The 60,948-nt window shown below is 44.8% G+C and overlaps 1 protein-coding gene and 2 long non-coding RNA genes across 16 annotated transcripts; 1 reads left to right on the top strand and 2 right to left on the bottom strand.

Annotated features, from left to right (window-relative positions):
• Nucleotides 1-3,617: 3,617 nt before the first annotated feature.
• LOC126048738 (uncharacterized) lies at nucleotides 3,618-31,759 on the bottom strand. Its single transcript, XR_007508971.1, has 3 exons — nucleotides 31,629-31,759; nucleotides 4,238-4,591; nucleotides 3,618-3,881 (listed from the first exon to the last, which is right to left on the bottom strand). It is a non-coding gene; the product is annotated as an uncharacterized LOC126048738 (long non-coding RNA).
• Nucleotides 16,644-23,579, top strand: LOC126048739 (uncharacterized). The gene is made up of 2 exons (XR_007508972.1): nucleotides 16,644-17,042; nucleotides 22,711-23,579. It is a non-coding gene; the product is annotated as an uncharacterized LOC126048739 (long non-coding RNA).
• A 3,388-nt stretch (nucleotides 31,760-35,147) lies between the features above and the next one.
• On the bottom strand, nucleotides 35,148-60,518 carry MED10 (mediator complex subunit 10). 14 transcript variants are annotated; one of them, XR_007508965.1, is made up of 10 exons: nucleotides 60,349-60,518; nucleotides 59,980-60,063; nucleotides 58,678-58,780; nucleotides 57,176-57,492; nucleotides 56,788-56,947; nucleotides 55,612-55,681; nucleotides 42,783-43,045; nucleotides 40,874-41,174; nucleotides 40,485-40,543; nucleotides 35,148-37,966 (listed from the first exon to the last, which is right to left on the bottom strand). XR_007508965.1 is itself a non-coding variant. In XM_049824087.1 (4 exons), the coding sequence occupies exons 1-4, from the start codon at nucleotides 60,516-60,518 to the stop codon at nucleotides 57,397-57,399; spliced, it is 453 nt and encodes a 150-aa protein (XP_049680044.1). In that variant the 3' UTR covers nucleotides 56,555-57,396. The 14 variants fall into 14 exon arrangements, 7 of the variants coding, with proteins under 7 accessions (XP_049680043.1, XP_049680040.1, XP_049680042.1 ...); XR_007508968.1 differs by lacking the exon at nucleotides 56,788-56,947; XR_007508966.1 differs by having other exon boundaries at nucleotides 42,804-43,045; nucleotides 56,788-57,492.
• Nucleotides 60,519-60,948: the final 430 nt, after the last annotated feature.

Here is a 60,948-nt window from a genome sequence, read left to right on the forward strand (position 1 = left end):
ACTGTTCTCACCTACCTTAAATTTACAGTAAATGAGACCCTGAACAGAGAAGGTAACTCCCCAGGAAATGACACTGCTTGCTCCTATGCTACAGCTACACCTATTGCATCAGCAATGGGACCAGGTAGGGAATTCAACTTAATTTGTCTGGGTTGTAGACAGAAAACAATAGATGCCCTTCTAAACTAGGTAAGAAACTAGCTCATTAAATGCAATGACATTGTTGTTATAAAAAATGATGTGCTTTAGTTTCCTATAAAAAAGCCAAAACACTTTGGGGTTATGCTTCATTTCTAGCAAGGCTGTGCATACCACCTTACTTCTACCAGAACTACCTTCTGGATAGGAATGAATCAAAGAGCAGAATTCGATCCCTTAAGAATTCCATCTCCAAAATATCTCTGGTTGCAAAACAAATTCTTTACTGTGAATAGCCAATGATGCAGAGTCCCCCTGAGCATGTCTCCAGCTGACTCCCTTCACAGAGGTACAAGAGCCTCAAAGCACAAAAGACACCAAAAAAACCCCATGGAAATACATGGGGGGGACCAGGCAGCAGCCATGCCCCACAAGGACAGGGCAGGGCAGGGCAGGGGGGCAATGACAGCCCCTACAGTCATGCAGGAAAGGTTCAGTAGAAGCCACACCCCCACGGTTCGGGGGGGAGGGGGCTGCCGCCACAAATGACACCAAGACAACATGGAACTTCGGGGATACATGGCTGGTGGGGGGAAGGGGGTGATGCCCTCACCAATCGGCATGGGAAAAAACTCACAGGGATGGTGGGTTAGATGGATAATTTGCGGTGGTAAGATATGTGCGCAAGAACATGCACAGGCTGGGGGGGTCATGCATGAAGTTTACCTTCACTAGGGGCTCCACCCACATAATCCACAGTAGGTAACCGCATCTGGGATAATCTGCAACAGCAGTTCCACTCTGGGTTCTTGACCCAACACCAGATAATCCACACTGCCTGCCCCATGGAGGGGGTGCTTCCCACAGGATGGGGCATCTGCTGAGCATCACCACACCCTTACGACAACACATCTAAAAAATTAAAATCACAAACTGTATTTCAGCATATTAAGAAAATAACACCAAATGAATAGAGGAATTCCAGCAAAGGGAGAGGCTAGCAGGTGCCCTAATTAGGACTCGAGCTAAACAGGCCAGCTCACAATACAACACATCCTTTAGAATGTAGACTGAGGAAAACTGGTTTGCTGTTAGATAACTGTTTAAGTGAGATTTGATAAATGATCATATATTAACATTATGGTTGAAACAGTAGACAAAGGGTATCTGGGGACATAATTACAAAAGTGTAGTCAAGTGATGAACTAGTAATTATTCATAAGTTTTGCAGTTCTTTGCTCTTATGACTAGATGTTCCCCTGTAAGCTAAATGAGAACAATGCTGAAATTGACCACATGTGATTGAAACTGCGTTAAGCTTCAAGATCAAAGAACAAGGACAAGAATAAAGACTTCAAGGACAGCCAGCAAGAACTTCAAATGGGTCGGTGGTCCCAAAAGCACCCCTTCGTCTCAAATGGATCCTTCATTGCGCGTGATCGGATGTAGGCAGTGCTATGATAATCGGTTGTCGTCGTTTTTATGTATATGTATACTAATCTGATTAATAAGCAATTAGTTATTCTATATAACCTGTTTGTGCTAAAGCTGTGGCATGCAAACCAGGTGGAACTATCCGCCGTGCATCCAGCGCTGCAATGAAGAATGCCCGCTTTCTAAAACTCCAAAACGAGTCTTAGGGAGGGGGAAACAACTCGCGTGGGTTAAAAACTCGTGTGGGTGAAGGGGGGGGGGCTGGAGCAGGAGATGGGGGTGTGCATGGGGGAGACACGGACATAGTGGGGAGGGTAGGTGAGGGTACAAAGGTGCATGGGGCGTACTAAAACCAGATGTGCTGCTTCACAGAAATACGGTCCCACCTGAATTCAGTACGGTTTCTTCTGCTTTTAAACACTAATCAGGCACTTAAAAGCTTCAGTAGACTTGCAAACTGAAACCTCTGACAATTTACATAGTCTTATAATTTCTGATATCCAGGATATGTGAATATAAATCTTTCAGTTTAATAGTTGTCACTGAGAAAGATACGTGTTAATCTAAACCACACAAGGGGAATAATATCATGTTCGCCATGTAGACTTTACTAAGAGCTTGAAATTAGCTTCTCAGGATCTTTTAAGCTTCTAAGCGTAAAATAATTAGTGTAGCTTACAGATGTGGAAGGGAAATCTTTTGGTATCAAAACCAAAGTAGTCTTCTCCTCTGTGAACTGCAACACAATCTGTAATATTGCATCAACACTTCAAAACCCACTCTGTTTCTCCTCTATTCTCATCCAATGTTTTGTTTATTTCAAGAAATTCTTTCATTATCTATCCCATAATATGAGCAATAGATTATTATGGAAGAGCTCCTAAGATAAAAAGTTAATGCATTAGACTAGCTGTGATATAAAAATTATTTGAGATATATTTATGTGTGATGTTCTGATGAATTATCTCGTTGTTTACAATTGCTAGGACTTCTCTCAGTAGTAAATCACCGGCAACGTGCATGAACACAAGAAACTATTCATGAGGCACATTCATCCTTTATGCAGTTAAATCAAGTTTTTAAATCACAAAAAGATTTTGCTGTTACACAGTCTGTGTAAATTACATGATAGTAACCCAAACCACAAGACCATGTCTCTCCTACTTTCCTCTGTTTCAGAAGAATCTCAGCTTGCAAAGCACATCAGTTTTCCGTAACACAGATAACCAGGGTTCACACAGTCAGACTCTTCATTTAGAAGGACACAGAAAGAATCATAAAGAGACCGAGTCTCTTTTCCTTAAACATCCTGTTTACAGACAGCTATGTTACCTCAAAGTGCTATGAAAGTTACTTTCTCTAAAACTATGTTCCATTTAGTTTTCCTTTTTTTTTTTTTTTTTTTTTATTCCCCCCTGAAAACAATCTTATAGCTTAATCCGTATAGGATTTTTTTCAAGTTTTGTTTTTTTCTAATGAGTATCAACACATGAAAACTCTAAATAGTTTCAGGAAGGTCAGTATTTGCTACAGTTGCACTTGATCCAACATCCCACTTTTTTTTCCAACAAGCAAAGGAGTTCAACCAAGTTCCTTTCAAGAGCCATACAGGAGAAAGTACAGGTTCTGCTCTGTCTGCTAACAAGCAGGCGAAGGAGCTGCTACCAATTTGAAAACTATAGAGGCTCTGCCGTGCCCATTTTGAACTGGGGAAGAAAAATAGCCCTTCCTGTTTCAATATTTAGGTCCACTTTTTCTCATTTGCAAAGTAGATCCACTGCCTCAGGAGACTGACCAGAATTACCTGGAACAAACATTATTTCCGCCTAGGATCTGTTTGTTAGTTAAGAAAACAGTCACTATGTCTCTGTGATAATATTACACGATTTCATCACTACATTGCTGTCTCAAGGGGCCCAGTTGTATTTTATTTTCTAGTAACACGGTATCTATCCAATTCCTGTCTCTGACTTAAGAGATGAGCAACATGCAATTTCTTCAATGTCTACTTATCACATGAGGAAGTCAACAAACCACTTTTCACAGTTACAAGCACTTTTCAAAGACATGACAGTTCGCTCCGGTCATCAACTGACCCTGAACAAATTGCAAAATGTAAAAGGATCAATAAATGTGAGAAAGACCTTCGGTATGAGGGAACCCAGACAAACCGGTGCAGCAGCTTTCTTCCCTATTGATTCGAAGAGAATGCTCTTTGGCTGCTGCTTATACGGATAATCCACAAATTATTTGCTCTTCTTCTTAGCCAAAGGGCTAAGGCAGTGCCATCAGCAACTTCATAACATACCCTGAAACAAGAAGCAGATATTACAGCTCCAAGTCTGAGGAAACAGCATCAATGATTAAGACAGCTCTAACATGGAAGGCCTGGTAAGTGGCAGTGGTATAAGGCACTAGCAATTTATCAGGGCTCTCTTTCAAATGCTGGCATTTTCTGTGACTTGGATTTTGCCTATTATTATGAGATCATTCCATCACCTATCACACAAGTGTAGCTTTGTTAACTTTGAAAGAAAAGCTGCTAGACAATATACAACACAAAGTTAGACAAGCGAGGGCAGTACACAGTGATTTCACAGGCAATCTGGAATCGGGCACCCGACTTGAATTCCTGGCTTTGAAAACCTCTCTCCAAATGAATTACCATCTTTCACTAAGATCCAGCAGCAGTTCTCTCCTGTGCCTCATGCTCTTCTTTAGTCAGCCAAAGCCCACGGAGCTGCACTGTAAGCTTGAAGACCAGGATGCCAGCTTCGTGTCCTATTTCTGTCACCTAGTTCTTATGTACCGTTTCTTGCTAATCAGAAGGCCCAGTGACTCCTCGTCACACATCACACTGGAGTTAGTACATCCAAGCATTACTTCTGCAGCGCTACATTTGCATGGATTAGCTGCTGAACCCTCCAGATGATGTACTGCTTTTCAAGAAGGGTGTAGTATAACTGGTGAGGGTCTACAGTAAGTCCAAGAGGGTGCTCAACGATGTACAGGAGTCTGACTTCAAAGCATAAATTGAAAAACAGCCGCTTAACCTGGAAAGCCGCTTAACCTGAAGAGAAATAACAATGTTTAAACTCTAAAAGGTAGCTATAAGGAAGAACTTTTGTGTACATCCACTGCACACAGTTACACGGAATCATGGGGCTTAAATTACAACCTGAAAAACCTAGGGTATGTGGCAATCTTCGCAACGGTAGTAATAATTACAGGAAATGTTTAAGAATAAATTAGGCAAGCATTTGTCAAGAATGGTACAGAAAGTTGATCATTCACCTCTAGAATGAGAGCAACGCTAGACTATCTTTAAAGGTTCTTCTTTCCCCACTACTGTCCCTCTCCGTATTTGTACCCTCAAACACAAGCATCATCCCCAGCTGTGCACTTACAATTATATCTGCATATGCACATGTCTAGATATGCACACATTTATTTCTTCGTTACACACAGCTGAAGGAGAGTACTCATAGGTAAGCCAATTTACATAAACAGCTTTTGAAAGTTAAACACCTCAGCTTCTTGCAAAACGTTAGCCCAACAGAACACCGGGAGCGGTATGTAAATCCTTATGCCAAAACTGCGTTCTCTTAAATCTTATGAAAACCATCTCTAATATAAAGCCTGACTTGTCTATTTTCTGACACTCCCCTTCTCTGTCATCAGGTACTTATTAGACAGTAAAACAACTGACAGGGCAAACACCATAACTAGCACAATAGCTGACTTCCGTAGCAGTTGCATATCATGTCTGAATAAATGTGAGTTTAGTAGGTAGATACACATTCATAAATGCACAAGAACTGAAAGGAGTAATCTGTAACTGGTAGACTAAGAACACTGCAATAGCATGCAATGTAAATCAACATGCACCTACCTATAGGGAAGGGAAGTACAGAAACATTCTTCTGGATTAAAAAAAAAAAATATACGCAGCAATGGTAGGAAAAGGTACTTGGAACGTGCCACTTTCAATCCACTGAAACAATGTCTGCAACAGCAGTAAGAACACTGGCAAACCACCTTCTCTGTTCCACAGGGCCTCGAAACACATACGCATTGTCTGTTGCCAGTTGTCATTAGGAAACAAAGGCACTGCGATCAGTAGAAGTGTGTAGAACACCAAAAATGAAACTTTTGAATATGTCACATGCAAGATCCTCATTCTCCGTGCAGTCTACAAGGTTACACAATTGTAAAATACTTTGTAAGAATGAGAATCCTGAAGTCTGCCTTGGATTAAAAAAGTTTAAAAATTCCACTTTGTTTTGAGGTTTTTTTCCAAGGGTTTTAGAAATAAAAGCATCTTGGTAAAGTGATTTTCACACACTGCACAGACACAAGCAGTGTTTCTCCCACTGCGAGAGGAGTATAAAAATACTCGTATCTAATATGTTAGACAAGAGTGACCAAGGTCACAGGACAATCTGTACTTTCCCACTGATCACAAGGAACGGGCCAGGTGCTTTGTGCCCCCTATGCAGCTGGAGCATGCAGTTGCCTGGTAAGTTGTTCTGAGCTATTGCATCTTAATCACATATACATGGAGGAATACCAAGCTGGCCGCTTAGGTTTATCAGCCAAAACAGTTTACAGCAACACAATAGTTTAGAGCAATTCAGGAAGTTTAACACTGAATTTAGGTATGTGCTTATATGGGTTGATGAACAGAACTTTTATAAATGAAAGGGAAACAACAGAAGTTATTTATATGTGATTTCAGAGCATACAAAAGGTATAGTCTACAAACCAAGTATCAATTACTAGCAATATTAACCTGTTCAAAGGGCATCATGTAATGTCTCAGACTCAACAAGCATAAACTGACAGACTGTTATGATTTCAAAATTTTAAAAAGTTCTAATAGTGTGCCCAAAAGGGAAGTGTATCAGTGTTCAGGCTAGACTCCTTGTCTCCAATAAATACACATCTTAATTCTAACACAGGATAAAAACTGATTTATAAATTTCCTTTTTGTCGTGGTTTCAGCCCAGCCGGTAACAAAGGACCACACAGCCGCTAGCTCACTCCTCCGCCCCCCTCCGGTGGGATGGGGAGGAGACGGAGGAGAGAAAAGAAAAAGAAACTGGAACCTCAAGGGTTGAGATAAAGGCAGTTTACTGGGACAAACACAAAGAAAAAATTACAACAACAACAGCGGCACTAATGAAAAAGTATACAAAAAGAGTGATGCACAGTGCAACTGCTCACCACCTGGGACCCGACACTTCCCCCACCGAAAACAGAGAGCACCCCCCGCGCCCGCTCCCCATTTATATACTGAGCATGATGGCACACGGTATGGAATAGCTCCTTGGCCAGTTCAGGTCAGCTGCCCCAGCTATGCCCGCACATCCCAGGTTCCTGTAAAAATTAACTCTATCCCAGCTGAACCCAGGACACTTATAAAAATGAAACTGTTCCAATTACCCTGCTCACTCCTATTTAAGATATTAAATAGTTCAAATAAGAAGTAACTTGAACCAATCCCTCCCACCCAGCTATAAACCAGGACCATATACAGCCCTTGCAGACTACACAAGATCCTGTCTCATTCCAGCCATATCATTAGCATAAGCTGTGCAAACCCATGTAAATCAACAGGTTTTTCAGGCATAAAAGCAGACTCCAACAGCAGTTAAGCCACTTCTTACAACTGACAATGTCATACTTCCATCGCTGACTATAGCACAAGAACAAAAGAGAATGGGTCATTATTGTCCTCCATGAACTTGAGGGGCTGCAAGAAACCAGTGAAGTCACAAGCCTGGATTCTGTAACGTCACTATCAGCATAATTTCCAGATCAAAGATCCAGCCTCCTGTTAAGATCATCAAACATAATTTTGAGTTCAGAGGACAAGTCATCACAACACTATGTTAGGTAGAGTATAAAACCTTATCATCAGATTCTCAGCTAGTTTAAGTCAATGTATTCTGTGTACTCCGCTAAAGTCAATGAAACTAAACACACTATCACAGGAAAGAGATATTTCAGCACGCCTCAGACCTGGAAAACTATCTTGACAAATGCCCATAACTTTTAACACAAATTCTCTGCACTGCCCACAATCTCTCAACAGCAAGCAGTAGTAAGACCCTAACATTTACTTGCAACGTATTTCTTGCATAGCATTCATTTTTACTTTAATTTTAAAAGGGGCAACTAATAAATAAGATCAGTAGAAGTGTGTAGAACACCAAAAATGAAACTTTTGAATATGTCACATGCAAGATCCTCATTCTCCGTGCAGTCTACAAGGTTACACAATTGTAAAATACTTTGTAAGAATGAGAATCCTGAAGTCTGCCTTGGATTAAAAAAGTTTTAAAATTCCACTTTGTTTTGAGGTTTTTTTCCAAGGGTTTTAGAAATAAAAGCATCTTGGTAAAGTTGTAATGAACGAGTTAACTTTGTTCATGAAATCGGGAAGGGAGAAGAGACATATTGAGAGTTAGCAGATGCCTTGTGTAAATAACAAAACTTGCTTAATTGGTGCGTAAAGGTCACAGGAAGAGGGCAACGGCTATAACTTACTAGCTAAGGAGGGAAAAGAATAACAACTATAATTTACCAGATAACGGGATGGACTCCACCAAGACTGCACTTTTCTACATCAAAGGACATTCTATATCAAAAGACACTCGTCCTTGAGAAGACAGACCGAATCTGCCTAGTGACAGACCTGCACGAATGAAGAAAGAAGAAGCAGGACAAGGCGGAGACTTGCAAGAAAGAGATACATGGAATGTATATAAGGAATGTAACTATAACCTAAAGTTGCGAGCTTGTGGCGGAGCACTGCCTCCCCGACCGCCCAGCACTGTTTTGCTCTTTTATCGCTTGCCAATAAATTCGACCTTTTTTATTCACTACAAATTGGCTCCTCCAATTTGTCACGAGCGTCTATAACAAATTTGGTGCCGTGACTCGGATCCAGGTTCTTTGGTGCGGGCCTTCGCAAGCGGGGAGGCGCCCTATCCCCGGATAGCCCCGTCTTGAGGAGGTGCTGCCACCACACCCTGGACCCGCGAACCCCTTTAAATTACGATAACTGAGCAAAAGAACCTGCAGGACCCCTTAAATTTTGTGCACGAAGACCAAGCGAAGACCCTAGGAGTGGGTGAGTATATAAGCCGTGAACCGTTTGGTTGGGGTGGTTATCCCGAGGTGCGACTGTGTGAGAAGTCTCTCTGAGATCACGCGAGTGCGGACCCTCCAGTAGTGCAGTTCTCGTAGCCCGCGAGGGAGCGAGTCACGACCAAGGGGAAGTGAGTATGTGTGTGGATAAGGGCACCTCGGAAGATGGGACAGAGGAAAAGCAAGCCCCCTGGATCCATGGGGATGGGGAGGAAAGATAAGTTACCAGGCATACCCCCTGATAGTCCCTTAGGCCTGATGATAAGATATTGGGACAGTTCACCAAAGAGAAAAGATAAGTCTAAAGGAAAAAATTATTAATTATTGTATTGAGATTTGGGGTGGGAAACCTCTCAGCAATCCTCATATACTCTGGCCCGTGTTCAGGTCTTCTGAGGATTGGATATGTCAAGCTCTGAATGTATATGTGAACCAAAAAGAACCTTTTAGTTTAGAAGAAAGTGAATATGCCAGCCTCTGGATAATATCCTCGGCTAGAAATTATATTTTTGCCTTAACCGAAAAGAAAAAGACGAAGGGACCCCCACGCGAACAGTGGGCCCCAACTAACCAACCCTCCCCACCCCCATATGTCCCGGCTCCGAATCCCCCGCCATCCCCAAATCCATCACCCTCTCCATTCCCACCCCGAATATATCCTCAATTACCCACTCACCCAACCCCTTCTGCCCCGGTAAAAACAGAAGGGATGAAAAATCGAAGTAGGACTCGGAGAGACCAGAAAGCGACACATTTTTTGCCCCTAAGAGAAGCTGCCATGGGGGGAAATCAAGGTGGAGTAGGATTTGTATCGGTACCCATAAATCTGGGGATGTCCGAGAATTTAAGAAGGAAATGAGAAGTTTACTCGAGGACCCTCTAAGGGTCTCCGAAAGACTAGTTCAATTTTTAGACCCTAGTGTTTACACCTGGGATGAAATTCAGGCTATCTTAAGAATACTCTTCACATCTGAAGAAAGGGATATGATTAGGAGATCAGGGATGAGACACTGGGACCAAAGACATCAACATAGGCCCCAGGGAGATGTGAAATAGCCCCTACAGAAACCAAGTTGGAACCGTCAGGTTGCAGGAGATAGACAGAGTGTGAGTGATTTGAGAGACATGGTGATTTGGGGAGTGCGGGAAACGGTTCCCGGAGGTCAGGATGTAACTGGAGCCTTCGGTGAGTGTCAGAGGGGATATGAAGCTCTGACTGACTAGTTGGAAAGATTGGAGAGAGGTTTGCAGTTGTGTTCTGGAGTTGGCCCTGGTGCAGCCGTGGGTCAAGCCCTGCTGAGGACACGGTTTGTGGCTGGATCGTAAGTGGACATAAGAGAGAAATTAGAGAAGTTAAAAGACTGGCAGGACAAAGGGTTAGATGAGTTGTTGAGGGAGACTCAGAGGGCGTACGTACGTGGAGATGAGGAAAGCCGATTGGACCGGAAAGTAGAGAAGCAGGAGTTGAATGCTATTGTTGTGAGAAGAGAGGACACTTGAAGCAGAGTTGTGGAAGGGAACAGTAGGATGAACAGATGTTTGGAGGTGAATGGGGGGGTCAGGGGCTCTGCTTATTGGGGACTGAAACATCTACAGAGCCCCGAGTGGAATTGAAGTTGAGTCCCCAGAGGGAGGGAGTGGAGTTTTTGGTAGATGCAGAGGCCGAAGGATCCACCGTTCAGGGGCTGCCCTCCGACTACATCCTTGCTGGGAACACCATGAATATTGTAGGTGCAAAAGGGAAACGTCTTGAGGTCCTTGGTGATTTACTCTGGCTCCCTGGGGCGGAATACGGTTTGTTAAGAAGGGATTTGATTTTGAAATTGAACTTGAGCGTTCAGGGTCAGGGAGAGGAGTCCAGCTCCGTGCGGTCGCGGTGGAGCCGGCGCTGCAGTGGCAGCGGACAACGTCCTTTGTTGCAGCAGCAGCGGCGGCAGCGGCAGCCCCCCCCCACCCCCGGCGGCGGCCGCCGCCTCTCCTCGCGCCGCGGGGCTGTAATGAAAGTCAACTCTGTAAACAGCCAAAGAGAGTGGGGCTTTCTGTGCGACTGCTGTATCGCTATCGATGACAACAATTCAGATGGACTGTGCTACCACAAGGGTTCACAGAGTCACCAAATCTATTCGGACAAACTTTAGAGAAAATTTTACAAGATTTCATTTCTACCCAGAGAAGTCAAGTTATTACATTATGTGGATGATCTATTAATAACAGGAGAAACTAAAGAAGGAACCCAAGAAACGACTATGTGTAGGCAGTTAGGGCCAGGCGGCCAGAAGACATCGCGCTGTACGGAAAGACAGGGCCTCTCTCCTGATAGCCAATGGCACTTAGTTTATGATGTAAGCAGACGGAAGTGACATTGTAAACCCAAGCTATATAATGCCGTGTCACTCACCAATAAACGCCATTTGCCATCTACCACATTGGTGTCTGCGAGCTGATGGACCGAGCGACCTTGGGGTGGTCGCCGTGCCGTTCCTGAACCAGGTCGCCACGCCTTACTGAGGCGACACTATGAAATTGTAAAACCCCCACAAGCTAAAAAGGAAATTCGACAAATATTGGGATTACTAAAATATTGTAAACCATGGCTTAAAAACTACAGTGAAAAGGTGAAATTAACTAATAACCAACTTAAATGGTCTACAAAAGATGATCAAAAATTAAAGAAAATAAAAAGGGCATTAATACAGACACCTGTATTAAGCCTCCCAGATTAAAAAAAAAAAAAAAAGAAAAAAAAAAGAGAACTTTTTTGTGTGTGTAAATAGTCCTTGCTCAAAACTGGACAGGAATTAAGAAACCCGTGAGGTATTGTTCTAAGTTACTTGATCCAGTAAGTAGAGAATGGCCTACTTGTCTCCAAGCTTTAGTCACTACGGCGTTATTAACAGAAAAAGTTAGAAAGATTACCTTTAGTACCCCTTTAAAGGTGTATACTCCACATAATGTCAGAAGTGTTTACAACAGAAAGGGGGAGAAAAAAAAAAAAGGCTAACAGATAGCTGGATCCTAAAATATGAAACAATATTAATTAACTCCCCCAATTTAAAACTGAGAGTAACCTCAGCTCAGAGTCCAACACATTTTGTTTGGAAAACCATCAAAGAAATTACAACATAACTGCTTAGAGGTAATTGAGACCCAGACTAAAGTGAGGCAATAATTAATAACGACCTAAAACCTGTAAAATCAGGACCTATAAACCCATCATAGTCAGCTCAGGCTTGTGAGCTGTATGCCCTATAAAGGTCCCTAGAATTATTTAAAAAAAAAAAAAAAAAAAAAAAAAAGGGATATTTACAGATTACAAAAATACATATGGAGTAGTTCACACTTTTGGAAAAATTTGAAAAGAAAAAGGTTTAATTAATACTCAAGGGAGAAATCTTATACATCAGAAATTAATAAGAAAAATTTTAAGAACATTAAGAAAACCAAAAGAGCTAACAATAGTACACGAGAGAACATCAAGAGAAATTAGATTACCGAATCAGAGAAAATAATTTGTCAAATAGAGAGACCCAGGAAACAGCGCTGAGGACTCAGATCACCAGAAGTAACATAGTAATTTTCTTTATATAATAGTTCTAAGAGTAAAATATGTTACTCTGGTGCAAAACTTCTGTGACAAGGAATTGTGTTTTGCCTCTGAATATTTAAGGTTGCCAATAAACTATTCCTGTTGGCAGGTTAATAAGAATATAAACACTATACAGTCCTGTGTTAATACCTAATTGTGTTTATAGGCAAAATTCAAAGACTTTACTAAACCATCTGAAAAGTAATACTCATTTCAAGTTGTTAAAAATGTATAACTGTTTTAAACTAGTTACTTGCTTCTTACTTGATTTGGAAAAGGACTATAAGCGATTAAGGTAAAAACCAATTCATATGGCTGTTATAGGTTGTCTCACAGGTATTTATAACAGCATCTTTTTTCAAATACTTTGATAGTTGTTGTAGTACATATTTTAAAAATATTTCATTAAATTTATTAACTTAAGAAAGACAAATGAAAATTTATATATACACAAAACTACTTAACTTGTCAATAATGAATGTGAGACAGTGACTACTAGTTACTTATGGAATATGACATATAAAATACTAATATGCAGAAATATACTGAACCCTAGTAAACATTCATAACATTTTAAAAATCAATCAACAAGCAGCCACAGGAAAGAGAAAAACGGCTTATAGACCTTTTGAGAGAATACAAATTGATTTCACTGAATTACCGAAGTATCCTGGTTTCAACTGGGATAGAGTTAACTGTCTTCCTAGTAGCTGATACAGTGCTGTGTTTTGAGTTCAATATACAAAGAATGTTAATGGCACTGATGTTTTCAGTTGTTGCTCGGTGGTGTTTAGACTATGGTGGTGTTTAGACTGTAGTCGGGGATTTTTCAACTTCTCATACCTGGCCGGCAAGAGGGCTGGAGGAACGCGGGGGGGTTGACATAGGACCCGGCCGGGGCAGGTGGCCCGTACTGGCCGATGAGGTGTTCTGTGCCATGCAACGTCCCATCTAGTTTAGGAACTGGGAAGTGGGGGGGCAGGGAATCGCCGCTCGAGGACTGGCTAAGTGTCGGTCGGCGGATAGTGAGCAATTACCCTGCGCATCATTTGTGCATTCCAATCCTTTTATTACTACTGTTATCATTTTATTGGTGTTATCATTATCATTATTAGTTACTTCTTTTCTCTTCTATTAAACCGTTCTTATCTCAACCCATGAGTTTTACTTCTTTTTCCCGATTTTCTCCCCCATCCCACTGGATGGAGGGGGAGTGAGTGAGCAGCTGCGTAATACTTAATTACTGGCTGGGGTTAAACCACGACAGTCCATTTTGACACACCGTGAGGCGCGAAGGGTTGAGATAACAACAAACCTGACCAGAACTTGTTGAAACAAATTTGTTACCAATCCAACACCCCAAGGTTAAAGATGCATCTATCCATGCCTATATAACTACCTTAACAAAAGTCATGAGAAACAACTGCCAGAAAGGAATAATAGAGCAAACACTCCCCTTAGGATTTCCTGTTCATAAAATTAAGCTTGGGAACCACATGCTGATAAAAAAAAAAGAACCGATAAGTAAACCTGTGATCATCAACTGTATAAATCTAGATTGTAACTGCTATCCATTTGTATAACATAAGTGTATAGTGTGTCAGGGAAAGTGGTGGAGCCATTGCCATTACGGGTATTCCCCCAAAGGAGTTTCTTAGGAGTAACACGATCGGGAAAGACAATTGACTGACAAAGCCTTACGCCTAAGGGTTTTAATAGGAAAAATTAAAAAGGATTCCACTAAGTGGTAGGAAATATTTATAAAAGAAATACATCCCAAACGATATTGTTATCATTCAACGAACCTTACCCTAATGTAACAATAATAACTGACATAAAGTGTAGAAAACAGTCATGAGAGTGAGTTGCTACTTGTGAGAAGTAAAAAAAAAAAATTGAAGCGCTTACAAAATAAAACAAGCCAAACAACCTAACAAGTGCTCCCCTGAAGAATAGATCTGCTGCTGAGAAGATAGTACACCCCGTTGCTCGAAGCAACCGAGTAGACGGAGAAGGCAGAAATGTACTACTGTGGGGACTGTTGATGACGAGCTGCCTTAAAATATAAAGCTACAGACCCATATAGTAAGTGCTACCAAGTTGAAAACACCCTAATGTTTCCCACTGACCCAACCTCACTCCACAATGACCTAAAAGATTTAAAAATTAAAGACATAAAAAGGCAAAGATCTTGGGGTATAAAAGAGACACCTTACGATAATTAAGTTGGGAAAATAATACCCATGACGGTCCATGGATACCACCACTGTTCCCTAGATATTGGGATCAAGCTCTAATGTCTTTACTTTATGTAATTTTAGGCCTTAGAAATGTAAAATTATTAGTTTTGGTATGAATGGACTCGGTACAGGGGAAAAATCTCTATCAGCCATACGAATGGACTCTGTCAAGATGGGAAGATTCCACAATTACCCCTAATAGTCTCACTGCTAACCTTAACTTTTAAACCATGCATTTTTTAATGAATTAATCACTATTGTTAAAAGACACTTAGAAACTGCACATTTAATGCTGCTATAAAGCAATATAAACAAATCAAGGACGAAAGAATTACTCCTATCCTCGGGCAGGCAAAAGAAGTATTAGATCGATTTAATGAACAAAATCAGGATAAAATAGAAAAGGGGGGATTGTAATGAACGAGTTAACTTTGTTCATGAAATCAGGAAGGGAGAAGAGACATATTGAGAGTTAGCAGATGCCTTGTGTAAATAACAAAACTTGCTTAATTGGTGCGTAAAGGTCACAGGAAGAGGGCAACGGCTATAACTTACTAGCTAAGGAGGGAAAAGAATAACAACTATAATTTACCAGATAACGGGATGGACTCCACCAAGACTGCACTTTTCTACATCAAAGGACATTCTATATCAAAAGACACTCGTCCTTGAGAAGATAGACCGAATCTGCCTAGTGACAGACCTGCACGAATGAAGAAAGAAGAAGCAGGACAAGGCGGAGACTTGCAAGAAAGAGATACATGGAATGTATATAAGGAATGTAACCATAACCTAAAGTTGCGAGCTTGTGGCAGAGCACTGCCTCCCCGGCCGCCCAGCGCTGTTTTGCTCTTTTATAGCTCGCTAATAAATTCGACCTTTTTTATTCACTACAAATTGGCTCCTCCAATTTGTCACGAGCATCTATAACAGAGGCTACTAATGGTGACCACAGAGAACAGACCAGCTCGGAGGGGGCGAGGAGGGCTGATGCACAATTTCTACCTTTGAATTCGTTGGGAACTCGGTGGGAGTCACAGACTTGCAAGCCACAACCCCAGCTATCCAGGACATGGGCTTCCCAACATCACAAAACTCCGGGGACGGCGCCTGCGCCGGCGAGCGAACGCCAGGCTGCCCCACGCGAAGCACGGCGCATGCGCCCGGGAAGCGCGTCCGCACGGCTGGTCGGGGAGCGGGCACAGTGGGAAGCCCGCGGAAAACCACGCGAAACCGGCAACGCTCCCGAGTCTGACCTGGTTGGACTCCGGGGGCCGCGAGGACTACGCCGCGCCCGAGAGCCACGCTGCTGCCCGGCCGCCGAGTCCGTGAAGCTCCCGGCATGCCCCGGGAGGCAGCCTGCCCTGCCGCCTGACCCCGAGGGGACGCCGCTTCCGTTCCCCCCCACCTCCCCACGCCGGCGCAGCGGCAGTCCCCGCTGAGCCTCCAGCGCCGCTCCGGGTAGCTCCGGCACGCTCCCGCCGCCGCCCCTCCGGCACGGCGCGGCCCCGCTGCCGCTCCGTGCGTCCGACAGGGACCCCGCCGTCCTCCTCGGGGTTTTCCCCGGGACCCGCCGGCCGATTGCGCAGCCCCGCCACGGTGAGCCCCCCCGCGCGCACGTTCTCTCAGCCGCCCTGTCAGCACCCCCACCCCCGTGCGCCCGTTCTCTCAGCCGCCCTGTCAGCGCCCCCCCACACCCCCGCGCGCCCGTTCTCTTAGCCGCCCTGTCAGCGCGACCCCCCCACCCCTGCCGCGCGCATGTTCTCTCAGCCGCCCTGTCAGTGCCCTGCCCCCCACCCCCGCGTGCACGTTCTCTCAGCCGCCCTGTCAGTGCCCCGCCCCCCACCCCCGCGCGCACGTTCTCTCAGCCGCCCTGTCAGCGCCCCCCCCCCACCCCCGCGCGCACGTTCTCTCAGCCGCTCTGTGAGCCCCCAGGGCTCCCCCCTGGCCTCGGCGCCCCCACCTCCCCCGGGCCACCCCCGCCTCCGACGTTCGCGCTCCGAGGGGCGCCCGGCCCCGCTCACCTTCTCCCTCGGGGCAGCCGCAGCCCGGTCACTGCTCAGCTCTGCTCCTGCCTGGGCTCCCGGCGGCCCCTCCCCCGGCAGCCCCTCCCCTTGCCAGGGAGGGGGCGTCGCCATCAGCCTCTCACTGCCCGCACCTGCGGCTCCTCCAGCCCCGGCCCGCAGCTGTGGTACCGAAATCCGGAACCAAACCCCTCAACACCAAGGTGAAGTGAAGCAGCAGGCACTGCCTTGATTGAGTGAAAGATGTCAAGAGTCATCTGATGTGGAAGAGGTGTTAACTGGGGTCAAAATACAGATTTTAATACCCATCTTATTTTAGTTCTAAGACTTGGCGATTGCCAGGTATCATCTTTTCGATTTCCCCAGGTCCACCAGCGAGCGAGGCCACAGGGGAGATTTCTTCCAGAGAGAGGATAGAGTTATTAAGTCTAAAGACCACGATTTGCTTTTCTCCTTCATGAAAAGGTGAGTGGATCATATAGCATCACTAGTCACCCAAGCAGTTAACCCTGAACTTTTCACCTGTCCTTTAATGCAGTCAACTCCAAGCTAAATTTTCCCCGTTATTAAGAGGGGACCAAAGATCATGTGAAGTATTATTATCCTTTCTACAAATACACCCCCATCTTAGAGCTTTAGCTACTAGAGAAAGTCTTGGGAGTTTGGGGTCAGAGGAGCTGCAAGTATAAACTTTCATACAGCTCTGTTTAGGATGTGTGATGTTTCTCTGGTTGTCTAAACCGGTCTAAATTTCCACAGATGGTCCCGACTCTGGGTGGCTCTAACAAGGATCCTGGAACTCCAGTAAGTTCTAAACATCGTTTTATATTTTAAACATGATCCCAAGTTCCTTTTTGCACTTGTCTCTACGGTTTTGGCAGCTGAGAGCCCCAAGGGGTGCTTGTACAAGTTTCTCCCGAAGGGCGAGTAAATTAATTCTTTTGTCCGTGAGGTGGATGGTTTGGTAACGTTATAATTCACAACGCTATAATTCCTTCTTTCAAATTTTAAAAAAATAATTGCCTTTTAAATCCATCCAATTTACTCTGCTAAAATGATTCTCATTGTTCTACCTCTTTTCTCAAGTTTTGGTTAAATTCAATGTCAGTATTCTCCACGGAACTAGATTTTCATCTGACTTTGGAATCGGAAGGCAGGCTGTTACTGAGGTTAAATTTTGTGTCTTTACAAAACTTTGAATCAGTTACAAAACTAGATTATTTTTTTTAATCGAAATGACAAAAACGGTTAATATCAAGATGAATAGCTCAAACAATAATTGTTTCATTTTGTTTATCTCATGTTAGAACCTCTCAAAAAAAATACATACACCCTCTAAACACACAGAAAGATTATTGCCCTCGGCAATATTCCTAATAGCAACCCCAACATTATAAACTTTACACAACTGTTTTCCCAAATAGATAACGTGAAACTTACTTATAGATTTTCCGTTTTAAAGGGCCAGTTTCTTTAGACTTCCAGTTTCTTGTTGGGTGCTTTCTTTATTCTCGAATAATGAAGCCAAGGTGCTTCTCCCAGACCTTTACTGCTACAAGTGTTGTTAAAATGACTCGACACGGTCCTTTCCACTTCTCGGTGGTTTTATATATATTCAATCTCCTGGTCGGAAGGGATGCGCTGCTACGTCCAATTCTAAGGGTCCAGCTGTGGAGACATACTGACAAAGTTCTCGAAAAGAATTGCTTAAAGAAATCATAACACCTTTTAAAAACATATCTCCAAAGGCACTCAAGATACTCAGAACACAGGACTCTTGATATGGTCTTTCATACAACATTTCATAAAGACTTGACTTTTCTTTCTCTTCTGGCTATACTCTGATTCTTAATAGAGCCACGGGTAACGCTTTGACCCATGTGAGGAGTGAGGTTTCCTGACAAATTTTACTCGACTGTTGCTTAAGGATATAGTTCATTCTCTCTCTCTCCCCCCCCACACTTGCTTGTGGTCTATGTGGGGTGTGATAGTCTCAATCCATAGATAATACTTTGCTCAACTTGTCTCATAATCTTTGCTATAAAATGAGGGCCATTGTCAGATGGCATTCTTACAGGCACCCCATATTTTGGTATTATCTCTTTGAGCAAGACTTTGACTACTTCCCTTGCTTTGTTGGTGCGACAAGGGAAAGCCTTGGGCCACCCAGTAAAGATATCAACTAAAACTAGGATATATCCTTATTTTCAAGGCAATTCTATAAAATCAACTTGCTAATATTCTTCTAAAAAATTTCCTTATTTAATAATCCCAAAGATGATCTTATTACTGATTCGGGGATAATTTTACATACACATTTCACGTCCGCTTATAATTGTTTAAACAATCTTTGTCATATTTCACTTTCTGTTTCCCAGTATACTTTGTGATGTTCAATGGGGCAATTTCTCTTATTATTGTGGGTGGGACTATTATTCGACCTGTCGGTGTTACAGCCTATCCTGTTTCATTTTGTTAGCCTGCAATCTAATAATTAATTCTTCATCTTTTTCATTATAATTTGGAGTTTCTTTAGGCAATTTTATACCTTTCTCTGGAACTAGTGCTAGGATGCCTTTTTCTGCAGGCTCTTTAGCAGCTTTATCAGCCAGTTGGTTACCTGCGTTAGGACTGGTCTTACCTAACTGATGTGCTTTACAGTGCATTATCGTGACTGCTGTTGGGTTTTGAATGGTCTCTAACAATTTCAGTATTTGTTCTGCGTGCTGAACGGTGGTTCCTGGTGCAGATAACGGTCCTCTTTCTCCCCGTATCGCTCCCATGCACACGTACTACTCCAAAAGCATACTTTGAGTCTGTCCAAGTGTTGACTCGCCTTCCTTGACTTAGTTCCAGAGCTCGAGTAAGAGCTATCAATTCAGCCTTTTGGGCAGATATCATCGAAGGCAAAGTTGGCAACGCAATTACCTCCTCAGTAGTTATTGTCTATCTCGATAAACGTTTTCCTTCACAGATGGAACCGCTTCCGTCAGCATACAGTTCCCAATCTGTTTCTTCTAGTGGCACATCTCAGAGATCCAGTCAGCTGGAGTAAACTCTTTCGATTGCCTGCAAGCAGTCATGTTCCAATTCTCCTTTAACTTGGTCAGTTGTTGAAAACGCAACAGGGTTAACGGCGGTAGTAGTTTTTAGGTAAACATCATCATGTTCCAGCAACAACACCACTTGGTATTTCAGCATTCTGCTAGGGGATAACCAGTGCCCCCCTTTCCGTTTTAGCACAACAGTTATCATATGGGAAACGTACAGTAATCCTTTGTCCTCAGGTGAACTTAGGAGCTTCCTGGATCAGTAGCACAGTTGCAGCGACGGCTCTTGGACGACCAGAGCATCCCAGACTCACACTATCTAATCGCTTCGAGAAGTAGGCCACAGCTCGCCCACTTGGCCCTAAATATTGGGCCAGGATACCCAGAGCTCTACCTCTTCTTTCACGAGCAAAAAGTTTCAAGTGTCTTTTGTGAGATCTGGCAGACGCTAGGGCTGGCACCCCTATTACAGCCTGTTTCAATTCTTGGAAAGTAGCTTTCTCGGCATCGGTCCAATCCATCGTTTGAGGTTTTGAGCTGCTCCTATAAAGGTCAGGCCAGCAAGCCACAATTTATAATCTACAGGTGACACCACTCAACCATTCCCGGAAATGCTTGTCATTAATTTTTTTTAGTCTTAGGTTCAGGGAGACGACACATTGCCTCTTTTCTCTCAGTTCCCAATTGTCTCTGTCCTTTTAGGATTTTAAAACTCAAATTTAAGTTTCTTCTTTCGGTTATTTGGGTTTTTTCCTTTTGACACTCGATATCTACTGATTCCCAAAAAGTTCAAAACAGTTAACTTTGTGCATTGTTCTTCCATCTCAGCTACAATTAACAGATCATCCGTATATTTCAGCAAGATTTCTTGATTATTTTCTTTCTTCCAAATCTCTAATTCTCGTGCCAGTTGATTTCCAAAAATGGTAAGACTATTCTTAAAGCCTTGAGGCAAGACCATCCACGTATATGGTGTTTTTCTCCCAGTCTCAGGATTTTCCCATTCCAAAGCAAAAACCTCTTGACTACTGGGATCCAAGGGAATGCAGAAAAAGGCATCTTTTCGGTCTAACACTGTGAACCATTCTCATTTCTCCATTAGGGTTGTTAACAAAGTATAAGGATTTGCCACTACCGGATGAATATCTTGTACCATTTGATTTATTGCTCTGAGGAGGTCTTGAACTAATCTGTCGTCTTTTTCATCAGCCTTTTAACAGGCAAGATCGGGGTGTTATATCTGGATTCACATTCTATTAACAATTTGTATCTTAAAAATTTTTGTATTACCATTACTAACCCTTTCCGACTTTCTGGTTTTGGGGGGTATTGTTTAATTCTTACCGGATTCGATCCTGGCTTTAATCAACTCTCACAGGTTCTGCTTTTTGGATTTACCAGGAACTTCCCAGTCCAGACGATTGGAATGACAGCATTATACTTGGACTGGTATAATCTTCTGCTTTCGGTAAACATCCTGTTAACAACAAAGCCGCTGCTTCGATACGTGTAGTTTCTGGAATTAAAATTTTAATCTCTCAATTTTTAAATTTAATTTCTGCCTCTAAGTTCTCAAATAGATCTCTCCTTAACAGGAGTTTAGGAGAATTTGGCACATACAAAAACTGCTGAGTGACCCATTGCTTTCCTAATTTCATTGTTAAAGATTTAAAGAAGGGTCTAGTTTCTCATTCCTTGTTGCACCACCACCACCACTTTCTTCAAAACTTAACTCTCCCTCCAAGGTATTTAAAACTGAAAAGGTCACTCTAGTGTCAACTCAAATTCAATTTTCTGTTCTCCCAGTTTAGCTGTAACCAGAGGTTCTGCTGGGAGACTCCCCTCCGGTCCCCGTCAGATACGTTCACTTAAAAAGAACAAATCTACTTGTGGTACTTTATTCCATTTACTCTCTCTCCTACAAAACAGCAGTAATTGCAATATAGTATTATAACTCAAAGTTCTGTTTGTTTACCACTTTTCCTGCAATTCACCCCAATGTGCCAATAAACATCCCAACGGTGATGATTCTGGCAACTTTTCATCAGCAGTTCTATTTCCTGCACTCTTATTCTTAAACAATTTTGCTAATGCCATTATACTTATATACATTCAAATACTAAATACCAAACAAATGCAAACGACAGCTGTCCCAAATAATACACAAAGTCCAACCCAGCAATAGCTTCCGCTTATGACTTACGGGCAGACGCCTAGGCTTCCACTCCAGACGGGTACCCTCCAAGCCCCAACCCTGCAAAGCTTTCGCCGCACCTCACGGGCAGGCTTTCCAAACAAATTCCAAAGAAGCAGCGCCTTACCTTTTTTCCAGGGAACACTGCGAGGAGCTTTGCGTGTCAAGGGTGACGGTTCTCCCCGACAATACCTCGGTGCCGGCTGGAGTTCGATCGACGCTCGATCTCGTCCAGTCTCACTCGCAAGGTCCCATCTGGGTCACCAAAACCGTTACCGAAATCCAGAATAAAACTCCTTAACACCAACGTGAAGTTAAGAAGCAGGCACTTTGTTTTTCGCAGTGCTGGGGACACGGGGGATCGCTCCTCCAAAGGCGTGTCCCACTTAGTATCAAAATCCGTTAGTTTTTACAGACTTTTCCCGCCAGGTCATTGTTCCTAAGCTCCTTCCGTAAAAACGCATACTATGCTCGTTCTTAAATTTAACCTTTGTAATGATCGGTCCTGTGATTATATAGCCTTATCAATATTCTTAGTTAAAACCAATCATTGGTCAGCGACACTTGGCTCTGCTGACTGGCATCGTCGATACTCAAATCGAGATGGGAAGGGTAAGGGGGCTTCCAAGCAGGAAACTGGTGTCCATGACGGTTTCCTTAGTTTCCTGAAACAGCATGCAGAAAAAACAGTAACTTCCTGGTGAGGTCTCTAGGGTTAGCTGTTTCAAACTTTAACAATATTACGGTTCCTAGCGTCACGCATAACACAGCTCCTAAAGTTTCTATGGCTACGTTTCAAACTTAACAATCCTATACGTTATGCTTCACAATTTTACTTCTTAATCAAACCTAACTCTCCTATGTGATTAAATGTTGATTTCTTTACCAGAATATTTGCAACAGCTGGAGCCCAGCAGGAACAGGGGGGGCACGGCCCGCCCCCCCCAGCGCCTCACCTCCTCCTCCCCTGGGGTCCCTCACAGCCCCTCGCCCCGTGCAGAGGGAGCGCAAACGCAGCCCGGAGGGCAAAGGGGACGGCCGGCCAGCGTCTATTCAGTCAGTCGCGCGCCTATCGAGTCCTGCCAGTGAGTCTGCTCCGGGGCTCGGGGCGCCCCCCGGCGCTCCCCCAGCCCCTCGGACACCTCTGATAGCATATTTCCATACGTTCTGTATGGCACATCTAAATATTTGGATGGTTTTAATACTTTGTACCAGCTGTGGTTTGCTGCTAGGTGACTGTAAAAGTGAGATTTGGTAAATAATTATTAGAAACCTTATACTAACGCTACGACTGAAACAATAGACAAAAGTATAGCCAAGCAATTAACTAGCAGAGGTAGGTACTCCTAAGTTTTGCAGTTCTTTGCTCTTATGACTAGATGTTCCCCTGTAAGCTAAATGAGAACAATGCTGAAACTGACCACATGTGATTGAAACTGCGTTAAGCTTCAAGATCAAAGAACAAGGACAAGAATAAAGACTTTGAGGACAGCCAGCAAGAACTTCAAATGGGTCGGTGGTCGCAAAAGCACCCCTTCGTCTCAAATGGATCCTTCATTGCGCGTGATCGGATGTAGGCAGTGCTATGATAATCGGTTGCCGTCGTTTTTATGTATACATATGCTAATCTGATTAATAAGCAATTAGTTATTCTATATAACCTGTTTGTGCTAAAGCTGTGGCATGCACGCCAGGTGGAACTATCCCCCGTGCATCCAGCGCTGCAATGAAGAATGCCCGCTTTCTAAAACTCCAAAATGAGTCTTAGGGAGTTTCTTCGACCGGCTTTTCAGTATCAGAGGTACAAGGGAGGAAAGGAGGAGAAAAAAAAAAAAAAAAAAGGCAGGGGTGTGGGAAAGAGAGGGGACCAGGGGAGGGAGGGACCAGAACGCTGAAGAGGGGAGACGGGGCCCCGAGGGCCCGGGGCTCACCGCAGCTCTTGTTCTCGGCGCTGCCAGGAGACTTTGCCAGTTCAGCCGCTTCTTTCTCCTTCTCTCCTCCCTTCCTCTTCTGTAACTCCAGTCGCTTGGCTGTCCTCCGCATAACAGAACACGCGAGTCCCTCGCAGCTCTTACGAGATGAGGCCTCCTAGACACGTAGCCTCGCTCGCTCGCTCACTACGTGGCCGTACCGCGCTGCTGGTCACGCATACAGACCCTGGCAGTCTGACCTGCTGTGGACTACGAGGAGGGATCCTCCCACACCCACAGAGGCAGGGTCTCTCTGGCCTGCAGCAGGAGGCAGCTGCCAGCCAGATGGCCTTCCGTTTCTTCTTCTTTACCTTTCTGTGGCCTCTCCAGCTTCAGCAGCTCCTGTCCGCAGCCAGTAAGCACTCCGCCTGTCCCTCTGTGCTCCAGTGCTGCGAGGAGAGGGAGGCCAGGCAGAGACAGCCCACGCGAGCCTGAGGCTGCTGCAGTCAGCGGCATCCCCGGGGACGAATGGACAGCCGCGCTCACGGCGTGGCCTCTGGCAGAGGGAAAGAGGCAGCAGTGACCGTTATTACCGCAGCTCCGCCCCGGCCGGAGCCCCTCCGTCCGCAGGGGCTTCCACGGACGGACGCCGCTCCTTCCCCGCGCCGCTGCTAACGGCACTCGCGTTAAGGGAGACTCGAGAACACCGGAGGGCCAGCTTGCCGCCCTCACAACAGGGCTCGGGGGCTGCCTGCGGCTGCAGCACAGGCTTCAGGGGAGGGGCTGCAGCTGGGGGCAGCCGCATGGGCCGAGCAGGGCCGGGGGAAGGCGCCGGGGGAGCTCCGGCGACTCGGGGAGGCGCCCGCTGACCGCGCCTGGGGGGTGCCCGCCTCCGTCCCCTCTTCCCTTCTGTCGGCCCTCGGGGACCTGCCCGGCACTGCCCTGGCCCGGCTCGCCTCCGGCGGACCGGGAGCCTGCCGCAGCGGCCGCTTCGCAGCTTCCCGTCCCACCGGCCCCGGCCGGCCAGCGGGCAGGAGGCACCCACCGCCCCCGCCGCCGCCCCCGCCGGAGGGGATCGCTCGCCTCACCCGCGGTCCCGGCGCTCGCCCGCTGCCGCCGACACCCGCACCCTGCGCGCCGCCACGCTGCTCCCGGGGACCGCGCATGCGCGCCGCCGGCCGTACAACGGCGCGCCGGAGGGCTCAGAGCCGGCGCGCGAACGCTGGGCTGCAGTACCGCACTTTGCCCACAAGCACCCGAGGGGCTGGACCGTTTACAGCAGTCAAGTGCAAGGAACAGACAATTCGGGCGGCCGCTTCTGTCCCTGCCCCCCCACCCCATTATCTAGAGAGGAGAAGCAGCACAGGGAACCTGCAAATGGGGGGGGGGGGGGTATGGGGGGTGTCCCCTGGAGCAAGCCCCAGGGACTGCTGTATCCCTCTGCATGTGGCATCAGGGTTGCGGGAGTGACAGCAGCCAGTCAGCAGACGCTGGCGAGAGATTTACAACAAAAAATAACGCCTGGTTCAGATGACAGCCTGAAGGCAGGCCACAAGAGACCCAAAGCTGCTTCGTGCCAGAGGGGCAGCTCTGTTCGGCAGGAAAGGCCACGGCCCAGCGCACCAGATGCGAGCGGCCCACCTGCAGGCGAGCGATACCCCGGCGACCCTGGGGCTCAGTCGGGGTGGGCACCTCCGTGCTATCAGAATGCTGCTCTCCTAATCCTGCACACACGCAAGGCTCCTTGCGCGGGGCTCGTCTCTTATCGAAGAGACGCTGCACGGTGTTACTTACCGCCCTGCCCTCCGGCGTGCAAAGTAATCAGACGTGAAGCAGGGAAAGCAAAGAGGCCTGTCGGGATATTAGATGTCCTCAGCAGAGGACCATAGAGCCCTCGAGGTGCCATCTTTGCTCCCTACAGGAGCGTGGCTCCACACTCCTTGCCGCTCCTGCCAGCAAGCGTCACAATTGCCCTCTGCCGCCTGCAACACGGCCCCAGTACTGCCGCTTACAGAGCGAGAGGCGCTCGCTATAAAGCGGAGATGAAGAACAAGGACGGCCCGTCGATATGGCAGGAGGAACACAGAGAGCCTCCAGCATTAGCCAGGCAGGGCTTGCAACTCACCTCGTGTCCTGGTTTAACGACGGATGATGCGGGGTGCGGGGTGTGGAATATGGAGGAGGGAAAGGAGGGAGGCAGGGCAGGAGATAGGAGAGCAGGGGGTGCAGGGGGAAACAACTCGCGTGAGTTAAAAACTCGTGTGGGTGAAGGGGGGGGGGCTGGAGTAGGAGATGGGGGTGTGCATGGGGGAGACACAGACATAGTTGGGAGGGTACGTGAGGGTACAAAGGTGCATGGGGGGGTACTAAAACCAGATGTGCTGCTTCACAGAAATACGGTCCCACCTGAATTCAGTAGGGTTTCTTCTGCACTTAAACATTAATCAGGCATTTAAAAGCTTCAGTAGACTTGCAAACTGAAACCTCCGACAATTTACGTAGTCTTATAATTTCTGATACCCAGGATATGTGAAAATAAAACTCTTAATTCAACAGTTTTCACTGAGAAAGATACGTGTTAACCTAAACCACACAAGGGAAATGATATCATGTTAGCCATGTAGCCTTTATTAAGAGGTTGAAATTACCTTCTCAGGATCTTTTAAGCTTCTAAGCGTAAAATAATTAGTGTAGCTTACAGATGTGGAAGAGAAATCTTTTGGTATCATAACCAAAGTAGTCTTCTCCTCTATGAATGGCAACACAATCTGTAATACTGCATCGACACCTCAAAACCCATTCTGTCTCTCCTCTTTTCTCATCCAATGTTTTCTTCTAGATAGTTCAAGAAATTCTTTCATTGCCTATCCCATAAAATGAGAAGTAAATTATTACGGAAGAGCTCCACAGATAAAAAGTTAATGCATTAGACTAGCTGTGATATAAAAATTATTTGAGATATATTTATGTGTGATGTTCTGATGAATTATCTAGTTGTTTACAATTGCTAGGACTTCTCTCAGCGGTAAATCACTGACAATGTGCATGAACACAAGAAACTCTTCATGAGGACCATTCTTCCTTTATGCAGTTAAATCAAGTTTTTAAATCACAAAAAGATTTGGCTGTTACACAGTCTGTGTAAATTACATGATAGTAACCCAAACCACAAGACCATGTCTCTCCTACTTTCCTCTGTTTCAGAAGAATCTCAGCTTGCAAAGCACATCAGTTTTCCGTAACACAGATAACCAGGGTTCACACAGTCAGACTTTTCATTTAGAAGGACACAGAAAGAATCATAAAGAGACCGAGTCTCTTTTCCTTAAACATCCTGTTTACAGACAGCTATGTTACCTCAAAGTGCTATGAAAGTTACTTTCTCTAAAACTATGTTCCATTTAGTTTTCCTTTTTTTTTTTTTTTTTTTTTATTCCCCCCTGAAAACAATCTTATAGCTTAATCCGTATAGGATTTTTTTCAAGTTTTGTTTTTTTCTAATGAGTATCAACACATGAAAATTCTAAATAGTTTCAGGAAGGTCAGTATTTGCTACAGTTGCACTTGATCCAACATCCCACTTCTTTTTCCAACAAGCAAAGGAGTTCAACCAAGTTCCTTTCAAGAGCCATACAGGAGAAAGTACAGGTTCTGCTCTGTCTGCTAACAAGCAGGCGAAGGAGCTGCTACCAATTTGAAAACTATAGAGGCTCTGCCGTGCCCATTTTGAACTGGGGAAGAAAAAAGTATTTAGGTCCACTTTTTCTCATTTGCAAAGCATATCCACTGCCTCGGGAGACTGATCAGAATTACCTGGAACAAACATTATTTTTACCTAGGATCTGTTTGTTAGTTGAGAAAACAGTCACTATGTCTCTGTGATAATATTACACGATTTCATCACTACATTTCTGTCTCAAGGGGCCCAGTTGTATTTTATTTTCTAGTAACACAGTATCTATCTAATTCCTGTCTCTGACTTAAGAGATGAGCAACATGCAATTTCTTCAATGTCTGCTTATCACGTGAGGAAGTCAACAAACCACTTTTCACAGTTACAAGCACTTTTCAAAGACATGACAGTTCGCTCCGGTCATCAACTGACCCTGAACAAATTGCAAAATGTAAAAGGATCAATAAATGTGAGAAAGACCTTCGGTATGAGGGAACCCAGACAAACCAGTGCAGCAGCTTTCTTCCCTATTGATTCGAAGAGAATGCTCTTTGGCTGCTGCTTATACGGATAATCCACAAATTATTTGCTCTTCTTCTTAGCCAAAGGGCTAAGGCAGTGCCATCAGCAACTTCATAACATTCCCTGAAACAAGAAGAAGATATTACGGCTCCAAGTCTGAGGAAACAGCATCAATGATTAAGACAGCTCTAACATGGAAGGCCTGCTAAGTGGCAGTGGTATAAGGCACTAGCAATTTATCAGGGCTCTCTTTCAAATGCTGGCATTTTCTGTGACTTGGATTTTGCCTATTATTATGAGATCATTCCATCACCTATCATACAAGTGTAGCTTTGTTAACTTTGAAAGAAAAGCTGCTAGACAATATACAACACAAAGTTAGACAAGCGAGGGCAGTACACAGTGATTTCACAGGCAATCTGGAATCGGGCACCCGACTTGAATTCCTGGCTTTGAAAACGTCTCTCCAAATGAATTACCATCTTTCACTAAGATCCAGCAGCAGTTCTCTCCTGTGCCTCATGCTCTTCTTTAGTCAGCCAAAGCCCACGGAGCTGCACTGTAAGCTTGAAGACCAGGATGCCAGCTTCGTGTCCTATTTCTGTCACCTAGTTCTTATGTACCGTTTCTTGCTAATCAGAAGGCCCAGTGACTCCTCGTCACACATCACACTGGAGTTAGTACATCCAAGCATTACTTCTGCAGCGCTACATTTGCACGGATTAGCTGCTGAACCCTCCAGATGATGTACTGCTTTTCAAGAAGGGTGTAGTATAACTGGTGAGGGTCTACAGTAAGTCCAAGAGGGTGCTCAACGATGTACAGAAGTCTGACTTCAAAGCATAAATTGAAAAACAGCTGCTTAACCTGGAAAGGGCAATACTGAAGAGAAATAACAATGTTTAAACTCTAAAAGGTAGCTATAAGGAAGAACTTTTGTGTACATCCACTGCACACAGTTACACGGAATCATGGGGCTTAAATTACAACCTGAAAAACTTAGGGTATGTGGTAATCTTTGCAACAGTAGTAATAATTACAGGAAATGTTTAAGAATAAATTATGCAAGCATTTGTCAAGAATGGTACAGAAAGTTGATCATTCACCTCTAGAATGAGAGCAACACTAGACTATCTTCAAAGGTTCTTCTTTCCCCACTACTGTCCCTCTCCGTATTTGTACCCTCAAACACAAGCATCATCCCCAGCTGTGCACTTACAATTATATCTGCATACGCACATGTCTAGATATGCACACATTTATTTCTTCGTTACACACAGCTGAAGGAGAGTACTCATAGGTAAGCCAATTTATATAAACAGCTTTTGAAAGTTAAACACCTCAGCTTCTTGCAAAACGTCAGCCCAACAGAACACCGGGAGCGGTATGTAAATCCTTATGCCAAACCTGGGTTCTCTTAAATCTTATGAAAACCATTTCTAATATAAAGCCTGACTTGTCTATTTTCTGACACTCCCCTTCTCTGTCATCAGGTACTTATTAGATAGTAAAACAACTGACGGGGCAAACACCATAACTAGCACAATAGCTGACTTCCGTAGCAGTTGCATATCATGTCTGAATAAATGTGAGTTTAGTAGGAATATAGGTAGGTACGCATTCATAAATGCACAAGAACTGAAAGGAGTAATCTGTAACTGGTAGACTAAGAACACTGCAATAGCATGCAATGTAAATCAACATGCACCTACCTATAGGGAAGGGAAGTACAGAAACATTCTTCTGGATTAAAAAAAAAAAATATACGCAGCAATGGTAGGAAAAGGTACTTGGAACGTGCCACTTTCAATCCACTGAAACAATGTCTGCAACAGCAGTAAGAACACTGGCAAACCACCTTCTCTGTTCCACAGGGCCTCGAAACCCATACGCGTTGTCTGTTGCCAGTTGTCATTAGGAAACAAAGGCACTGCGATCAGTAGAAGCGTGTAGAACACCAAAAATGAAACTTTTGAATATGTCACATGCAAGATCCTCATTCTCCGTACAGTCTACAAGGTTATACAATTGTAAAATACTTTGTAAGAATGAGGATCCTGACGTTTGCCTTGGATTAAAAAAGTTTAAAAATTCCACTTTGTTTTGAGTTTTTTTTCCAAGGGTTTTAGAAATAAAAGCATCTTGGTAAAGTGATTTTCACACACTGCACAGACACAAGCAGTGTTTCTCCCACTGCGAGAGGAGTATAAAAATACTCGTATCTAATATGTTATAGACAAGAGTGACCAAGGTCACAGGAGAATCTGTACTTTCCCACTGATCACAAGGAACGGGCCAGGTGCTTTGTGCCCCCTATGCAGCTGGAGCATGCAGTTGCCTGGTAAGCTGTTCTGAGCTATTGCATCTTAATCACATATACATGGAGGAATACCAAGCTGACCGCTTAGGTTTATCAGCCAAAACAGTTTACAGCAACACAATAGTTTAGAGCAATTCAGGAAGTTTAACACTGAATTTAGGTATGTGCTTATATGGGTTGATGAACAGAACTTTTATAAATGAAAGGGAAACAACAGAAGTTATTTATATGTGATTTCAGAGCATACAAAAGGTATAGTCTACAAACCAAGTATCAATTACTAGCAATATTTACCTGTTCAAAGGGCATCATGTAATGGCTCAGACTCAACAAGCATAAACTGACAGACTGTTATGATTTCAAAATTTTAAAAAGTTCTAATAGCGTGCCCAAAACGGAGGTGTATCAGTGTTCAGGCTAGACTCCTTGTCTCCAGTAAATACATATCTTAATTCTAACACAGGATAAAAACCGATTTATAAATTTCCTCTTGTAAAAATGAAACCGTTCCAATCACACTGTTCACTCCTATTTAAGATATTAAATAGGGCAAATAAGAAGTAACTCGAACCAATCCCTCCCACCCAGCTATAAACCAGGACCATATACAGCCCTTGCAGACTACACAAGATCCTGTCTCATTCCAGCCATATCATTAGCATAAGCTGTGCAAACCCATGCAAATCAACAGGTTTTTCAGGCATAAAAGCAGACTCCAACAGCAGTTAAGCCACTTCTTACAACTGACAATGTCATACTTCCATCGCTGATTATAGCACAAGAACAAAAAAGAATGGGTCTTTATTGTCCTTCATGAACTTGAGGGGCTGCAAGAAACCAGTGAAGTCACAAGCCTGGATTCTGTAACGTCACTATCAGCATAATTTCCAGATCAAAGATCCGGCCTTCTGTTAAGATCATCAAATATAATTTTGAGTTCAGAGGACAAGTCATCACAACACTATGTTAGGTAGAGTATAAAACCTTATCATCAGATTCTCAGCTAGTTTAAGTTAACGTATTCTGTGTATTCCGCTGAAGTCAATGAAACTAAACACACTATCACAGGAAAGAGATATTTCAGCACGCCTCAGACCTGGAAAACTATCTTGAAAAATGCCCATAACTTTTAACACAAATTCTCTGCACTGCCCACTATCTCTCAACAGCGAGCAGTAGTAAGACCCTAACATTTACTTGCAACGTATTTCTTGCATAGCATTCATTTTTACTTTAATTTTAAAAGGGGCAACTAATAAAAAAGATTTTGCAGCTACTCACAAAAATCAATAAGCAAAGACATTTGTTCCAAGATTTAAATTACTTGTACAATTTAAAAAACCATCAAAGCTCTGTAAAGTAAAATAGATACATTTACCTACTAATGTAGGAAACTACAGACAAACTTCAGGAAATGACCAAAGGTGCAGAGGAGAGGCTAATAGGCTAAGGTAGAAAAACAACAACAACAACAAAACCCAGTTCTACAGAAAAATGAGTGAGCAGCCCACAGCACTGGCAGACAACATATTTTTTTATCCCCGCTTCCTCCACCCCTTCTTCTTATCCCCCACCCCCTCTTTTTTTTAAAGGAAATAATTATTCTATTGTGAAACATATTGTCAGTGATGCAGTTGAAGCCAAAAGTTTAAATGCATTCAGGAGAGGATTAACCGAATTCTAAGACACGGGCCAACACAACTGCTATACAAAGCATCTGCATCATGGTGAAATGCAAACAGCTACTCTGAGAACGATACATTATTATTCACTAAATAATGCCGAACTGACGTAACGCGTTGTGGTTGCCAGGCAACAGCGGCGAGCGCCGTACAAGGCGCAGCGCGCATGCGCGGTTTCCGAGCTGCCGTAACGTGTTCTGGTTGCTAGGCGACAGCAGAAACGCCATAAACCGCGACGCCGAGCATGCGCGGTTACCGAGGCGTCGTGTCGCGCTTTGGTTGCTAGGCAACAGCGGCAAGAGCCGTACAATGCGCAGCGCGCATGCGCGCATGCCGAGCTGCCGTAACGCGTTCTGGTTGACAGGCAACAGCTACGAGCGCCGTACAGGGCACAGCGCGTATGCGCGGATGCCGTGCTGCCGTAACGCGTGCTGGTTGCCAGGCAACAGCGGCCAGCGCTGTACAAGGTGCAGCGCGCATGCGCGGATGCAGAACTGCCGTAACTCACTGTGGTTGCTACGAAACAGCAGTGTGCTCTGTACAAGGCGCAGTGCGCATGCGCGGTTGCCGGGTTGACATAACCCGTTCATTTTGCTAGGCGACAGCAGGAGCGCCGTAAACTGGTACGTCGCGCATGCGCAATGACCGAGGCGCCGTGTCGCGCTCTGGTTGCTAGGCAACAGCAGCGAGCGCCGTACAAAGCGCATCGCGCATGCGCTGATGCCGAGCTGCCGTAACGCGTTCTGGTTGCCAGGCAACAGCGGCGAGCGCCGTAGAAGGTGGAGCGCGCATGCGCGGTTGCCGAGTTGACGTAACTCGTTCTGGTTGCTAGGCGTCAGCAGGAGCGCCGTAAACTGGTACGTCGCGCATGCGCAATGACCGAGGCGCCGTGTCGCGCTCTGGTAGCTAGGCAACAGCGGCGAGCGCCGTACAATGCGTATCGCGCATGCGCGGATGCCCAGCTGCCGTATCGCGTTCTGGTTACCAGGCAACAGCGGCGAGCGCCGTAGAAGGTGGAGCGCGCATGCGCGGTTGCCGAGTTGACGTAACTCGTTCTGGTTGCTAGGCGTCAGCAGAAGCGCCGTAAACCATGACGCCGCGCATGCGCAGTAACCGACGCGCCGTGTCGCGCTCTGGTTGCCAGGCAAAAGCGGGAAGCGTCGTACAAGGTACAGCGCGCATGCGCGGATTCTTAGCTGCCGTAACTCATTCGGGTTGCTACGCAACACCAGGAATGCCGATGCGCGTGCGCGTATGCCGAGCTGCCGTAACGCGTTCTGGTTGACAGGCAACAGCGGCGAGCGCCGTACAAGGCGCAGCGCGCATGCGCGGATTCCCAGCTGCCGTAACGCATTCTGGTGGCTACGCAACAGCAGCGAGCGCCGTACAAGGGGCAGCGCGCATGCGCGGTAGCCGAGTTGACGTAACTCGTTCTCGTTGCTAGGCGACAGCAGGACTGCCGTAAACAGCGACGCCGCGCATGCGCAGTGACCGAGGCGCCGTGTCGCGCTCTGGTTGCCTGGCAACAGCGGCGAGCGCCGTACAAGGCGCAGCGCGCATGCGCGGATGCCGAGCTGCCGTAACGCATTCTGGTTGCCAGGCAACAGCGGCGAGCGCCGTACAGGGCGCAGCGCGCATGCAGAACTACCGTAACGCATTCTGGTTGCTAGGCAACAGCAGCGAGCGCCGTACAAGGCGCAGCGCGCATACGCTGATGCCGAGCTTCCGTAACTCGGTCTGGTTGCTCGGCGACAATAGGAGCGCCGTAAACAGCGACGCCGCGCATGTGTAGTAACCGAGGCGCCGTGTCGCTCTCTGGTTGCCAGGCAACAGCGGCGAGCGCCGTACAAGGCGCAGCGCGCATGCGCGGATTCCCAGCTGCCGTAACGCATTCTGGTTGCTACGCAACACCAGGAATGGCTACGCGCATGCGCAGTTATCGAGGCGCCGTGTCGCGCTCTGGTTGCCAGGCAACTTCGGCGAGAGCCGTACAAGGCGCAGCGCGCATGCGCAGATGCAGAACTGCCGTATACGTATTCTGGTTGCTAGGCAACAGTAGCGAGCGCCGTACAATGCGCAGCGCGCATGCGCTGTTGCCGAGTTTACGTCACTCGTTCTCGTTGCTAGGCGACAACAGGAGCTCTGTAAACCGCTACGCCGCGCATGCGCAGTGACCGAGGCGCCGTGTCGTGCTCTGGTTGCCAGGCAACAGCGGCGAGCGCCGTACAAAGGCGCAGCGCGCATGCGCAGATTCCCAGCTGCCGTAACGCATTCTGATTGCTAGGTAACAGCAGGAACTCTGACGCGCATACGCAGTTCCCGACGCGCCGTGTCTGGCTTTCGTTGCTAGGCAACAGCGGCGAGCGCCGTACAGGGCGCAGCGCGTATGCAGAACTGCCGTAACGCATTCTGGTTGCTAGGTAACAGCAGAGAGCGTCCTACAAGGCGCAGCGCGCATGCGCGGTTGCCGAGCTGACGTAACTCCCTCTGGTTGCTAGGCGACAGCAGGAGTGCCGTAAACCGCGACGCCGCGCATGCGCGATTACCAAGGCGTCGTGGCGAGCCTTGGCTGTCAGGCAACAGCGGTGTGCGACATACAAAGCGTAGTGCGCATGCCCGGATCCCGAGCTGCGTATTGTGCTTTAGTTGCCAGGCAACAGAGTCGAACGCCGTGCAAGGCGCGCCTGTCGGGATGCCTTACCGCATCTCGGTTACCCGTCAACAGCAGGAGCCCACCGACACACGCCACCACGCATGCGCGCCTCCCCAACGCCAGTTCCCACCTTGGGTCACGGGGCAGCAGAATCCGCACAGAGGCAGCAGAGGCCTGTCGGGATATTAGATGTCCTCAGCAGAGGACCATAGAGCCCTCGAGGTTCCATCTTTGCTCCCTACAGGAGCGTGGCTCCGCACTCCTTGCCGCTCCTGCCAGCAAGCGTCACAATTGCCCTTTGCTGCCTGCAACACGGCCCCAGTACTGCCGCTTACAGAGCGAGAGGTGCTCGCTATAAAGCGGAGATGAAGAACAAGGACGGCCCGTCGATATGGCAGGAGGAACACAGAGAGCCTCCAGCATTAGCCAGGCAGGGCTTGCAACTCACCTCGTGTCGTGGTTTAACGCCAGCCGGCAACAAAGGCCCACGCGACCGCTCACTCGCTCCCCCGCCCCCAGTGGGACGGGGAGACAATCGGAAGGGCAAAAGTGACAAAACTCGTGGCTTGAAACGAAAACAGTTTAATCATCATTAAAAAGAAACAACAACAATAACTTGTAAGGAAAAGAAGAAAAAAAAAAATGACAGAGAACAGGGTGCAGGCAGCACACCAGGGGTCTGGAGCCTGACGGATAATGGGGGGGGGAGGGGGTGGTGTGGAATATGGAGGAGGGAAAGGAAGCGGGGAGGGGGGGAGGCAGGAGATAGGAGAGCAGGGGATGCAGGGGGAAACAACTCGCGTGGGTTAGAAACTCGCAGGGGTGAAGGGGGCGGGCTGGAGCAGCGGGGGGCATATGGGGGAGAAACACATGCCCGGGAGAGGGTAGGTGAGGGTACAAAGGTGCATGGTGGGACACGGGTGGGGATGACCTACCCCAGGGAGTCCACCCAGGATGATCCACAGCAGGTAACTCACCTGGGATAACCCGCAACAGAGCATCCACACCAGATCATCCACGCCGGGAGGACCCCCAGCAACGCCCTTCAAACTGCCTGTGCTTCACCCCCAATCTTCCCCAAACTGGGGAGTTTTTTGCTCTTTCAAAATACTCAGTTTGGGGTGTGTTTCAGTGCTTTTCCACAACATAAAAAGGGGTGATCTTTTGGTTATGGTTTGTGCATGAAAATGGGGTGGGGTTTTTGCTTTCCAGCTGCACAAATTCAGGTGGATTTGGCTTTCCCAGGAGTCCCAAAGTCGTTTGTTTTTTTCCTTTGCAGACCCAGAATCAGGGGGTTTGGGGTTGTCCTGGTTTCAGCTGGAATAAAGCTAATTTTCTTCTGAGTAGCTGGTACAGGGCCATTTTGGATTTAGGATGAGAATAATGTTGACAACACACCGGTGCTGTAGTTGTTGCTAAGCAGTGTTTATACTAAGTCAAGGACCTTCCAGCTTCTCATACCGCCCTGCCAGCAGAGGGTGGGGGTGCACAAGAAGAGTCGCTGAGCTAAAGGAGGATTCCAGGTAAAAAAGGTCAGCTCGAAATACACCACCTCCTCTAAAAGTTAAGAGCGATTTGAACACTTAAAAATCAGCATTTAGGCTAATCGATACCATTTTGAACACCTTCTTAGCATACAAGTAAACACTCTTGCCGGCGTTGGAAAACGTCTCCTCCCTTCCTTACAGCACTGCTGCAGGGAGATAACCCTGGGAGGCTGTGGGACGAGGTCGTACACAATCAGAATCTACACTTACAGATCCACCAAAACAGCTACAGCTGCTGCTGCTTTGCATCTTGCTTGTTTGGTGAATAAAGCTGAAAGTGAAGTGGAAAACTTCAAAGAGCAAAATGAAAAATAAAGAATAAATCTCAGTAATTCACACTAAAAAGGTGTGCCCATGTTTATATACATCCAATGGAAATACTTATACTGTAAAAGTATTTGATTTCCCTTTTCCATTACCTTAACTTGCACAGCTCTGAATTCGTACCGTTAAATTATCCCTCTCCAAAGTACACAGTTATAATGCGACTAGGGGGTTTTGTGCGTGTTGCGTAACGCGGAGGGACACCTGGCCAGCTGAGCTGCCCAAGAGAGGTGCTACTGAACTGCCAGGGAAACACACCATTGAAAGCCAGACAGAAAGAAAGTACTTCAGAGCACTCCGTCAAAACAACAGGAAAAAAACCCCATAACATTCAGTTGACTCTCTTTTTAAATGTTTAGAAAAATACCTAACTGCTTACATACACCTAACACATCATATTCTACAGCTATTTGGCAGTTACAATTTAAACAGTGCAAGTCAGTTTGTAAAATCCCCAGTGCTGCAATACCTCCGACTACCAAAAAGCACTGGTGGATTTCCTAATGCTTTTGGTAGTACTGAAGCATGCTGAGCAACACGTTTTCGTGTTATCTCGACTGTTACAACTGAGAAACCGAAGACCAGTGATGTCATCAACTTTAGGAAGATGGGCTGTGCTTGGGTCTTTGGAAGGAAATTGACTTTTTTTTTTCCCCTCTTCTTTTTCTTTTTTTCAAGAGAGTGAAAAGTCTCGTTACTGATGACTTCTACTGTCAAGTCAATCACCTCTGAAGATCCACTCTGATGGGAAGTTCATAAAACAAAATGTCTTTGAGTGAGAAAGACTTCCATTTTGGAAAATCTCTTTCCAACTGAAGTCAAAATTACACACTGTAGGTTAAAGGAAAAAATACATTCCTGAAGCAGTAACTCATCAAAAACACCTCAGGGCTCACTGTCACTAGTTACAAGGCTGCTAATGCTTCCTGGGAAAGCCTGGGAAACACACAGATGCGACGCCCGTTTGTCCTGTTTTGTCCATGTCTCTTCTTTTACCTTGACTGCTTTTAGTACAGATGCTAATTATCTCCATAACGTTTTTGAGTACTACTATATTTTAAAAAACTCATTGACTGTAAAAGCATAAAGCTTTTATCATGAAAACAAAGTCTGTTTCTTCTGAACACCTGAACTCTTATGAACAGTTTCTTCCCTCTTTTAGTACAAAATTATTTTCACAGTATCATTTACTAGCAAGCACTCAGAAACAGATGATTATGCTTTCAGGAAGAGAAAATAAACTGAGGGAACTAAGCTTTGTATAGGTGTAACATGCTCCAGAACAGGACTTATTTTTAGTATTTGTGTTAAAATATTTAAGGTAAAATAAAAGTAGGAGAGTTGGCACACACTCAATGTTAAAGTCCATACTGCAAGTACCTTTGGAAAAACGCAGACACACATCGTAGGTGTACCTTGTACTTGCAGGCCACTACGGAATCTTTCCATCTGTCTCGTACTGTCACGGCAGAAGAAAGGGCAACCACGACGAATCGGTGCCAGCTGACATCCAGCTGAGAGAAGAAAAAAAATCAACACATTAGCACAAAGCTGGGTAGGAAGCCAAAGCTGCCTTTTTGTTTGTGAAGGTTTGTGAAGACAGTACGACTGAGCGGAGGAAAAAGTATTTTTGCGTCATTTGCGGTACAGCTGTTGACACAGGCCACTAGAGCTTTTGCATTTTTCAGACAACTGTACTTTTTTTTTCTCCTTTCTTTTTTGACTCATTGGCAACTTTACTTTCACTAGAACTCACTTTCCTAGATACACGCAGGTGACACACCCAGAGATCTACATACATTTTCTCAAGCTTTAGTACAGCCAAGGCTCCATCAAACCTATACGTCCCAAGTTGAGTATTTTTGCTAAAGAGCACAGCAACACATCTGTCCTTGTGAACTGCCTTGTTGCAAAAAAGGAATCATTTTTTCGAGTCTGTTGCTCCAAACGGGCAAGATCTTTTAAAACTGCAGCTGTGCCACCAAACCCGCTCAGGGTCCCTCCTAGCTTTTGACCACCCTGAGATTTAACAGGCACACGCTCCATTCCACCTTCCAACAGCAAAAATACGTTAATGCTCTCGGACCCAGAGAGCAACCCTACGGACGTCCACGCACACAGCCTGCTGTTTTGATGAGGAGCCACCGAGCATCCCTGCGAGCACAGCTGCACGCGCCAGATCGGTTTCACTTGCACCGCGAGTTACCGGTTTGCAGTGAACGTAGTTTCTGACGCTTTACACTGAAAACCGTATCTTGACGCTTCGCCACAGCAGAAACGACCCATTGCTAGGAGGCTACAAAAACGCAGTAACAGCAACTGCAAACCCACAGCAGCAACAGCTCCAGAAATATTTAGACCAGGAACAAGGGAGAAAAATAAAACAACTTCATCTCACACACAGGGGAGCGGCAGGCAGAGAAAAGGGTTGGCATTCTGAGCCCTTACAGAAAACAGGCGTTCTCCTTCCATTCCTCAGCCCGTCCGTTAAGGTCTAAATGCTGCAACACTACTACGGCAACATCAAGAGTAGGGAACGGCAGCCCTGCCACTGGACTTGCCATCGACCCATGCTATTTACGTAGCAGGACGTGGATGCAGAGGGACACGTTTTGCCACACGCAACCCTGAACTTCCTGAAAATTTACGTTTACTGAAAAAAGCCATTTGGAACGTATTGCCAAACAACATTCGGCAATAAAGCTTTGATGCGTTTGACACACGCAAGTTTTTGGTCACTTGCTATTTGCTTCCTGTTGCTGCTGCTGTTCTTCCTTCAGAAATTCTACCTGTAGCCAAGTTATTCACTACTGGTTCAAGCATTTGCCTTCCTGGTATTACCAGCACATTCACAGAGGCAAGTAACTTAACTGCTCTTCTACAATTATCCAAACGACAATTACAGCCATGAAAGAGAAGGAGAGGTCAGGCAGCAGAAGAGCTCTGCAGGCTGGCACCAGTCAATATTGCACTCTCTAAAAACAAACAACAACACAACAAAATCGTGACCCTGTATCCTCCTTTTTTTTTTTAATTCTTTCAGAGCTCATCCCTGCCTCAGCATTTTGTCTTGTCAGATCATGAAGCACAAGTGATCCATACCCTGACGACTTTTCCGTGTGATGAACGCCTGTCCAGAAATAGTCCAGATCTGCAAGACTGGTGTCATTTTTATGGTTTTAATCATCATAACTCAAGTTTTATGTACTCACACATTTGTGAGGAAACTAATTAACTTCTAGACACTGCCTCTCCTTTTTTTGGGGGGTGGGGGTGGAAATGTGTTAGAGACTGAAAAACGTTACGATTCAGAGCTTCCAACCACGAGGGAGTGGTGGAGAAATCAATGAAAGCAAAGACCAACAGCAGCAACTTCAATTGAAAGTTGGCTTTAATTCCGATCACATACTTAAGCGACTCTCCAAGTCTATGCCTCGGTCCTAGGAATGATTAGCCCCTTTTTGGAAGGACAAACTTTTTTACTTAAAAGTCCTAGACTGAAGACTCCGCTGAACGGAATGGGGATTGTGCCATGGGACAACATGCCATCAACACTCTTAATGGGGAAGGAAAAAAAAAAAAAAAAACCAACAAATAAAAATCAAGTTTAAGTACCAGTTCCCATCATGTTTCACTCATTACATTTCTACTGGCATCTAGGTGCTCAAAAATGAACTACAGGGACACCACATATTCCTAAAAATTCAGTTATACATAAAAAAGTAAAAGGCTATTTCCAACTTGCCCATAAAATCAGCATGAACAGAGAGAAGAGAAACACTCGACCCTGAAGAAGCTAACAGGCAGCTCTGAATTTACCAGACAGGAAATTTCATTCTTTCGCCTGAAAAAAAAACACATCAAGGGACCAGTTCAGGAACAGGGCACAATCTGTTAACAGCAATTTTTCCATCAGCTTTTCTGCACTAGCAGCAAATTTGCCTTCTCTGTGGGTTTAACATGGAGCATCTGTAGTGCCCTCGAACTCGCAAGTGTTTCTCTCCGCTCCCCCAGCCCCATATGTGCGATTACCTGAGCAGCAAGCGGAATTAACCACGCAGAATTTTCTTCGTGTGACGTGGAAGGTGACACTGGGAGAAGAGGAGACAAAGAAATGAACCTGCTTGTCACACCCAGCCAACGGTGAAAAGACAGGGGAGGATTCTGCCGGAAGGGCTCTGTACCCCAGGAGCTCTCACCGGCCGGTTTGTCTCCCCTTTGCCCAGTACCAAGGGGATGACAACACCTCCCCTGAGCCCCCTCGTAGGGGGGGCTGCCCCAGGAGAGCTGGGGGACCCCCACCTCGCTTCTGCCCGCGGGAATGGACTGGGCAAGACCCTCCACGCAGAGAGAGGAGTGTGGCATGGATTGGATCCCCAAGGGAACAGGTCAGGCTCCCCGCTAGCAGAAGGACAACTCACCTCCCTCCTGCTGCTCAGAGCTGCTTGCTGCGGACAGCCCTGCCTGCGCCCAGCTGCTCTTCGGCCGTGCTGGGACGCTCCTGCTCGTTACAGCCGCAGGTACTTTTGCCTTTGGCTAACGCATGCTCCAGACAGCGGACACCCCGCCTCGTTCCAGCTCCCGCTTGCTACAGTTCTGGCTTGTTGAAGCCCCAGCTCCGCACTGAACCTCCGGCTGATTTCAGCTGCTTCTCCTTACAAGCTCCAGCTGTGTGCAACGGTCTGGGCTTTCCATAAGGTTGTATATCAACTGCTGCCAAAACTGGAGCATGAGGATTAAACATCAGAGTTACACGCCAAGTAAATATCCGTTAGTGTGGGTGATTAATTACTTAACAACTATTCTGAGCAGCACAGAAAGAAGAGCTGGACTCCGAGAGGGCACGTGGGGTCTGAAAAGCGCCTTTCCCCCACAGACCACCGCAGATGTTGAGTTCGGCCCGCTGCGTGCCGGCCTCCCGAAATTTGGCGTCTGACACAACCAGACTCCCATCTCCGGGGAGGGTCCATGCACTCTGCCCGCCCCCCGCTTCCCCCCACAGCCCCCAACACCCTCCCACCCGCCTGCAAAACCAGCCAAGCCGGCTCCCACTTTTGGCCCCCAAACAAGCTGACTCGGGGCCCATTTGGGAGCCAAAAAACCCGGCTGCTGAGCCTGTTCTCAAGGCCCAAACACGCAGGGCCGGAGCTCTGTTTCTGGGCCCAAAGCCGGGCAGCTCGGTCTGTTTCCGAGCCCCCACATCAGCCACACGAGCCTGCTGTCAAGGAACAGAAAGCTTGTTTTCCATTTCTGACCCTGCAGCGCCCACGGGCGACGCCCAGCGTCGCCACCCCACAGCCCTGCACCACCGGGGCCCCACACGTAGTTTCGGGGAGCGCTCGGGACCTGCGGAGGGCCCGGCCCCACGCCTCTGCGGGGCAGCCCCAGCACAGGCAAGGCGCCGCTTCTCGATTCCCGTTTCAGGCTTTATTTCCCCGCCATCAGCGGCACGGCCAGGCCCCCCCCACCCCAAACCCCCCGGCCGAAGCATCCCCGCGGGGAGCCGGGCCCAGCCCCCCCCAGCCCGGCCCCGCTCCAGGACCCCGCGCCGGCAGCAGCCGGGGACCCTTCCCTGCCCCTGCGGCACCAGGACCCGCCCGCCGCCGCAGGAGCTCCCCCCGGGCCGCCGCTGCCCGACCCGCGCCGGGAGCGGCACGGGCCACCCGGCGCCAGCAAGGAGCAGCCAGGGACGGGATGGGGCCGCCCCTGCGCCTGCTCCCCCCCGGCCGGACACGGGCCCGGCCCCGAACACACCCCCCCCGCAACGACCCCGGGGCAGCTTCCGCCCCCGGCGGCCCCGGGAGAGCAGAGCCCGGCCCCGCCCGCGGCGGCTCCGGCCGGGGGATCCCACCTCCGCGACCCGCCGCGCCTCCCCAGCCCCGAGGCGGCTCCCGCTCCCTCAGGGCGCAGAGCGGAGCGGAACGGAACTTCGGGCAGCCGCTGCCACTCTGCTGGGCCCGCCCAGGCGTCCCGGCCCCGGCCCCGCCCCCCTCCGACCGCCCCCGGCCCCGGCCCCGCCCCCCTCCGACCGCCCCCGGCCCCGGCCCCGCCCCCCTCCGACCGCCCCCGGCCCCGGCCCCGCCCGTGTTCAATACAGCGATGCGGAGCAGGACGGAGGGCTGGGAAGCGAAAAACAGAACAAGGGAACAGAGAGGGAAAGAGAGAACAAACGGGGACAGGGAGAGAGAGGCAAAGAGAGGGACGGGGACCAGGACAGCGGGGAATATATGCACAGAGAGGGACAAGGTCATCCAGGTGAGTCTTGAGAATTGCCAAGGAAGGAAGTTCTTTCTCTTTGGGCAACCTATGTCAGTGGTTAACTGCTCTCACCATGGAAGAATTGCTTCTTACACGTCACTGGCGTTTCTCTTGTTGCACCTCGTTGCTGGAAAAGTTTCCTCTTGTCATTTCACTGTGCAGATCCGACCAGAGTCTGGTGCAATGTTCTCTATAACCCAGTTTTAGTTACTCTAAGGCAGCAGTTAGATTCCTTCTTAGCCTTCTCTTCTCTAGGATAAGCCAGACCCATCCCTCGGGCCAGGACCATCGTGGTGGCCCTTTACCAGGCTCACTCCAAGTGCCTCCATGTCTTCCTGGAACACAGCATGGAAGGGAAGTTTACTCTTGTACTACATGAACTCCTCTTTCCCTATCCCATTCACATCAGCAATGTGTCTGGTTCAGGACAAAGACCAGGGGAAAAAGTCAATGAAAATTAACCAAATTACTTAATGAAAACACAATTCAGCTGCATTTCCCCAAAAATGGTTCTAAGAGACTATAGCAACATACAGATATGTCAAATATATTACAGCTTTCAATTCTATGGAATCACTTCCCCTAAATCAAGGCTATCTCTTGTGCAGAGAAACAGAAGGGGACAGTCTTGGATTTAAAGCATAAGAGGCTAGGAAGCTATTACAGAGCTTTAAACGAATGGAAAGATACTGTCAGAAATTCAGAAAAGGAACTCGATACCACCTGGCCAAGGATGTTAGTACTGTCTGAGTTGCTAAGCAACTATGTAATAGTTATTCATTTCAAGATTAAGTAAATTTTGTCATTTAAAGAATGAATTACAGTCTACTCTGTATTACTTAGAGGAAACCAAAATTTACTTTGTAGTGATATAGTACTTCTCACGCTTTGACTTGACAATAGCCTGCCACTAACATTTTCATACACTGGTTAAGAAATACAAAATCCATAATCCAAATTTGGATACCCAGATGAGAAGCAGCCTTCTTCCTCAGTTTTTCCCCTTTCCCTGAGATGTTTTAATGTCACCAAACCTGAAGCTGATCCCTACCACTCCAGGTCTCCTTTTTTTTGTATCTGTATTTCTGTCAGTATATGACAGAAAGACATATTACAGGAATCGGTGTTCTGCTAAAGGCACAGCATCTTGTTTGATGCTTGTGAGATTTATGAGCTAAAATGAGTCCTGGTCAGCATAGATGTTAACTATTTCGAAAAATGCTGTTGAAACCATCCCAGATTACTATTTTTTTTTAAATGATGACATATTAAAATAATTTGCAATTCCCAGTTTGTAGTGCTGGGATAGTCAACAAAGTGTGTTTGTTCTACCCCCTCAAGATAAACAAAATAATTCAGTGACATGAAGAAAGATGCCACAGAGAAAGTCACACAGGATAAGAGGGGAAATTATTTAAAAGAGGATCAACAGTTTAAGATACTTGCAGATGTAAATATCTATTTAAGTCTTTTTGTGATCTGTATCATATAATAAATCTGTACTACGTACTTAATAGTAATACTGAGACCGTTACATAACTTCTCATCAGTTAAAATGATTCTGCTTTTGATTGTACCATCAATACAATGGGCCAAATGAAAATTGTCAACTAGTAAAAAGTGGAGAGTTTTTACAGATCTCAACAGATTGATTTACCCTGGTCAAGCACCTGGTTTATTTTTCTTTGTACAGCAATGTCCTCACTTGGCACTTCTCAACTGCTATTTGGTGAAGGAAAGCGATTTAACATTTGCAGTCTACCTGAGGATTTGTTTATCTTTTTTTAATAAGGAAAAGTTTCTTCTGAGTGTTATTTGAGGGTGAACAACAGCCCTAGAACTTACTCAAAGAGCAGCTCTTAAGCACACAGTTGCATCATGAATATTTATTTGACTGCATGCAAAAGCTCTGAGTATCTTGGCTATGCTTTTCTCCTTCTGCAAGATACCCTTCTTTGTTGGGAGAGTGCTGTCATAGCAACGAAGGGCAGCAGAAGGCAAGGGGGCTGACAGGCATGTATATAAAGCAGGTTGGATTTTCAGGCTAATTAAAAGGTTTTGTGTTCTGGGTCACCTTGTAAATGAGATACAATTCTCAGAAAGCTGTGACCAAAGCTGCTCAGCAGAAAGTGGAGCAAATGCCCAAAGGTTCTTCTGGTATTTACCCTTTCTTGAACATAACCTGTAATTTTCATGGTATGCAATTGCAATGGCTCTAGAAAATTTGTTGCTGGGTCATCTTGCTAAATAGAGAAAAGTTGTTTTTATGAGTCGAACTGTAAAACCGTTCACTCTGGGTCTGGTGAGCAATTTGTATCAGTGGACTTCTACCCTCAGAATTCTTTTGACACACTTGCTAAAATGCATTAGAATTAATTTTAACACAGCCTGAATGAAATGGATTTGAGCAGCTCTGCAAGCTAATGCCGCCTCAAAATATTTTGTGATCTGGATCAGCTCAGTGCTCTTTCAGTTTAAGGCTGGGATGTTTTTTGATTATCTGTGCCGTATACGTAAAGCATTTCTAGTCTACCTGAGGAACAGGTATGGAGGCAGCTGGAGCCTGGTTCCTACATTTCCTCTACCTGTGGCCTATGTTTATGTTTCTAATTGTCCTGGTTTTGGCTGAGATAGAGTTAATTTTCTTCCTGGTAGCTGCTATAGTGCTATGGTTTGGATTTAGTATGAGAAGAATGTTGATAACACACTGCTGTTTTCAGTTGTTGCCAGGTAGCGTTTGAGTAAGTCAAGGATTTTTCGGCTTCTCATGCCCAGCCAGCAAGAAGGCTGGAGGGGCACAAGGAGTTGAGAGGGGACACAGCCAGAAATGCTGGCCCAAACTGGCCAGAGGGATATTCCATACTGTGTGACGTCATGCCCAGTATATAAACTGGGGGGAGTTGGCCTGGGAGGGATCACTGCTCAGGAACTAACTGGGCATCAGTCGGTGAGTGGTGAGCAATTGCATTGTGCAGCACTTGTTTTGTATATTCCAATTCTTTTATTGCTAGTATTGTAATTTTTTTACATTATTTATTATTATCATCATCATCATCATTAATTTTCTTCCTTCCTGTCCTATTAAACTGTTCTTATTTGAACCGACGAATTCTTCCCCCCCCCCCCCCCCCCGATTCTCTCCCCCATCCCACTGGAAGGGGAGAAGTGAGTGAGCAGCTGCGTGGAGCTTAGTTGCTGGCTGGAGTTAAACTGCGACAATGATTCACTTTATAATTCTGCAATTTGAAACGCACTTGCCACAGAAATATTGTGAAAATTAGTATTTGCACTGCTCTTTAGAGATGCTCTACCCTCACTCCTGTTGTTTTCCTGATGACAGTAGGTTGGTGGTTTATCTCTGCAGTAAGTAAGCATTTCAGTTTTGAAATGCTGCTTCACATAAATGAGCACCAAGGAGAATTTTACTGTACCGGGTGTAGACATGGCAGACTCAGACCGCGCCAGGGCCTATTCCTGATTGAGGGTAGGATGCTGTGGGAACACGCACCTGCAGACAGGACCGTGAGAACACTACAGGGCCCCTCGGTGAATGTGCAGCCTGACATGCCTGCTCACAGCACCTGGGCTTTACATGTGCGTATCTGCAAGTAGAATATTTTGCAGCTAACGTGTTTATCCGGGATGTTGACAGGGACATCAGGATGGACTTCTGTCCCTCACAGGCTGTTCCCAGCATGCCATTAACAAGACTTACTCTCTTACAGTTTTGCCTTTATTCCTGCCTTCCTTTAGCAACGTGGATCAGTCGCTTGCAGAGAGAAAACACTGGATACGGTGAATCATTGCTTTGGTAGCTCAGATCAGGTACATAACTGATAGAGCTTGCTTATTAATTTGGGGGTTGGAAGGTTTCATTTTCAAGTTACATCAGAACCACTGTGTCTAACACCTACTTTTGGCCTTTGCCTGATTTCTAGTTAAATGTTTTAACCTAGCTCAAGTTTTATAACTTAGTCTAAGAATGCCTGAGTGAAACTTTATGGTCTCCAACACTAAGAATTTTGCAGGAATCTAGTAAGGCTGGTAAGATGCTCTAGTATCTTCTGGCCTTACATGTAATCTTTTTTTTTTTAAAGCTTCTTTATCTTCTTTCTAATTCTTTTGGTTTAATGTTTGTAGTCACTCTGGTTTTGTAATTTTTTTATCTTGGTTTCAATAGTACTAAATGGTGGTCTTGTAAAAGAGCTACAACTGATTAAAAAAAATCCAATCAATTTGCATATTCTTTCCGCAGTGATGGGGCAGCATCTTCCTTTAAGACACACTGGCCCGTTGAAATTAGCAAGCAATTTGCTGGTCAGTGCGCCTAAACAAGAAACAGGCAATAAATCAATGCATGCACTCAGGTCCCTGGGCTCTACAGTTGTTGCAAAAGCTGCAAAATTAAACAAGATTTTTATTCTACCATACGGAGTCAATTCAGACCAATGGAAGAATGGGAGAATATTGTCAGTTCTTCAGGCAAATCTAAATCTTTCATCCTACCCTTTTTCATGCTGCTTCAGAACTGTTGCAAAGACAACTACTATAAAAATGGATCAGTAACCTTTTTGCCTGTCCTCCAAATTAATATCACCTCTCCCCAAATACTGCTGCCTGTCCAATACTTTTTTCTTTTGCTATGCCCAGAAGATAAATCAGCTCCAGTAATTTATAATTATTGATAAGTCTTGAGGATGCCTTCTGTGAAGGGAATTACATATCCAATTAACCATGTATTTGATTATTAGGACTGTCTTCAACCCCTTCTTATTCTACTGATAACTGGACAAAATTGTATGGAAGCTGTTCTGCAGTTTTCTAGCTGTTCAGTGTACCAGATCACTTGCAGAAAACAGACTAGCAAAATTGTTATAATTCACTTCAATTTTTAGTAGCTCTCTTGTGCTGTAGCTTTAATCTGTATGAAATTACTAAAGCACTGAGTAAAGAAAGCAGCTGTTAACAGCTAATGGAGCTACAATATGACCGGAGCTTTTGGATCAATGTGCAATACTACTGCACAAAGTATATATATTCACTTATAAAAATATAAATTATTATAAAATATAGAATTATAGTTCAAAAAAAGGCTCCCAGGTTCTTACATTAGAAAATTTCAGTACAGTACAATATGGTGCAAATTTACATATTCATTTAAATGTGTCTGTGTTTACAGCCCCAGAGTGCAATATAGATAAGTATAGATAAGAAAAGGCAATGCCAAAGCTGTGAGATAGACATTCCTTTTTCTGTCCTTTTCAAAATGCATTTGATCTAGTTCCCAGGTGTTTACAGGGGTGAGTTAACATGATACAATATTAAAACTTGGTCTATTAAGCTGTTTTCAAGGCAAGACTAATTTTATATCTGTGGCAAGAGGACTTAGACAAAGCAATGTGATTTTATGCTGGAGGATCCCTAGGCAAAGGAGGATGTCTTTGTATCTCTCCGTTTAAAATTTACTCCTAAAAAGCACATGTACCTGATGCAGCAAAGAAGAAGAAAATGCTCCTTGTCGTCCCTTGCCACCAAATATAAAAGACGATTTTAAAACATTCTATCGATGTTGACAAAAGGTAATTTCATCCTCTGAAAAAATATTGGAGGATTTTATATATGAACCCTGAACTGGCATATACTTTATGCAAATGTTTGTTTAAAAGCTGTGTACGTTGTCTTTTCCTTAAATGGCACGGTTCTGGATAAATAAAGTGTGTGCAGAAATCTTTCTAGGACAGGAATCTAACTTGCCCAACTATATTTTTAATCCTGAAATGATGAAGAACAACTTTTCAATCATCCAGGAACAGCAAAAGCAAGATTATACATTAGGGAAAGTAGATATTAGAGAAAAGCTGAGACAGCTTTTGGTATAGGGAAGGGTTTACATACATACAGGGAAGGCTGTTGGAGTTCTCCAAACGTGTATGTGAGTTTTTGGACATCAGTGATGCACAGATGAACTCTGTTTGGATTCCCTGATGGCCTTCAACAAGATCCCTTGTTAAAGAATCTTAAAGAATCTCTGGTTTTAAAAAGACAGCAATGAAAATTGGAAACAGTTCAGAGAAGAGTGGCAAGTATGATCTGAAGTACAAAGCAGCTTCCATATGAGAAGCAGCTAAACAAAGTAGCCTTCAGCCTGGAAAAAAGGTGATTGGGAAGGGAATATTACAGTAATCTATGTAACCACAAGTGATGTGAAGAGGAGAGATAGGACATGCCTGTTTCCTATCTCTTCTAGTGCAAGAGCTAAGAATTAAATTAGTGGATGGCTGATTTGAAACAAATAGAAGCAGACACTTCTTCACAGAATGCAAATATGAACTGTGGAACTCCTCACCATGAGATTTTATAGATGTTAAAGTTTAAGGGGGTTCAAAGTGCAGCCCACCGAATTCATGGAGAAAAAAAAAATAATCCAGTGAGACTTACAAAGCTCAAAGGTAATATACATCAGGATGAGGATATCCCTACATCCTAAATCAGTGGAGGCTAGGGGAGCACACAGTCACCTGTGTACTGCTGCATTATTCCGAGTCCTAGTTTTCTCTGCCTGGGAATCCTCTCTTCACACATCTATTTTGTTTCTTCAGGCTGTTTGTGTTCCTCAGTAATGAAGGTAACAGCAACACTTCCATGATAAGCTTTGTAACCAATTGATTTGTAAAATCTGAAGCCCAATGAGAGAAGTGTTTTTACTAACTACTTCCTTTCTTTTCCTTTCATCATAATCTCAGTGAGTTCCAACATGCAATCATAATGGTTCTTTCCCCTCCACTTGATCAAAATAGAGCATCATTGCTGAGCAGCAAATTAGATTTTTCTTGCAATCTTAATGCTCTGCAACCATGACTATCAACCTCTAGAGATGACAGAGCTTACACGTACACTGACCAACCCCAAGAAGTTCATTTACATAAAAGCAGAAAGCCTGGCCAAGGAAACAGTGCATCTATGAAGCTATGTGTCTTCTGTGATGTGTTGTGTAATGTGTTAAATTATATTAAATAGCCTTAGACCAAGTAATGTCTCATGTTTGACAAGAGATCTTTTCAAAGCCATTTTTGCCTCCTGAAACTTCTTGGGTCTGGGGCTTTGACCATATAAGAGAATCTCTCAAAGAAGTATTGGTTAAATGTAATAAAAGAATAGATAAGTCTATTATTTAAAAGGTAATAATACTTTGAATCAAATAATAAGTTTGAAGATGGAATTTCTTATATATTTAAATTGTAATCTCTTACTTCAGCAGTGTGTTTCTAAGGTACCTATGGGTAAAACATTTTGCCTACAAAAATGGCACCTACCAGTGATTTCGGTGACAATTATAAGCTGCTTTTTTTTTTTTTTTTTTTTTAATGAAAAGGACTGAAGATTTTCATGACAGTACAGAAGTAGCTTGGTATATATCATTACATCTATATAATCACAGGAATTTTGGGTCCTTAACATTCCAAATAAAAGTTTATGAATGTCAACAACTAACATAAAGTGTAAATGCTATTTTTGCAGCAGAAGTGATGTAAGTATAGCCCAGATTCCCACGAAGTAACTAATGCAATACAACAATAATGCAATATGACAATAATTTTGAATCACCTTTTCCCAGATTATATATAAAAGTAGCTTCCTCTTCCTTTGAGGAATATTTGGAGAAGTTTGTTTAATATAATGAGCAAATTACAAATAGCAAGTAAATTAGATTCCCATCAGATCTTTAGGAATGGGAATATTATGTGCTATTTCTTAGCACATATATATAAAAGTATTATATTATATATAACATGTAACTTGATAGTTTAGTGGGTTTTTTTCTGTTTAGTTTTGTTATTATTACTGATGTATATTTCCCCCAACAAAAACAAAAACACAAAAACATGGGATCCCATGATGATGTCGCCTATAAAGAATACCATTCCCCAATCCTCTATCTCCACTAACTATCCCAGTCACCATGTTTACCATGACCACCTAGATATGCGGAGGAAGTATATGGTCCCTGTGGCTATAAATCACATCTCTGAGCCCAGGAAGCCTGGGACCTTCCTTGCATCAGCAAGCATGGACTTCAGTGTGGCCAGCATAGGGTACTTATTTTATTAACTAACAAACAACAATGATAACAAATTATACACTAACAGAGCAGACATTTCACACATTTTTAGGGCCCTGTGGCTGTGGAGTGCTTGCCCCACCACGGCTCCCCCACCGCTCCAGGCTGAGCTCTAAATCCTGAAGGAAGCGATGGCCAGCATGCAGAGGCAGACTGCAGATCTTCAGCCTTCTTAACATCTCCCAGGATGATGCCAGCTCCCCAAACCGTTCAGAGGGGATGGGAAAGGGCTATGGTGATTTATCAGCCAGATGCAGCTAATCTTGACTGCCCACTCAGGCACTTACCCAGCAGGCATTAGCTGTTCAGCAGTTAGAATACCCTGAGTAGCTCTCACCAACAGCCTCTGACTGTGTCACTCCCTGTATGGACCACCATGACCAGAACCCTGCTCTCGCATCCTGATGACTTATCACTTTAGAGCTGTTTTGCTCAGCTGTGGTCAAGGCTGCTGCCAGAGCCCCCGGTGGGGGTTCAGCTGGCTGCTGACAGACATAACTCAGTTCATAAACCTAGCTGCAGAAACTGCATGGGAAAAACAAGCCCTTATTTACCACCAAAGGTTAGGGCTGACCAAGGCCATCAAAAAGGATCTGGCCAGGGCTGGACTGCCCCAGAGCCAGCCTGTCAGACCTGGGTTTCATTCTGGAGAGGCCACAGCTATGCACTGTGGAGAACATACCCATATGCTTGCAGGAGCCCAGCTACATTTTACTCCATCTCCCTTGCTCACCCTCCCTCACAGAAGAGGAGCTTGTGGAGGTAGTTCTCATAACAGATAGAATCACAGAATGGTTTTGGTTGGAAGGGACCTTAAAGATCATCTCGTTCCAACCCCCTGCCATGGGCAGGGACACCTTCCACCAGAGCAGGTTGCTCCGAGCCCCATCCAACCTGGCCTTCAACACTGCCAGGGATGGGGCAGCCACAGCCTCTCTGGGCAACCTGGGCCAGTGCCTCACCACCCTCACAGTGAAGAACCTCGTCCTTAAATCTGATCTCAATCTACCCTCTTTCAGTTTAAAGCCATTGTCCTATCACTACATGCCCTTGTAAAAAGTCCGTCTCCAGCTTTCCTGTAGGCCCCCTTTAAGTACTGGCTGGCTGCTGTGAGGTCTCCCCAGAGCCTTCTCTTCTCCAGGCTGGAGAACCCCAACTCTCTCAGCCTGTCTTCAAGGGAGAGCTGCTCTAGCCCTCTGATCATCTTTGTGGCCCTCCTCTGGACTCGGTCCAACAGGTCTGTGTCCTTATGTTGGGGGTGCCAGAGCTGGACACAGTACTGTAGGTGTGGTCTCACCAGAAAAGCCATGGAGAAGCCAGGAGCAGATACACTTCTGCGGCTAAAAGCAGTTAAAAAATACGCACTGGCCAAAAGGGACAAAACAATTTTTTTAAAAAGTTCCACTTGTTCATCATAAAACTTGGAAATAAAAGAATACTTTATATTGTTTTGGCAAAATATTCTTCATTAATGCCCATTAAGTAGGATTGGGTAACAATTCTTATGGAGTGGGTGGAGGAGAAAAGCAAGACGTAGAAAGAAATGCACAGCCTGAGGAAAATATTACCCTTTATACTATAAATTAATTGTTAAACACTGGAATTCAGAGTAGAAGAAACTTTGTTAATTGGGATAAATAGAATAAAATTTAAAAAGAAAAATCGTATTGTATTTTTGTAAAATAGACCTTAGACGCTACTGTGATTTTGGTTTTGGAAGTGTGAGAGTTGTTATCTTTCAGAATCCTCTGCCACTCCTGTTCATTCTGCAAAAATCAACTTAATCAACTACTTTAATAATGTTGCAGTAACAGCATTGAGAAGAGAGAACACACGAGGCCTTGCCTGGGGCAGGCACAACCAAATCCATAATGCAGTGCCAGTATCAGGAGAGCATGGCCAGAACTCAATGATGCTTCACAAACAAATGCATAGATTTAGTCCGAGTCCTTGGTACAGCGTTGCTAGAAGGATGATGGGGTTGTAATGGTAGCAAAGCGAACAGCCTTTTCCACAAGGTACAGGAGGCTGCCTAATGCAAAAGCACACTGGAGTGAGGCGAAGGCCATATCTGAGAATAGACAAAAAGGATGCTTACTAGACAATTCAACTAATTTTAAGGGCTGCCCACACTGAGCCCACCAGAGCATGGAAAATTCACAGATTCTACAAACAGAGTTTCTCTTTCACCATCCTCTGCCAAAAATACCTCATCTTGCCCAACTCTGCCGGTGCTCTTAAGAGGTGGAAAGGAGCAGAGTTGTGGAGAAATGGTTCAGCTGCATAGCAGGAAGAGGGCAGCTGTGATGCATTGAAACACCACACAGAACTTGGTTTCTTTCTGTTAAGGAAAGGAATTTTTCAGCACAAAAATATTTAATATTCAGAAAGTTAAATTTTGAATTCTGTTCACTGTTTTTATATTCAAGGAACAAATCCTCTTTCCAGCAAATCTGTAAAAGTGCCCCTCTCCTTCTCACGCCTTCTCTTCCTATCAGCAGTAGGAGTAAATCCATACATTATAAGCTCTATTAATATTAGTTTCTATGGAATGTACAGCATGGAATATAGACATGGAGAGAACACATTACAAAAAAGCCCTACCATATTAAGCTCATTACCTCTGAACCAGTCAACACAGAGCTGGTGAGGGCCAACTGATGGAGACATAATGTGATGCTAATCTCCACAGAACATCCAGAATGTAAATCCTGTGATAGTATTTTCACAGTACCTGCTGTTGCTATTGTTATAAATTAATACACTAGGCCCAAAATTCAAAGTAACCGTATGTATAAAAACTAATTTGAAAAATTACTACATTTTAGAATATGGCGTTTAAACCAAAAATTATAAACTAAAAGTTTTTGAATGGCATCACAGCAAAGGAGTTGAATCAAAGGAGGAAGAAGAATGTAAAACGAAGTATTTGATTTTTTAACTAAAGAATTAAAAAGATAAAGTCTCTCCTGGTTGAAAACCTTTCTCTTACATAACAACATTAATAACTCTAAAGTTACCAGCAGGGAAATCCTAGTTAGCACGAGGAATTGTAAACAGGTACAGAGATGCCCACTAAATGCAGCAGACTTAGAAATATATGAAGATGCACTACACAGACAGAATTACCTCGAGCGTTCAGTTCCTCCAGAGGCCTCATCTTTGTTTCAAAGTAAACTTGACTTTGCATATACTTCAAGCTGTTTCTGATCCCAAACATCTTTAAAACCATTTTTGCTCACAACCCAATGCATTGAAAAGCAAATGAAAAAGCTTCTTGCAACGCCTCTTCAGTGCTTCACCTACAGGCACAGGTACTAATTGCAATTTGCACTACATAAAAGCAAAGGTCCCTGGCACTGGTTAAATACCCACTATCATCTGCAGCATACTGCAACAAAAAAAAACAACCCAAAAACCCCAATCACTGATGAGACCAATTAGTCAAAACCCTTTCTTTGTGACAAGGTAAGATAATAGAATCATAGAAAACAGAAAAAAATCAGTTGGAAGGGACCTCTGCAGGTTATCTAGTTCAGTTGCCTTCCCCAAGGAGGGCTAACTTTAAATCTATGTCTGACTGCTCAGAGCTTTGTACAGACAACATTGGAAAATCTCTCAGGACAGCAATTCTGCAGCCACTCTGAGAACCTGTTCCAGTGCTAAACCAGTCTCAGAGGGAAGCACTTACTCCTTCTGTCCATCAAATTTCCTTCCTTACAACTCAGGTTCACTGCCTTTTGTCCTTGCTTTCCTTCAAGAAATACTTTATGCTAATCCATACGAAATTATTTTTTTTTTTTCCCCAAATGGCAAAATCCTATGGTCAAAAATGGGCTGGAATGAACCTCAAGAAGTCATCCTGTTTCTCCCTCTGCTTTAAGATACAATCAACTACATCAATGTCTCATGAATGATGTTGTTCTGATGGAAACTATGCTTCCTCAACATGCCATTGCTTTGCAAGCTTTATGATAAGATTGGTTTTTAATGCCTAATCCAGATTTCTTTTTCAGCAATTTTAGCCCCTACCCTTTATCCTTTTTATACTTACAAACCATATTATTTGAATCACAGTCACAGAATCATATTGATTGGAAAAAGCCTCTGGAGTTCACCTAGCTCAGCTCCTGCTCCAAGCAGAGCCAACTGCTACGTTAGATCAGGCTGCTCAGGACCTAGTCCAGGCGAGCCTTCAAAACCTCCAGTGATGGTTGGAGATGCTACCACCTATCTGTTCAACCTGTTCCAGTGCTTCCCCAGTGAGTCTATTATCGAACAAAATGCCAGCTCGCTCTACAGAGGAATCTTAGGTGTTTTGTTTTCATTTGATTTCTAGAGTGCATTCATTTTTTTTCCCAAGTTAACGTTACAAAAATTAAAGCTACCAAGGATGCTCTAAAGAATTAGGAGACTCACCCTGAAAAGTTTACAGATACAAAAATTCAAATAGCAAGGATAACTTATCTATATGAAACTTTTTTTTTTTAAATGTGAATTTCTAAGAGAATTTGCACAGAGTAAAGTATTTTGGAATAAAAATAAGACTTCCTGGAAGCACCAGTTTCTAAGTGTGCTGCCCCACCAAGTCTGACACACAAGCTTGTATCGGCACTAGGAGCCAGAATACTCCAGTATCCAGACCAGTTATCTAATGGCCTCTTGTCCTGTAAGTGTTCTCTCTCAATTACTGTTTAAACAGTTTCACCTGCCTCCTGCCAACATTATTGCTCTCAAGCTCTGCTGCCCACCACATTATACATACCTGAAAAATACTCTTACCTTCTTTGCTCATGCCCTGTATACATCCCACTTGCCAGTCACAAGCCTTGCTTCAACAGCTCCTAGGGACCTGGCAATCCAAGCAAAGGAAAACACAAACATGGCATGCTTTTCCTTTATTGCCATTTTCTGCCAAGTTAGTACGGTAACATTGTGAAGGGGAGAGTGATTAGCGGTCGAGCAAATACCAGGAAAAGCCAGTGTGCATGTGTGCACGCTAGGGCAAAGCAGGATAATATCAGGCACCAACTAGATTAATTTAGACTACCAGGTAACAAGTCTTAAACAACTAATACGGAGGAATGCCTAGCTTTCTGTTTTTCTTTTTCCCTTTGTTATTCCAAAGCTTGGTCAGGCATAGGGTTGGTTAGCATTATGGATGGGCTTTGCTTCAGCTACATAACAGCACAGACAGTTTTTCAGGCATGGAACTATGGCACCAACAACGTGAAGATACCTAAATCCCCATTAAGGTCTTTAATGGACTAGGTAGGTCTGCTACAGAGCACATGCATATAGTGCTATTTTGGAGCTCCTGCCCAAAACCACAAAGTTCAGCCACTAAAAGTCAACAAAACAATCAATTTGTTTGCTAGTGCAAAAAAAGTCAAGTTACATCTGGAAGGACAAATGTAAGCACAAATAGTTCAAGTTTCACAAATCCCCAAGATTGAAAGATGTCCTCTTGCTTCCACTGTAAAACTAGTCTTCTGCACTATGCCCCTGGGTAGTGAACCCAACATGCTGTTTTATGTTGGGACTACCTGACACATGAACAGTTACAGATTTCACAGATGAGTTCACAGCTGATCAGAAATGCTTCAGGTGACAATCCCTGATCCCCAAAAGCTCCTGCTTTGGGTACTAAAAGAGGGAGGTTTTCCCCACAAAACCAAAATACCAAGTTGACATTATCTTCAGATATAAACTTTTAACAGCCAAGTTCTGATATACATTTTATTTCTATCACTGTGAGACTGAGGAATACGCTATTTTTCCACAGCTTTCAATTCATTCTGCAGAGAGTAGCATGCAACAGGAAAATGTTAGATTTATTTTTTAAATTTTTATTCAACAACCTGCTTGCAGAAAATGAATAGAATTAAACAAAAGCTTACATTAACTGCTACATAAAATATTAACGCTTTTGAGGAGCTAGTCCCCAAATATGCTCACTTTATAAATCCTCAGCCATCCGCACTGCAGCTCATAGAACAAAACAAAAATATCTGAAGGTTTTCTTGGCTGCAATTCACCATGACACATGCAAACTGCAGCCCTTGACAGGCTCCTGTTCAGTACAATTTGGCAAGATGAAAGCAGGCAACTGTTTGGACTGTAATTAAAAAAAAAAGAAAAAAGTAGTTTACAACTGAAAAATAATCAAGTATAATAAGTACATTTCTCTTAAAACAGATGAGCCCACAATCCTGGAGCACACTTTTCAGAAGACAAAAAACAAGAATTTTTTGCTCTGGAAATGTACTTTGTGGGAAATGCTATGTATTGGTGACCTGTAGGCAATTATATCTCCAAAACCTTTCAGGAAAGAAGAACAGATTACCATAGGAAGTTTCAACTGCAATCTTTGAGTAAAAGTCTTCAGAAAGATTCAGTAGCTTCAGACCAGAACCATCAGCAATCATGAAGCTCCTTTACAGTCCATCACTGCCATTTTTAGTACAGTTGTTATGACGGCTTGGGTTCCTCCTCTCTCCAATCAGTGTTTTTATAGAGTGGTGTCAGTTTATGGAATTAACATTTTTAGAGCTATCAAAGGCCAGCTTAAGGAGGAGGATCTTCTCCTCGAATAGCTTTGTACTTAGCCATGTCTTCTGGGAACACCTTTGTCAGTTCTTGAATTAACAGACTTTTAAATTTCTGGAAAGAGAAAAAAATGTACATACATCAACTGCACAATTTATTTAGATTTCATCAAGCAATGTTATCTGATGAACAGGAATGTCTGTATACAACACAGTTCTACATTTCAGTGACCTAAGAGAATGGTACCTAAAAAACTCCTCAAAACCACACACACGAACACAGAAAGTTACGTTTACAAAATTCACAGAAAATGCTCAAGTGAAATCTGCTACGAGAGCACCAGGCAAACTAAAATGCTTTTAATTTCCCATAAATTAACTAGCATTTTCACCTAAGAAATACAAAGTAGTTGGACCTTTCTGGTAAACTCTGGTGCATCAGTATCTGTCTGACCTTACTAAGCAAAGCTGATAAAGACGTGTCCTCTTGATTTGATACAGAATCCCCTCCACCTCCAAAAAGGAACTCACACCTGGCTTAGAAATACATAATTCTTCCAACAACTTTTACAAGGACAGAGCATATCAAAAGAAAGAGAAGCTTAGAACATATGGAGATATGTCTACAATCTGCAGCACAAGTTACCATCCTCCACCCTAATATTAAGTTCAGCCAAAGAACATTCTGAAACACAGCCAGCCTTTTCTCAAATGTCACTAAACTTCCTTTTCTGACTCTGTTTTTCAGCAGTAATTCTAGCAGTTAAAAACACTATAGCAGAATGCTTAGGTTCATACTAGATGAAAGTACAAGTTCAGAAAACCCTAAACACTGCATACATTTTAAGTAATTTTATAAAGATTAACCCATGCTTATATAGCACGTTTGACATTTTAATACTCTGAGATCCATTCAAGACTGGAAAAACACCCCTTCTGTTTTGCTTATTTCTAAATTTACATATCACAGTTACAGATCTGTAAGTGTGAAGTACTCACTAGTATTCAAAATGAAAACAAAACAAAACAAAGATCTGTAATGCTACATACAACATTAACCAAAATAAAATCATAGTGACATCTGCATCTCCAACTGTGAGATGAATTACCAGTTTCTTTTCCAGAACAGGCTACATTAGCATCAATTAAGATACTGCAATGCAGAGCAATTCCTAATACAAATCACCTAATAAGGGAATTTAACAACTGCACAAGTGAACACCACCCCCCCATATTTACATAAAAGTAAAAACTTATCAAATATGTTATTACATTAGTACTTTCATTATTTCTGGCTTACCTTCATTGTGTCTATTTTTCCTTTTACTTGCTCATTTTTAGCCAAAGCTCGCTCCAGACACTCTTTAGTGTAAAGCTGAGGATTGCGGCCTTGATCTATGTATCTGAAAATAGAAAAGATACTGCTTAAATGATCATATTCCTACTAGGATCTGAATTATTCACCTCACTGCCCTTTTGTTACTACTATTATCTGAAGTGTGCATTTTAAAAAACACAGGTTAACTCAGCCATTTTTCAAAAAGACAGCTCAAGGAGGACTAGGTAGTGGCCAGCAAACAGCTGTCTTGGTACACTGTTTTAAATCTTTGTTTCCAGAAAGCCTAGAGCTTTGAAAAAAGTATTAAAAGCAAGCAAAAATTATAACTACCCAGCTCCTTGCAGACAGTAGGTACACGAATGACAAAAGATCGTCCTTTTCAAAGCAATTGTAAGGGCCCTAACCATAAAGCAGCTTGCTTAGTACATGGTAAGCAATAAGCACATAGAAATATGGCACCCAGCAATTCAAAGAAGAGAAGCAAGTCTACATACCACAGCAAAGAGTAAAAATTAACACAGCTGCATTGGCAAACCTGTAAGCATATTTTTGCTTTGCAATATAAGTGCTTGACAGAAGGAAATTCCATCACTGAATAAAGAAAATCCAACATTTAAGATTGTCATCACAGATTTACAGATAAAGTGAATGCCCAGCTGAAAAATGTCCTGTATAGCCAGTAACGCACTAGAATATAGTAAATCAGTGACACTTGGACTTATGAGAAACACTAGTAAATTAACTTGTCAGCTATATTGTAAAAGCCATCTTGTATAGCTCTCCCTCTACATTCACGATTTTGCTTTTAACGTTCTAATTCTCTGCCAACAAGACGACTGCCGCTACTGAAACCAAACACCTAAGTACTGGCCTAATTTATTTTCACCTGCAACTTTAAATCCTGATTCTAACCTAGTGTAAAGTGTATTTACAAAATGAAAGCTTACTTACTAAATCACAAGGTTTGGCAGAATCTGTATTACTGGCTACATATGTAAAGTCAATATAATTTTAAAAAAGCAAACAAACAAGAGAGACATCTGAAAGCGGGTGTATAGTTTATCACTTCTTGTACCCTTCTGCCTTCTCACAGGTTGAAGGCACTTCTTACCTTCTTCTGCCTGCTCACATTTTCATGAGGCGTTCAGAAAATGTTGTTTAAGAAATGAGCAGACCTCAGAGAAGATATCCACGCTGCAAAGACATGCTACCCCAAATCACACGGAGTACAGCACCTGCCCTTCCAGGTACAAAGTTACTTACTCAAAAACTTCCAAGGGCACGCTGATATCGTGAAGCTGCTGCCGGCACTTGTCGATATCCTGCAAGCCCGTCACCATGAAATTCCTGCAGGAAGAAAACAGGTCGGTTTTAGCCAAATAGGGCCGTACTGCGCTAACCCTCATCCCGGCTGCGGGGCCAGTGGCACGAAACCCAGCAGGGACGATGCCGGCGAAACTCCCTGCCGCTCTTCCCACGTTTCGCCACGGCGGAAGGGCGACATATCCGCCGGCCCGGGCCTCCGGTACCCTGAGGCACCAGGCTGGGGCTGGGGGGGGGGGGGGGGGCGGGGAGCGACAAGGCCCCGCGGCCTGGTAACGAAGAGGGGTGGCGGAGCGGCGGGGCCCTCACAATTTCTGGTTGAGCCCAGCCTGGCTGCTGGGCTGGAAGTCGCTAACGATAATGCCGAGCTGCCGGATGTTCTCCACGAATTTCTCCAGGTGCTCCTCCAGAGAGTCGAACTTTTCCGCCATCGCCATCACCGCCGCCTTCCCCCACCCCACTTCCGGCCGCCTACGCATGCGCAGAAGGAAGGAGGCGGGGAGGCGGGGGCCAGCCGCCGGCCACGCCCCCCGCTTCAGACCACGCCCCTCGCTCTCGCAAGCCGCGCCGACCCCGCCCGCCCGGACCGACCCCGCGCCCGGGGCGGGGCGGGCGGGGGAGGAGCAGGAGGAGCAGCGCGAATTCGGCATCTGCGCGTACTGTGGAAAAAGCACGGAGCAATGCGAGAGTTTTGGCCTACCCGCCTTGAGCTCCGGCACGATTACGTCGCGCCTGATGGCTTATTTTAATTCTGCGCCTCGTGTTATGGAAGGATGCTCTCAGCTCAGCGGTTGCCCAAAATGAATTCGAGACGAAAATAAGTTCTAGAAACCCTAAGTTGCACAAGTCAGTGTTTGCTTTGGCCATTCCAGATTTATCAAATGCGTGATCGCAAATAATGAGAACTGT

The sequence above is a fragment of the Accipiter gentilis genome, chromosome 20 (genome assembly GCF_929443795.1).
Source record: "Accipiter gentilis chromosome 20, bAccGen1.1, whole genome shotgun sequence".
Lineage (NCBI taxonomy): Eukaryota > Metazoa > Chordata > Aves > Accipitriformes > Accipitridae > Astur > Astur gentilis.

Excerpts from the sequence above, each read along its gene's own strand:
- MED10 (XM_049824080.1), bottom strand. The coding sequence starts at position 40,817 with ATGCCACACTCCTCTCTCTGCGTGGAGGGTCTTGCCCAGTCCATTCCC. Across the intron at positions 37,967-40,484 it reads TAATTCCGCTTGCTGCTCAG|CTGGATGTCAGCTGGCACCG; the intron begins GTAATCGCACAT and ends TTCTTCTCTCAG. Across the intron at positions 37,194-37,867 it reads TAGTGGCCTGCAAGTACAAG|AGTGGATCTTCAGAGGTGAT; the intron begins GTACACCTACGA and ends ACTTCCCATCAG.